The 71,458-nt window shown below is 47.9% G+C and overlaps 1 protein-coding gene across 3 annotated transcripts; it reads left to right on the top strand.

The window, feature by feature from the left end:
* Window positions 1–20,734: 20,734 nt before the first annotated feature.
* zswim5 (zinc finger, SWIM-type containing 5) lies at window positions 20,735–68,666 on the top strand. 3 transcript variants are annotated; one of them, XM_031562888.2, is made up of 14 exons: window positions 20,735–21,359; window positions 51,242–51,598; window positions 53,856–54,004; window positions 54,947–55,097; window positions 56,457–56,633; window positions 57,080–57,211; window positions 57,833–57,979; window positions 58,575–58,712; window positions 61,083–61,340; window positions 62,458–62,593; window positions 62,949–63,100; window positions 63,350–63,549; window positions 63,707–63,788; window positions 64,707–68,666. In XM_031562888.2, exons 1-14 carry the CDS (start codon window positions 20,861–20,863, stop codon window positions 65,567–65,569), a joined length of 3,441 nt encoding a protein of 1,146 aa, XP_031418748.1. In that variant the 5' UTR covers window positions 20,735–20,860; the 3' UTR covers window positions 65,570–68,666. The 3 variants fall into 3 exon arrangements, with proteins under 3 accessions (XP_031418748.1, XP_031418747.1, XP_012683459.2); XM_031562887.2 differs by having other exon boundaries at window positions 20,736–21,359; window positions 57,080–57,256; XM_012828005.3 differs by having other exon boundaries at window positions 20,737–21,359; window positions 57,080–57,256; window positions 63,386–63,549.
* The last annotated feature ends 2,792 nt before the right edge of the window (window positions 68,667–71,458 follow it).

Raw genomic sequence — 71,458 nt, 5'->3', positions numbered from 1 at the left:
GTCTATCTATCAGGCCCTGTTCGTTTGCCATTGATCATGTTAGTCAGAGAGGATGGCCTTCGACTGGCTTTGGGATCAATCTAGATGTCCACACAGCCAGGCAGCATTTGTCTTTGCCAGGGCCTCTATCACAGAGCATTAAACCAATCCAGATTGCCTTATCAATCATGCTTAGAGGGGTGGTGGTGGTGGTGGGGGGTGGGGGGGGGGGTCAACACCTATTTATATTTTCTTTTTTTGTAGAAGTAGTTCAAATGAAAGGAGTTTGAGGACAGGCATGGACAATAACCCAAGAAAAGAAGTGGCTGGCAATGACAGTTAGGTGTGATTGAAACTCACACATCAGATGGAAAGGCAGAAGGCAAGCGGATGAGTAAATCGATATGAATTCTGTGAGAGGGAAACAGTACAGGTTATGGAAGTCCACGTCTGATTGCTGTTTGCTCTCCAGATTGGCTGAAAGGTTTTGCTTCCCCACTGAGTTGACCTTTAACAGGTTCATGTGGCTCACTAGTCTCCCTCTGCGTGGAAATTTTCATCAGCTACTCTGTTGTTAGGCTCAATTGCAGTGTGCTGTTTGCACACACGTGCACACAGAGAGAGAGAGAGGGGGGGGTGCTAATAAACAGTGTGCAAATAATTTTCCCTATTGATCATGGAGGTGGCCATTATTTCCTGCGTTTACCTATTGATCAGGGAGGTGGCCATTACAAGATTGCACCAGGATGTGCTCATGCATAGTGCTTCAGGTTTTCTGAGCACCCACCCACCCACCCCCACGTCCCTCCGTGATAGGTAACTCCCTCCTCTTCCTCAGGTTACCATGGCACCTTATCTGATGGTCAGGAGTTTCAATCACATGTGACTCATTACCCCCCCCTAGTGTCTCTTCTTTGACCTTAAAACATTAGATCAGGCTTCCTCCATCCTCCTCCATGCATTGGGGCCGAGTATTGAATTAGCGCAGCTGAAAACATAAACTATGTGTTCTTTAGCTGCCTCTGGGCACTTCCCTCTCTTTGAACTGAATGTCTTAAACGTTTTAAAGCAAGCTAATGCCTCGGGTCAGTTATGGGTCAGTCCTGCCAAAGACAGATGACATCATATTCATAGTGTAATTACCCCTGGATGAAAGTGACCCACTCAGGCTGCTGTGAAAGGCACTTGCAGCCCATTCACAATGACCTCTGCATGTGTATAAGGCTACACTTAAGAGGAGACATACAGCCAGGTTTTGGTGGGTTAGAAATAAACAACTGTCTACAAATTTCACTAGATCCTATCTCTCAGTGTTTCAGTGTTTCTTTTCCTGTAACACTTTTGCCCATGATCTGTTGGTGCATTCATCATAACACTATGCAAAGTCTGCTTGCACCATAGGATCAATGGGAGTCTGTTTTCCCCCACTGCTCTTTTATCTTTGGCCCTCGGCGCAGAAAAAAAAAATAGAATTTCCATTTGCCTCTTGACAAAACAAAAGGCTAATATATTTATTTTTCCGACCCCAGCTTTATTTTCAAAACTGTGACCATGAAACGGATGAAGAAACATGTGGACTGGTATGTGAGCTAGCCCCCTTCTTTGCAATGTCCCCTCATCACCAGACCATTTCTCTCTGCATTATTCAAAGAAATAGCCTGGGTCTAGCTTTTTCTACCCCTCTCTCTCTCTCTCTCTCTCTCTCTCTCTCTGTGCACCACACTGAAAAATACCTCTGCTCGCGCTGAAACTCACTTTGCCTGACACAAAGACAAAGGACCTCGCACACACATGTGTCTCCCAAGTCCCTGACAATATTAAATATTAATATTGGCATAATTTCTGCTGCTCCCAAGGAAGAGCGGAGAGCAGGCTTGTGGCCATCAGTGAGTTATGTGTTTGTCCCAGTGGCAAGACGTTTGTCAAAATCAATTCTTAGTTGGGCAAGAGAAACAGCCGGTGTTTAAAAGCTGGGTTTCGGCGCTGCCTGGCCCTGGTGTCTCTCAGCTCAGACTTGGCTGATTCATAGCTGCGTCTCTGCATTGTGGTCATGGCTGTTTGTTGTTGTGGTATTGTGTGTTATCTGCCTTTGAATGTTAAATGTTTATTTTGAATGTTGTTTTGTGTGTGAGTGTGTGTGTGTGTGAGTGTGTGTATGCGTGTGTCTGAGTTTCTGTGAGATCTGGCAGTCTTGTGTTGTTTATACATTATGCATATTCATGGCAGTGTTTTGATCATACGAGATGCTTTTTCATGTTGTTGTGTGAGATACCCCACTGTTGTCTGCTCAGAGGTGCTTGTTTGAGGGAGTTAGCGAGTAGCAGCCTGCTGCATTTAAAGCCAATAATTATTCATGTGCTGAGCAGGCCCAGGCCCAGCCCTGGCTAGGACGGCAAGACACTTTAACATCAAAGCCCAAAGACGCTCATCCAGCCCTCCTCTCTCTCGCGCTCTCTCTCTCTTTCTCTGTCTCTCTCTACCCTTTCTCTCTCTCCCTCCGCCCCTCTCTCTTTTTATCCATCTCCCCCTCTCTCGCTCCCTTTCCTCTCATAGGAGTGTGCTCCTCTCCTTTTGAATCTCTCCTCCTTTCACTCCTCATCTCTCACTTCATTGAGTGATGCCCCACCCCCTCCCTTTCCACACACACACACACACACACACACACACACACACACACACACACACACACACACACACACACACACACACACACACACACACACACACACACACACACACACACACACACACACACACACACACACACACAAACACACACACACACACACACAGACTCCCGGGGTCACCTGACGCAGCAGATAAGCCACAGAGGGCTGCGGGCCCCCTCTGGGCGTGCAGTAGAAGTGAATTACAGCAGCGTTCCGCGTTATTAAACATGACACTCCGCAAAGATAATGGAGCCTTTCTTCATCCCCATTTGAAATCCTAATCTCATTTCTTTGATTAATGGGTCCTGATCTGCATATCAAGGGCCCTTTGCTAATTTACTCTGGCAAATCCCCTTTTAAGATGCGCTGGCAAAATCATGAGGAAAAAGAAATAATATCTATATATTTACATATCTGTCCTCATGATCTTCCTCGTGCTTCTTTTGTATCTCGTCAAATGATGCATTCAGAGTTAGAATGAGAGGCACAAAATGGCGGACACATTACAGAGGCTGGTGTGCCTGTGTGTTGTGCTCCAGATGTAGGGTGCCGACCGAGCTAGACTGAAAGGTGGAGAGGGTTTGGACTCCCCCTTCATTCTCTTTGGCCCCCTCCTCTCTTTCCTCTCTTTCCTCTCCTCCCCCGTGGGCGTACCACTCCATCGCTCTGGTCCTTCCAGCATCAGGAACTATATGTGACCTTTCCAGCTCAGTGGAGCCAGCCAGGCCTGAGGAGGCCAGGGGCTCCCCCTCCATCTGAACCCCCTCCCTGCAGGCTCCGTCAGAGGGAAGGGCAGAGGCACTGTCCTGGGTTAATAATAAAATACTCCATCTCAAAGGTACTCGTGTGTATGTGTGTGTTTGTGCATGTGAGAGAGAAAAGGAGAGAGAGAGTTAGAAAGAGAGAGAGAGAGAGAGAGAGAGAGAGAAAGGGGGGATTAAAATGGTGGTTATGGATGCTTTTTCTCTCCATCACTCTCCCTCTCTTTCATTAATGTGGAGGTGACTGGAGAAGAATGTTGAAGCTGGAAGCTGCATCTCAGGAGCAGTGGTTCTAACACATAGCTACTCAATGGAAACACTTTAGTATTGATCAAAAGCCATTGAGGGAGGACAAGGCATTTTCTAACCCTGCCAAGACTCTCTGACACTTTGCCCAGAGAAGGAGAGAGCCTGGCAAAGAGGAGGAAGAGTGAAAAAGGAAGAATCTCTTCTTTCTCTCATTTTTATAATTTTTTTTAGTGGGTCACACTCCATCATCACAAGTCCGACATTGATTTGTTTGGTTGTTGTCAAACCACAAACAACCAAATAAATGGATGACCATGACCAGGAGGACCTCGAAATCATCACAAAGAAGTCAATGGCCAAATAAAAACTCCTCAGCATCCTACCTTGGCAAGGGAAGCCTGACCTTTGCTATCCTGTGTTTTGTGCATTGCTTCATCGTGGGGGAGTGATACACAAAAGACTGTTCGAGAGAGAGTCCATGACTGCACATGATTAGTGTCCTTACTGTTCAGGGAGCTTCTTCTTTAGAGATTGCTTTGTGAAACCACTCGGGAGCCTTCATGAACTGCATTCAATTTATTGGAAAAGATATTCAGAAGGCGCATTTTCTTCCCTCTTACGCGGTTCCTATACCTAATCCATGGCCCTTTGCCAGAGGCACAATAAGTTAATTAACCAGCTCATCTCCAGAGCACCTCAGAGGAACTTGAAAGCCAGAGATGACTAATTTATGGGTTAATTAATAAGATGAGAGAAAGGTAAACACGCTGGGAATCAATTTTGCCAACGCCGCCACAAGGTCTGCCGTGAGGAAACCTGGAGAGCTCCGACTCCTCAGATGTGCCGCTTCAGACAAAACACGCAGGCATACTCACAGCTCCACAGCTCCGCGGATGGTTCTGGAACAAATTAAGGAGGAGGCTCGGCTGGCAGAAGCCCGAACAATGCACTCACAGCTTTGTCTGCCTGGACAATTAGGATGTGAAATGGGAGGGATCATTTAGACAAGCAAAGTAATGGTTGTCTCCCTTTCTTTCGCCTCCTCAGACCGAGGAATGAGCAGTTGTGTGGTTTAGAAGGGAAAATACTATTAGGGCTTGATCTCTCTTGCTGTCTGGACTTGCGATATTTGGCTGCTTTTCTCAAAACTGTTTTGTCAGTAATGCTGTTATATAATGTGTTATATTTGGTCCTCTATAAATGTACACATTGTATACATTCATCCAACCCAGTGGAATGTTAACAGTTGTAACTCAAGCGGTGAAAAACACAAGGGTTAAGTACAAACAGAACATGTGAATGACTAAGTGTGTTAAATGCAGAGATGAAAAATTAGCCAGCTCATTACTCTGCATTTCAAACAAGGCAGATTTACTCTGCTTCTACATGGGCCACACGGGCTGGGCATGACAGACAGAGGCTCCTTTAGCAGAAGTACAGCAGCCTGGTGCAAAAATGCTGATTACAATCATGCAAGCTAAATTACTTTGCAGAAGGAGAAAATAACCTGGCTAAGATAATGAGCGGGTGAAGCCTCAGTGTGATTGGCACTCCAAGCATAAATAACCTGGAATTATCCATAATAACCATGGTAACAGCATGGTAATTGCCAGAAAGTTCTCTTGTCTTCGAAAAAAAAAAAATACGAAGCAGAAATTAGTCCTTGCACAGTTAAGTCTCCATTAATTGTATGCATTGTGTGCATTTATTTATGTCACCAAAGGCCTGCAGACGTTCATTCCTTAGAGGGATCCATTCTCTTGCCCAGAATGAAAGTAATTAGCACAGGGGACTTCCCCCACCCGTTAAAAGATGGAATCAGATCCTTCCATAATCCACAAATCCACAGATAAGGACGGCCGAGGCACTGGAAATAATTTGAAGTGCCAACGTTTCAAAGACGCAAAGAGTCTCTGCCCACAATGTGTTCCCCTGCTGCTATGTGGCCCCTGAGAGACTGCAGACTCTTTTTCCACACTGCTGCAGCTGCGGGAAGGATTTATGGTCTGCTCCTCTCACTGCTATCAGTAGAGTGGGGGCCTGGGTTGGAGAAGAGGTGATGGTATGGTGCTCGAGGTAGAGCTGGTGCAATGGAGTCTTTCCACACATGGCTGAGTCTGGAGGATGTTCATTCAGAGGTCATATTTAGTTTTCATGGAAACTAGGATAAACATCTTTGATAGCTATAGTGGGGAGTAGATTTGGCTTCTTTGTACAGAATGTATGGTATTGTATCATTAAGCTCAGACTTTTTTTATTTTTTTTAAGTCTTTTAAAAACAGGCATCCATCATGGATATGGAGTGAAGACATTTAAAAAAGAGCAGAAATTATCTGGAGCTTCTGAAACCAGAGTTGCGTAGAGCAAGGCCTGAGACTTCTGAAACCAGAGTTGCGTAGAGCAAGGCCTGAGACAAGCACAGCTATGGAGCAGAGGCTCGCTGCCCACTGCTGTCAGACTACTGTGCAGTTCTATCCACCTGCAGGTGAAAAATGACAAGAGGAAAACTACAAGCCTCTGCATCATCTTACAGGCATGTTCGCTTCATGGAAGTCATACCTGCATCCGTAATGCATTAGGGTTTCTTTGTCATACCGCAGAGCTAACAGTCTCCTTGAAAAATTCTTGATAGACCTATTCCAGATTTTTGAACAACACCGTCTCCATGATGACTGAGGAAGTAGTCCTGACACTGACCGAAACCTGATCCGAAAAACCAAAAACTGACCGCTGTCTAATCGCATTGTTTTTGAGTGCTGTCACAATTCAAATGCCTAATGTCCAAATTGGCTCTAACCACTAACATTGAGTGTTTTTGATCATAGCTGAGCACGGTCATTTTGTGCTTTCAGCATGTGGCCCCTCCTTCCTCCCGGTGTCAATCTCACCACAGGGCTGTCAGAAGAAGGCGTAATCCTCCGATTATCAAAGATATTATGCAAACGTGCATTCAGCTCGGCCTTTTCTCCCCGCAGCCTTAAGGCGACGGAGAATGCTCGGCATCCACAAAGTGGGAGCGTGCCGCGTACGGACGGAGAAGAAAAGGTGGAGAGAGGAATGAGTGGAGCGTAGGGAATGGTGAGGAGAGGGTGGAGAGGCAGAGCGAAGTAAAGGAGACCGGGGGGCCCCAGGATGCTGGGCATTGCTGAGTGTCTTTGTTTAGGGTGAATGTGCGCCTAAGAATCCATGACCATGTTTGTATGGGTGGAACTTCCTGATGAAAACAGAACAAGTGTTACTCTTCAAGAACACTGTCAGATCAGATGAAGTTTTAAACAAACCCTCTAGTTGCTATCAGTGTTGGGACGGAGAACCTTGATTTGCCAGGACCCCCTCCACCCACCAGTAACCCCCCCCCCCTACACACACACACACACACACACACACACACACACACACACACACACACACACACACACACACACACACTCTGTGAGGGGACAGTGCAGGCCTTTGTTCCCCCTCCTCATTGCTCACATTCCCAGAGCAGCCAGGCCTCACTGCCAGGCACAGTTCACAGGGGAGCAACAGGGCCCAAATCCAGCCCCCGGGGGTAGCCCTTTTCACCCCCAGAGCTCGGCCCATGGCTCCAGGATTTATTTAATGAAATAGGCTCTGGCCCAAACAATGGCCGTGGACGGAGGTGCTGCAAGGTAGCACTTATAGGACTGAGGGGGAGTTAGAAAGACGGACCTCTTTGTTTGAGAGGGTGTGGAGGGTATTGTGTGAGAGGAATGCAGCCTTTGTTTCAACTATAGGAATATAGCAGTCTGTTACGTATGCTTATGGCAACAGTAATACACGTAAGTATGTTTTCACAGATGCTTGTACTGATAGCTGAACATACAGTGATGTTATATATACCATGATGGTGGGTGATGGAGGGGCTGAATAGAAATGTAGTCTAAGAATTATTAATAAAATAGAAAGGCAGTGGCTACTGGATCATATTGTACCAGCAAACTCCTGATACAACAAATTGCTGTATAATTTGTGCTGATAAGGTAAAACTTGCTATTTCACATGTTTTTAAATGAAATAATGCAACAATGTACTATTCTAACAGCTCTTGTTGGCAAGGTAGCCTCAATCTCAGTAGAAGTATATTCTATTGGCTGTATTTCCATGTATTTGACCTCCTTCCATACACAAAGTTAAACTCTGCAGCGTAACTATTCCTACTGTATATGAGTTGTAGTTACAGTCTAGTGAGCTGTCTGTGCAGTATAGGTGATGCTACCGGCCTATCATGGCACAAGATGGGAGATTGTATTTCCCAATTGGAACAATTTTTTTTTTTTGTAGCCGAAACTGAAGGCCAGGCTATATAATATAATCATTTATTTAATGACTAAAACTAATGAAAAATCAGTCTGTTTGAATTGGCACTCCAAAACAGTTAATGTCTTTTTTTTTCATTTATTATTTAATGTCACACATACCATGGCATACCCTGGCTATGGTGCCTACAAGCATGTACAGTACATATGCCCAAACACATGCCCGCGTACGTATGTGTGTTTACCTCTCCTCCGTGTTGTGGCAGTGGGGGCAGACGTGTAGAGGACCAGTGCCCCCGCACCCCCCCCTGGGGTGGCCCACGATCCAAAAGAATTGGAGCAGACATCTCAGGAGCAGCCAGCCTCCCCATGTTAATGGAGATGTGGTGTAGGGAACATCCCCCCGAGGGACAGTGAGCTGTAACAAATCATAGGGACATGCACGGAAATATGACATCTTACCCGCTGCTGGCATCACAAATCATTCACACCAGGATATACACACACACACAACACACACATACACAACAAATTCTCCCAAACGGGCTCTGACAAGCAGGCCCCACCCGACCCCTTTCTCTCCTCAGCTCTCTGTGGCATCCATTTTGTGCAATGCAGAACCTAAACAGGTGAATCGTCGTGCTTTTGTTTGCCCTTTGAAAAAACAAATGCAGGGTTTTTTTTTCTTTCTTCAGCCCAGTCACAGTCGGCGGCCATGAGCACCACGTGGCCACTCAGGTATGCTGTGTGAGTGTCATTATTAGTGGCAGTGCATCTTTTGGAGTGATTGGGTTAGGGTCTCAGACAGGAGTGCTCTGGCTCGGTGGATGGCAGCCTCAGAGGGGATTTTTGGAGGTGACTGCGGGGGAAAGTTAAGGGGAGGAGGAGGCGAGGCAGTCTCCTGAGCAGAGAGGTGGGCGGGCAAATGTGTCTGATGTAGACAGGAATGAACTGCGACAGCTCGGGCTAAGGACGAAGGAAGGAGCTTATTTCATGGCTGATTTGTTTTAATATCTGGAGCAACAGCCGGAGAGTGCAGGGCAGAGAGAGAGAGAGAGAGAGAGAGAGAGAGAGAGAGAGATCGAAGGCAGAAGAAGAGTTGAGGGGCTAAGAGGGGGATGAGAGCTTCGGAAAGGATGAGACTGGGGAATGGTATGAGAATTACAGTAAGAGGACTACGGGAGTGGAAATGGAGAAAGGGAAAGTAGAGGAGAGGAGAGAGAGAGAAAGGGAGAGAATAGGGGGTGCTTAGAATGGATGGATGAGTGTTGGCAGGTGGTCATGGCTGATTTGAATAGAAAAACAACTTGAAAACAAGGAGAGAGGTACAGAGAGAAGGGGTGAAAAAGAGAAAAAAAAATGAAGGAATAGGAAGATAAAGCTAACACAGTGGTCCAGGTGTTCTATCTTTTTTGCCTTTAACCACCTGGAGGAAAATGTTCTTCCCCTTTGCTACAGTCAGTTCAATATTTGAGATGTACAGTAAAATAATGACTGCATTCAACTGCTCTAAAAGCACTTCTGACTGCAATTACTGTTGCGATTAAAATTCAGAAGTGTCCTTGTCTCCATTGGTCTCCCTTTAGCTGCCTGTATGATTCATCCTTGTCTTTTTGGGGTGGGGGGGGGGGGGCATTGGAACAGCACTTCTTCTTCCAAACTCTTCCTCTTTGAACACTGTTTGGAGCAAACCGAATGCAATTCTCTTTGCCTCTCCACCACCTTTTTGTTCCACACATAAGTGTGGCTTTTGAAAATCCATCGCAGATTTCCAAGTACCCATCCTCCTTTTTGTATGGTCGCTCAAGCACTGAGCCTGGAGTATGTTGGGGGAGAGCCAAAGAGGCATGGTTGTTTGAAAGGCGTCCTTGAACACACTCAAACAACAAAGAGTACTCTCACATAATGCACCGCTTCCCTTCCGATCCAATCCGCCACTGGTGTCATTGGGCCAGCGCATAAATTGATGGCACTATTAGCTATTTGGGCAAACGCCATACTTTTTCTCTCACCCCCTCCGCCTTTCCGCAAAATGACAGCTGGTCGCCATGGCACCTGCTGTGGTTCTCCATGCCCGTCTGCCTTGACGTTCCAACTGTGAACTGTGTCTGTGTGTGTCTCTGTATGTGTGTGTGTCTCTGTATGTGTGTGTGTGTGTGTGTGTGTGTGTGTGTGTGCTGTCTCTCAGTTGCCTCTTCCGCCAAGTGACCTGGGCGTGTCAAACGGCGTAGGCGTCAAAACCCGACCATCGGGTGCCACGACCGGAAACCGAGCCTCTCGATCCTTCCTGATCGGCCTCAGAGTTCAGGGCCCCTTGTCTCACTCTTTCATCATCATTAGTGACAGCATAATGTCGCCTGTATGGAGGAGCTCGCTTAGAGCTCAGATGGGCTTTAAAAGCCCTGGCTGGTGAGTCACTGCGGGACAAACGGGGGACAAGAGAGAGAGGCGGCTTTGTGCGCGAAAGTCCCTCCCTTCCTCTGACGAGGACGGAAATAATTACCTCCTTTCAATTATGGCTGAATAACTTAACTCGGGAACTTTGTGTATGATTTGTGTTGCGCCGAAAAGTTGCCTCCTCCCCTGAGGGCTGTGGAGGAGTAAATGTGATGAAAGGCATGTGTGTGTGTTCATGAGAGAGAGAAAGAGAGTAAAAAAAAAGAGAGTGAAAGAAAGAGAGAGGTTGTGGGTGGAGTTATGGGAGGCACAGTGACAAGGCCCCGAGGAAACTTGACTTATGACATCAGCATTCCTCACTCATACAAATTGCACTTGTCTGAGGAGTTGACTGGGAGTGAGTGTGTGTGTGTGTGTGTCTCTCTCTCTGTGTGTGTGTGTGTGTGTGTGTGTGTGTGTGTGTATGTGTGTGTGTGTGTGTGTGTGTGTGTGTGTGTGATTGTATATGTGTGTTGTATGTATGCACATGTCTTCTCTGAAAGGCCCCTATTTTGTGATCGTCCCAGTCACTGATGCTCCAGTTAGCTAATCATCCCTGCAGCCCTCCTTTCTCCGCGGTGTCATTACTCTACATTCCACATGGCTGGCACGCTAATAAACAAACTGTGAAATGCATTAGTGGCGGGCAGGAGGGGGGGGGGGGGGGGGGGGGGGGGCGCCAGATTCACTTTTTTGCTGTGAAGTGCCCTGCTTTTCAGATCTGCCTGACTTCTATTATTTGGAACAAGATAGCCGAGACTCTCTTAATCATCCCCAATCGAAAAAACTGAAGATGAGAGCCATTATTGGCAATTGGTGTGAAAGACTGTTGAGGAGCATGAAAAATCGATGATCCCAACGTCTGGGCATCCTTGTGTGACTGCTGGAGCTGGGGGGACAGTCTGGGGAGTGTTGGTGGAGTCGGGGCTCCTTGACGTGCTCATGCTGGCCTGGGTGTTTATTTTTGAAAGAGGGAGCCATTTCTCAGTCTGGCACATGGTTTACCTCGGCACTAGAACTAGCCTGGCCAGCGGCGGGGGGAACCGTGAGGAGTCGTGAGGACGAGCGCCAAGGCACAGCTGGTGTGAGTCACCTGGACTGACACTCAGTCTAAACCATAACAGTGCACTTCTAACCCACACTGCATCATCTTCCCCCGGAGATCCACAGCGTTTCCCAATTACCCAAATGTTTAAACATGCTCGGAAAGGTCTGAGTCAAGTGCCATTACACAGCCTTACAGAGCTGATTGGATTTTTACTCTTGTTGAGTGTTGTTTACTGTTTACTTGAGTTTGTGTGTAAACAGCTTGAAAGAGAGATAGAGAGAGAGAGAGAGACTCTATCATGCCCCTCCTTATCTCTGCTGACTATGGTCACAGGAGAGTGGCTTTAGGGGGAGACTTGCCTATCGCCATGAATAATCCATCCCCCCTTCCCTTATGTGCTCTGTTAATTAAGAAGGGTCAGCCTACCCCCGACCCTTATCCCTCCCATGAGCCTCTTGGATGTGTCAGGGTGTGAATGTGTATGTCCCAGTTGATGCTCCTTTTTTTTTTTTAAGGAGGATCCTATCCACTGGAACTTCATTTTGAGTTCTATTAACAATGGATGTTTCACAGTATCAAGAAAGTTTAGGGTTAAAACTTAAAAATTCTAGTGTTTCAGTAGGAAGTATCCAAACCTGGCCACCTTCTTCTGCCGGGCCAGTGTGAGTAGAAGCCGAGGTGTGGAGAGAACAAGCGTGGTGGCCGAGGAGGACAGTGCCGCTTGTGTACCCAACCTCCAATTAAAATGACTGATGAGGAGGTGTGACACACCTTGCCGGCTGTGTGTTATCAGTCATTAGGGAGAGTGCAGCAGATGATGTGTGCCATGACCCCATGCGGTGATGAGTTTGCCACTCTCCTTTCTTCCCCTCCATTCGCTCCTGCTTTTCTCCTTTTCTTCAGTGTTGCTCTCCCTTACCTGCCACCGTGCAACAAATACCTGCCATCCTTCACTGGCTGAAAATTATGGATCCCACACTCACTGTTGGTGAACACAAAAGGATACAGCCATATCCCAGCCTTCTCGGCTAATGGAGCTGGACTTTAGTTGCTACGTGGGCGTATGTTTCTGTAATGGCTTCCCCCTGGTGTAAAACTGATACTTGGGCCGATCTGGATGCGAGCAAACCATCTGGTGGTGCTCTCACCAGACAATAGCCTCATGTGTGTTGCAGGAGGATGGGGGTTGATGGAGAACATTTGGCTCCTGGTGCACTGGGCCAGAACGCACACTGCTCAGCGGACGGCCGAAGCCTAGCAACACGTCATCCCGCCCGCCCCGCACACCGCAGCGCATCTCAAGAGAGAACAGCCTGGACAGAAACTCTATTAGTGGGTGGGGGGTTGGTTTGGAGCTGGGGAGCACTGTTAGGCGCCTCAGAGCAACACTAGGACCCTGCCACTCATGAATTCTGTATGATTTACAATCATTAATTTACTGCCCTTTTCCAAAGTGCCAGTGATGGAGGGAGTGCAGTGGAGCGAGGCCTGGCCACTCAGGTAGGGGAGTCAAACCCAGATGCACTCTGCTTGTGATGGGAGCAGGCGTGGTGCGGACCCCAGGACTGATGCTGCCGTGCCATATGGAGGCTGTAGGGAGCAAACGGACCTTTGACTGACAGAGTAGGCGGACGAAGCCTCAACAGTGGGAAGATGGGAGTCTTTGTTTGCCACGGGCCCTCATTACGGAGGCTGAGCCGTGCCTGCCGTGTGTGGCATCCTGCCCCGCACGCAGCGATGCACCCTGGGATGCCCATGCTCATCAGTCTGAATGTGCCATCCTGTGGCGTGGCGCTGGTGGAGACAACAGAAAAGCAATTAAACACAATTTCACAGTGGCGCTCAGCAAGTCAAACGGGTCTTGATTTTGTTTATGGAACACTCATTAAGCTCCTCAACCAAATAAAAGGAGGGACTTCGCACACATAATGAGAGGTGCGGTCTCGGTCTCCTTCTGTCTCTGTCCTCTTCTGTCTGTCTCGAATTCTCTCCCCGTCCCTCCCGTGCTCTTGCTCTGGCTTTCTTCACAAAATGCAACAAAACAACTTCAAGCACACCATAAAAAAAAAAATGCATTTGTGTTAAAGCTGCAGTAGGCGGTATTGCAAAAACTAAAAAAGCCAGTAAATTCTCAAACAGAAAACACTGAAAACATTTGCCAACTATTCTTTTTACTCACGCAGTGTTTTTTATTTCCAAACCATCTAAAGAGATAGATGATGGTGGACTTTTTTGCTTTGATAAAAATGTACCAAATGAGCTTTTAACTTCCTCTTCTGTCCCATAAGCGTAATTTTAAGAGCTCCTACAGTCTTGCCAGGTAGAACTGCTGTATATAGCACATATAGCAGTGGTAGTCCATGCACTTTACAGACTATTTAAGATTATGTTTGTTCTCGCTGACAGTCAGTGATCATAAAGGGAGTGGCGATGAAGAGAGGGGAGGCCATTTTAGAATGCTGACGCGGGGTCAAGGCCCTCTCCCGTATCCCTCCCACCCACCTGTCAGCACCTTTACTGTGGGAACGAGCCCTCGGGCCCTGGCCCTCGCGGGCTTCCCACACCAGCGCTGTGGTAACGGTTCAGACTGCCGGCCATGCCAGCCCCCGTCTCAGTCATGCCTCTGTGAGCAGCAAGAACAATCAGGTGGAACAACCCACCAAGGAGAGGATTCATTGACAAAGAGGATCGGGAGACCACAGCTAAATTATACATATCACTCATCTTAACTTGAGCCCCACTTTTGCTCCACAAGAGTGCTTTTCCTCTTAAAGTAAATAATATTTTATGAAATGTTATTATCTTATCCTTAACCTTCACTGCAATAACACAAAAAACTTGTTAAAAAAATTGTTTTTAATAATGTGATGCAATGTACTGTTTATTTAGCAGTGTGTATTTAGCAGATGACCAGACACGGAGCATGCATGAAGACACTTAAAGTAACAACCATCTCTTGATATAAGAGAAAAGCCATAGCTTTTTTTTTTCATCGTTATGCCGTTATCAGGGTGTTTTAAATTAGATGGTTCTCTTGGAACTTTTCTATCATGCACGCTTAATGGATTAGAACTGTGTTATCTATATTACTGATCTTATCACATGCCCATCCTTCAGAGTAGTGCCCTCCTGGATCTGCTTTTATTTAATACTAGCTTTATCCTTGTTTGAACATGCAAATGAAGTCAGCCTGTGGATGCATCTGTCCTCTGCAAATACACATGCCACAGTTATCAATGGCCCTTCCCCCCCTTCACATAAGCATACACATACTACTCTTTCTCTCAAAACCTCTGAAGGCCAATGGGGCCCAAAGCCCTGCTGTGTGTGAATTCCCCTAACTCCATCAAAGGCATCCCACCAATCACACACCATTGGGCTGAGACAGAAGAAAAAAAAAAAAATCTATTTCCACACATGCCATTTCAAAGCCATCCAGGGTGATTAAGCTTCTCTCTCTGTCTTTCTTTCTTGCTCTGTCTGTCTGTCTGTCTGTCTGTCTCTGTCTTAGTATGCGTGTTCATCTGCAGTTCTTAACCTCAAAACCAAGACTCGCACGTGGAACAAAGGCCTTTTTCCTGTTTCTATTTTAGACAAAAGGGCAAAGTGACACAGGGGAGCGTCAAGGGGAGAATGACCAAGACCCAACTTTGGAATCCTACACGGCAGTGTTGGGGTGGGCTCGGAAACGGATCAGTTCCCTTTATTTTCCGACCAAACAGATCTGCAGAGGCGTAGCCACCATTATACGGGTGGCTCTTCAAATAGTAGGTCTTTACTGCAGCTGCATCCCCTGGGCCCCAGAGGACACATCAGTCCCTCCAATGGTAAATACAGCATTAACACAGCCAATAAAACCCTGTGTCCTTTAGATAACTCCCATCAGTCAACTGAGATCATTCGCTGGTCACTCCTGTTTGTACTGGCCTGCCTCTCCTGAGACCTGCGGCTCTCACCGTCGAATTGCAACAAAGAACGGAGGGAGGTAACTGGTGAGAGAAAAGAGAGAGGGAGAATGAGAGAGAGAGAGAGAGAGGGAGGGAAGAAAAGATAGACAAGGCTCAGAGGGGGTTGGAGGAAGAAGGCGTGTGTGTGAAGAGCAACTAAGAGCTTCTGTCACCTCCAGTGTGAACAGAACAGGGCTGGGGGGAGGGGGGCACAGTCTGAAATGGATTGGATTGGATTGGATGGGGGGGGGGGGGTGTGCTCTTCCACAAATTAACCTCTCATCAGAGGATCTGTGGCTGGCTATAGGCATCGAAGGAGGGAAAAGAAGTGAGAGAGATGTGAGAGAGGTACACTTGTGAGAACCGGCAATGTCACATCCTCTTTGGTGCCTTAATTGTGCCAGGGCTTTAACCAATACACAAACGCCTAATTGACATCACCATCTCAATCATCACACTGCCAGCCCAACAAATGTTCAGTCTGGTCTTGCCCAGGAATCCAGACCGACTCACTCAGACCTTTGAAAGGACATGGTTGGTGGAAAGGCAATATTTAGCCACATCCCACAAACACACCCAGGAGGATTTTTTTTTCACCTCGTTTTTGAATGACAAAAATACACGCCCATTGTGAGAGGTGAAAGGACTTCTTGTGGCCCTAACTGACATGCCTCCCAGGCTCTGACTGTGCCAAGACATTGCAAAACAAAAGGTTCAAGCAATCCCTTTTTTTCCCCCCTTCTCTCGTTCCCTCTCTCTTTTTCTCTTTCACTTGGGTGAGCCGTGCTTCTCTCTTGCCTGGCACTGACTCACTTTAATGAGTAGCTGAGCGTCACTGATAGGACGATGACAGCCTGGGCCCCGGGGAGAGAAAGAGAGAGAGAGAGAGAGAGAGAGGGAGGGAATGAGAGGGTTAGAGAAAGAGAGACAAGGGGCTTCCTTCACTGTCTCACTGATAAACATCAGGCCCCGCAGGTAGAGTTGGCTCCTCTATCAACACAGCCATTGTTTGTCTCACCAACCGCCGCTTATAGAGAGAGAGAGAGAGAGAGAGAGAGAAGAAAAAAAGAGCCACCAACTGGCCCACCACTGCTGACGTCAGGGTTGGGGCGACAAAGGCAGAGGGAGGAGGCCTCCACTCCACGGCCCCGCATTCGGCAGGGGGGTTTCCACCTCTATTCACTGCACCACCCCTGGCTTCACTTGTGCCAAGGCCCCTGAAGCCTTGTGTACACAGAGCACGAGATTGACGGGGAGATTGTGATGACACAGGCTATATGATGGAGCCTGGAGGCCCTGGGCCGCATTCTTAGACTCTGTGTCAGGTGGGATTAGACGTGTCAAGTCCAAATATGGTTCGACAGGAAGCTGGTAAAGGTATGAGAAATCAGAGGTGAGGCTTTGCTCAGGAGCAGTCGAATCTGTGTGTGTGTGTGCGTGTGTGTGTGTGTGTGTGTGTGTGTGTGTGTGTGCGTGTGGAGGGGAGGCCAACACTAACATAGCCCTTATCGCACATAGTACACATAGCAGAAGACAAACAGATCTGTCAGAGCAAGTGGATCAGGCTTATCTGAGACACTGGAGTACAGAGGTACCATGGCCCAACAGCGTGTGGGCTGCCATCACTGTGGTATGGTGATCCCCTGGGATACTGCCTTTGATAGGCACTTTCTGTCCTTTCTCTTGTCTCCCATCAATCTTTTTTTCCAATTACCTGTCCTGTCTCCCCCAAATCCATCATATTCATTGCCATGGTAACTGGTCGCATCTACCACAAGATTTGAGGTCCATTGTCTGATTTGTGTTGATGTGACAGTGTGGCACAAATGTGCATACTATCAGGACAATGGCACTGATCACCAGTTCAAAACAAAGACAGCGTAGCCTATGTATGTGTGAATCTTTTAATCAAACTAAATCCAATTTCTGGAAGGATTTTCTTCGTTTTGATCACCATATGGGGGAAAACACAATCACACACAATATGGTGTATTAGGACTGAAAAGTAGTATGACTCTTCTTGAACGTGTCCCTCAAAGATCATGCCTCTAATGACTGGCATGCTGGCGTGGAAAAGAACCTTGCAAGAGCTAGAACTGTCGAAAAAAGTCTTGGGTGACAGAATGTTTTAAAAAGGGGGAGAGGATATGAAATAGAGATTGAGTGAGCGTATAAAGCAAGCACGCAAGAAACAGAGAGAGGGAAGGAATACAGAAAGCAAGAAAGAAAAAAAGAAAGAAAGAAAGAAAGAAAGAAAGAAAAAAAGGAGGTGTTTCACAGAGCACCATTAAACGCCTGGTATCCTGTGTGCTGAGCTGTCAGCTTGTCATCTCTCTCGGTGCACTCGACTGGACAGCAGTAAGCATGCTGGGCCGTGACAGCCAGCAAAATGGAGGCCACTCATTACTTACACTCCGCACCTGCTGTCTGCTCTTCCTGAGCAGGAAAACAAACAAACGCACGCGTAAACAAACACATCCTCTCTCTGTTTACTGCTAAATTAATTCCATGTCAATGTCACATTCAAAATCATTGTTGTGTTGGAGATGCTGGTGGAGACCAGGAACAGCATCCATAAACAGGTCCCAAACACCTGAAACCCATCGTAGAGCATCCATAAACAGGTCCCAAACACCTGAAACCCATCATAGAGCATCCATAAACAGGTCCCAAACACCTGAAACCCATCGTAGAGCATCCATAAACCGGTCCCAAACACCTGAAACCCATCGTAGAGCATCCATAAACAGGTCCCAAACACCTGAAACCCATCGTAGAGCATCTATTAACAGGTCCCAAACACCTGAAACCCATCGTAGAGCATCCATAAACCGGTCCCAAACACCTGAAACCCATCGTAGAGCATCCATTAACAGGTCCCAAACACCTGAAACCCATCGTAGAGCATCCATAAACCGGTCCCAAACACCTGAAACCCATCGTAGAGCATCCATTAACAGGTCCCAAACACCTGAAACCCATCATAGAGCATCTATTAACAGGTCCCAAACACCTGAAACCCATCATAGAGCATCCATAAACCGGTCCCAAACACCTGAAACCCATCGTAGAGCATCCACACAATGCTTCATGGTGGGACATAATGACACGTTGAGGCTTGGGTTAGCCACTGATAGATAGATAGATAGATAGATGGATACTTTGGGAAATTTAGGAAACACACAATTGGGGCACATAGATCTCCAACAGAATAAGAACAGGGTGCGTGTCAATTAAGTATACTTATGCAACATGTACATGGTGCAATGTTGATTATGTAGAAAACTACAATGGTTGTAATACAGTGGGGTGGTGAACATGGAGCAGTTTTGCAAAAACAGTTGCAGGCTGTTCGAGGACAACCAAGTATTAATGAAAGGGTCTCTGTATAGGGGATGCAGACTAGTCAGGGACAAAACCTACCAATACGTTTTGAAGAGGGTCTTAAAAACATACACAAGGACACACACCTACTTTCACAAGCCACCATGGTCTTGAAATGTTTTTTCGGCAATGAGCAGAATATTATGATGATTGGCTTAACTCTGATAAGTGTTTAGCTTTCGATTGGAAAAGCATAGTGTTAATATGAGAGGAATTGTAGTATAAAAAGTAAGTGCACTGATTTTTGGCAGAGATGCTCCATGGACCACCACTCAAATTGTCTGGAACTCTGTATGATTGAATAAACTTCAGTTCATCGCATTTGGTTGTCTGCCTCTCATTGAAGCAGCAACTTTAAGATTTGAAGAATTAGCTCACTACAACACTTACACATATGGTAAATACCCCATCGCAAGTGCCAAAGGGTCCTAAAGTATGGGCACAGTGTACAACAAGTACGCTACATTACACTGATTTCTAAAAGAAACTACCCATGCATGCACAAAGGCCAGCACTTATGCACAAACTGCACACACACATGTGCGTGCAGGTATTTGACACTTCTTTCTATCTTCGTGGTCACAGTTGCCTGCAAGTGGCTTTATAGATATTAAATTGCCACAAGTACATAATTTTGTTGTTTCCACTGTCACACACACACACACACACACACACACACACACACACACACACACACACACACACAAACAATCTAAATATTGTCAGTAAATTGTCATGTAATCTATGTACAATCTTGTCCTTGCTTTGCGATATCCTTGGCCATTATAGGTGATTCTGATTATGTATTAGGACATTAAAGCGGTACTCCACTCATCCACTCAAAAGGGGGAGAAAACTACCGTTTTGCAAATATGTGTGTAGGCCTATCCAGTACAGATCTATGCTCACTTGTCATGAGGGGACCTAGGAGATGTATCTTACAAGAGGGGCAGTCTTTAGCTCATGTGTCTGTGTAACTGTTTTATAGCCATTATCTTGTCTTGATGCTTGAGCCTGAGAGGTTGCAGTGTGGTAGTTCAGATATAATCGGTTTTAGTTCATCATTTTTTATATGTTTCCCGTTCTCACTGCAACACATGATACTTTACTAACTTACCACTAGGGTGAGCACTGAAAAACGAAATGGTCAGTTTGAGCGATTTGGAGTCATTGGCTTCGAATACCGTGTTAAAAGCTAGACTTCCAGAAAACATACTTCTGATGAGGCCACACCATCATCTATGAAGCCCATTAGGTTAGCCTATCATTTCAATTGTATTTAGTGGAGGGTGTCAGAATATTAGAATATTAGACCTAAATCAAAACAAGGCCTAGACAATAGTGTATTACTAAACATTTGCGTTTATTCACTTAAATGCATTCACTGAGAGTGACTTGTACGCTGAACTAGACTAGTTTGATGACTTAATAGCACTTCTTCACCAATGTGAATATTTTGTTAGCCATAAAACAGCTAACTTCTGTGAACTATTTTAGTTGACATTGTGTTAATTTAATTTGAAATCCATTGCCTTTAAAAATGCTGTCTTTGAAAATTCCATCAGGGCACAGAGGAAGTGTTTTGTAGTCAAATTGAGTGGGCCGCGCTTCCTACACTGTGTACACTGCCTACACAGTGTACACTCAATTGGCCATTATGACTAGCGCTGATGTAGTTTCTAAGAAGTTTCTTAGACCTAAGTGTATTGCCATTTATTAAAGTCGTTTTAGACCACTCAATATAGCATAGTCTATATTGTTTCTTAGGGCAGATGCCGATCACTGATTTCAATGTGTTTAATACTGGCAAAAACGGGAAGGGTAATCAAGTTTCCTGCATTTATAGAAAGGCATGTGCAGATTTCAACACACATAACAAACCGTTATCCCACACATAGGCCTATCCTACGCATACATTCATACACAATAGTACTCGCTGTTGAGAAGGAACGCTATCAGTGCAGCGTTTCCTCATGATTGGAGAGAGCGTTTGTTATTGGCGGTGACGCAAGAACGCATCTCCCCGCCCCTTCCCTCCTGTTGTGCGGTGCATCTGTCTGCGCGATTCTCTAGCCACCGTATCGACTTCAGTGTTTATTTGGTTGTCATGGCGGAGGGACGTGGAGAACTACCGCCTCGTTCGCCGCTGCACCTATCCCTACCACCGGCCAGCAAGCGACCTTGCTTGCGACCCGCTCCTCGTGGACCGGGTCCGGGGCCTGGGCCGGGATATTCGAACTCTCGTCTTCGCTCTCCGGAATCTCTTTTGGACTGTGCTGCTAAGGCCGTAGCGGAGAAATGGGCCTTCGAAAGGGTGGAGGAACGCTTCGAGCGGATCCCGGAGCCAGTTCAGCGCCGCATTGTGTACTGGTCATTCCCGAGGAACGAAAGGGAAATTTGTATGTATTCGTCGTTTCAGTGTCGCGTTGCTGGAGAAGAAGGTCCAGCCGTGGGCTCAAACGCTTCCGTTGGGTCTGGGGCTGTCCCTGGAGGGGTTACAACCACAACGGGGAACACGGGGGCAGGGGGCACCGGAGATGGGCTTCCTTTCCGCCGGGGGATCCGGCTTTTGGAGACTGGTTGTGTGGAAAATGTCTTACAAGTCGGTAAGTGAAACGTAGGCTAACGTTAAAACACTACTTTCTCACTTTTGCGGACCCAATTCTGCTTAGCTGTTCCTTCGCGCGAAGTTAATTAGGAAAGCTAGGAACTGTACCTCTACGCAATTATGAGAAGCATTTGCTAACCCTATGAAACCTCATTTTAAAAGATCTCCATATAATGCCCTAGATACAATAGCGTATAATTTTACATTTGAAGATTTAGGATTTTGATGATTATAGTGTTTCTAAAGCAGCGAGGGGCTCCTTTGGACGTTTTAAAAATTAAAGGGCTGTCGGTGGAGTTTAGTCAATGTTAGAAACGTTGTGTCCTTCTATTACGTGATGACTTTGCCTACAGTTCACAAATATGGATAGCCTATGGATAACTACAACTTGACATTTGGTTTGCAACCCCCATCATACGAATCGATCGACTCTAATCCAGTCCTGGTCGTCAGCGACTGTGAGATATTTCGGTGCGGAGAAAATTATATTTCCCAGCTCGAGGGGAGAAAAAAGCAGACGGTGGTGGTCACAATAGACCTTTATTGTTGCTGCATTGGTATTTCACGTCGTGTCGATCTGAAGTTGTTTATACTGCTTTAAAGCGTTTCTTGGAAGAGGGCACGTATTGGACGTCAACTGTTATTGGATCTCTTATTATAATTATTTAAGCCCACTGTAATCCGCTTTGATTCATGTAGCCTACTACAGCTAGCCTATCTTTTGTTTATTTGCTGGTTGGACAAGACAAAGAACCCCTGTCCCCTATTATAAATTGAATATAGAAGCATGTGATAGCACACATCATTCCAGGTTGGTTTGAGTGCACTCGGTTTGCTAGGGTTATTTTCGATAAAATCCTATTTGAACCATCAATCTGTCTTTGGGTCTTCCTCGCGCACACAATAGCTTTCCAGTTCAGATGATCTGTCTCGCTGTTTCAATGCGAACACAGCAGAAAAGACTACTGGGTTTCTTTAAACAAAGGAAGATCGACTATCTGATAATGAATCTCTAAGATTTGCTTACGGGATGTACTGTATATATGTTCGTGTACCTTTCTGTCCAGAACAAACCATTTTTAGGTTGCTGAAAAGTAGGCGCAAAGCATTTTGCCGGAAGAGCCCGCGTACCATTAATTCACATTGTCCTGGAAATTGTATGATTTATGATAAACGATCTATTTTCGGATGTCAGATCTCTAGTTTTTGAAGATGTTGTTTGGTGAGTAACTAGCAACTAGAGGAAAACTAGGAAACCTACATTGTCTGTGCATATTTCTCAGCGGAAGTTACTGTGTCACTTAGCCTTAGGTGCACACCGGTCTGTGGCAGCTCTTGTGACATCTAGAAGCAAGGTTTTGTTTTAAACTGTAGTGCCATTTTAGTTGGTCAGTTATAGGTAGGATATCATTTGGACGTGGCGCAGAACAGCTTAAGGTTTTATTCCTCCCTCTCCCACCCTTTCCCCCTTCTTAAAATAGCGGTCTCGGAAACCCCCAAATCCCCAATAACCTGAGGTGTTAGGGGCACAGGCAAGGTAAACACACGCCTATACAACTTAATTGAGTAAAGAGGCCATGATTCATTTGATTCTCTTCCACAAAGATCCTCTGTGTTCTTTTTTTAAACGGCTTGCGTTAGTGGAAACATGAAAACTTGGCTGTAATAAAATAATCTAGGCACTGATTTAGCAGGTTTGAAAGGCCTCCTTCATTGGAGAAACCACTCCCCACTATCCATATTAGTCAGTTCCCTAAGTGTCTTTTATTCAATCTATTTTTAATCTGATTTGATAATTAGTTTCTGAAGTGTCCTTCTTTATTATCTTACCTTTGTTAACTGTCGTTTCACATGTACTGTCCACATGTGCTATTCTAGATGGACTAGCCTACGTTAAAGAGAACCCAAACTCATAATTCTGAAGAATATGGATTCATGCGATTCCAAAGGGGGTTTGTTTTTCTTTGTCCTACCAGACAAAGCTGATTTGAAATGAAGTAGGCCTAAAGCAAACTATGTGGACACTGAGTGTTAGAAGTACAGCTTAGCTCCCGACACCACACTGATAGCTCTAGTGGCCATTAAGGCATGCGATAGTGTGCTAGACGAGATTGAGCTTTTGTTTTGGCACTGGTGGTTGGATTACCAGTAACTAGCTCCTGGCCTCAGTGATGGTACTGAGGACACCAGCTGCAAGGGTTTACATGGTTATGGTTGTGGTTTATAATGTTTAGCAGACACTTTTGTCCAAAGCAGCTGGATGTATTTGTTTTGACCTGGTTTGAAGTAGGTGGCTCTGAAATGAACTGCATGGTGTCTCATTGCTTTAAAAGAGTTGGAGCGCAACCAGCACCTTTCTGGACATTTTTCTATCAGCAGAAGCTAAGGCGTTATTCTGAATCAGAACCGACTTGTTGCTTGCTATTTCTCCTTTGCCTCATGCATGGCCTCCTCTGGCTTCTGACTGAAAGAGTAAGTCCTAAAGAAACCACAACAATAGGCCAGAATGTCCTAACTCAGCACCAGCCATGTTTACGGGTCTATGAGTTCACAGAGGCTCATATGCAAATGCTCACCGGACCCAAGCTGGGCAGGTTAATAATGTCACATTAAGACACGACTGAATGGATGACTTTTTAAGTAGCCTCAATCGTCATAGAAACATGTCACCCATCCCCAGTATGTCCTGCCTGTTTAATGTAAATCTTAATGTGTGCAGGTGCTGCTGTTGTGGATTGGATGTTCTGGTTTTGAATTAGAATGATTAATTCTACTCCATGTGTCACTTCACCCCCACTCTCATCCTCATGCGCCCCCCCGCCATGCCTCAGCCTGATAAAGTCCTTGGAGAGAGGTGGTTTGAGCTTTGAGTCAGGCTAAAGGTTTATTGGGTCATGCTTTGTTAGCCGGCTGTAGAAAGAAGCCCTTACTCTCAGGGAAAGGGGAGGAGAGGTGTTGTTATGTGCGTGCGGTGTGTGTGGTGTGTGTGGTGTGTGTGTGTGTGTGTGTGTGTGTGTGTGTGTGTGTGTGTGTGTGTGTGTGTGTGTGTTGGGGGTGGGTTGGGGGTGGGTGTTGTTAAAAGTGCAGCTCCCTCCTAATAGCACAAAGCTTAAATGGCTCCCTTTTATGAAGGCTACTCTGTACTGGGGAGAGGAGGCAAAAGTTTCAGTGGATTACAGCTTTCCAGAGTGAGATGTGGGAAGCTGCTCAGATCCTAAGCACACCAAAGCTGCCTCATCTTGGTGCAAAGTTTGGTTGCTGCCTCCAACATGCAGTTTTGTGGTTTCCCCCTCCTGGGCTAGGTTTTAAACGGACCACAATTCAAAGAGGGGATTTAAAAGTGCCCGTACCCTCCCCTCAGATGTATCGGTCTGGATTTTGCACCCGGAATCAGTGCCACTGAAACTCGTTACTTTAGAGATGAGACCCTTTCAAAATGTGTGACATATTTCATCTGTTGGGCTGGCCATTTCGGGGGGAAAACACATGCCTCTTTTTGTTTTGTGAGGTCCTTCCCACTGGTTATTTTTTTATTTTTTTATTTTGCTCACACAATAATATTAAAAAAAAATGTTCCAATGTTCTAATTTTAGGATGAATGGCAATCTCCCCCTTAGGCGCCACTGTCTGGTCTGGTCTTGTAATTCTATACATTTGGCTGGCGGAGGGAAAGTGTAGGCAGCTCTGCGTTTGTGAATTATAGGCTAAGAGAATAACTTCATTTGGGAATGGCTCCTATGACCCCCCCCCCCCCCCCATACGGTGAAGACTTGCGTGTCCTCTGTATCGTACAGACTGGGCTAAAACAGTATTCGGAGCAAAAAAAACAGTGTATATTATTGAGACAAAGGGTAATGTTATTTTGTTTAGTCTGGACATTTTTAATGGCTTTGTGTCACTGATTTTAGGCTCTTTGTGCGCTTTGAATGGCGATGCTGTTTTGCTCTTTCTAATCGGGACACATCTCATTCAGCGCCATACAAGTTCAACAAGGGACCACTAATTCTGTGCCTTCCCTCATCACCCAGACAGACAATATTTAATCAAGGTAATTAATTCTGTGCCTGCAAGTCTCAAAAGAAAATCAGTGCAACAATTCCTTCTTCAGGATTGTTAGCGCTCTTTAGTTTTTGAAGGACACGAGACATTTGAGTAGCCTACCATTTCAGGTCTTTATAAAAGGAGCCAAATTAATTTGAAAAAGTGGGAGGGGTAGTGCCTACATAGAAAGAAAACGTGTTAGTCAGTAAATGGAGTACTTTAAACACGGTCTGTTGCTTTATCTGTCAGACACAGCGTCTTTCATCAAAAAAGGGTTCAGAATGACACATTCAAAATTAGATGACGACCATTTTAAAAGACGTTATCATGGTCCGGTGTCCAGATACCTCTTTGCTTGCCTGTACCTCATATGACTTTCCTATGGCTTCCATAACAACTGTATGTTTTTCTATTGTCGGGTCTGGCTTGCTCCCAAACGCAGAGATATCAATTGGCAAGCCTGCCCCCCCGCCATTTCCCAATGCCTCAATGCTGCAGGGTTGTCTGATACCCTCTGATTAAGTTCATCAGCAATTCACTTCTCTGAGCAAGTCTTAGCCTGCTTGTTTGCTTCATATAGTGCACTGTGGCAGCTTGGGGGCCAGTGAGTTCTTCCTCTAACCCCCGCACCACCACCGCCACCACCAGCACTACCTCTCTGATCCTCCCAGCGATTGATAGTCTGGGTGCAGGAGCAGCGAGCCAAGGGCAAGGTTCCTCTCCCCAGCGGCCCCCGGCCCTCACGTGCCACCCAGGCCTCTCTCTCTCTCTCTCTCTCTCTCTCTCTGTCATGTGCGTCACTTTCCCCTCCCACGGCCACCTCCCCAACACCTAAACATTGCAGCTGCTCGCAATGGCGTCAAGAGAGTTAACCACTCACCAACACAGCTAAGCTGAGCAACACAGCTGATGTGAGCACATACCCACCACAAGAGCAAAAGATGACTTGTCTAAGTGTGTGCGCGCGTGTGCACGCCGCACGTGTAGCTGTGTGTGGAATCCGTAAATTTGGCTAAGGAATTAGCCCAGGAATTTGGGTAGATGTGTGGAGTTGCATGTCGAGGTTTGTATGACGAGTGAGTGAGTGAGTGAGTGAGAGTGTGTGTGTGTGTGTGTGTGTGGCTCCATGGCTCTTCCTCTGTGGCTGGCTGTCCTTGCGTTGGGGTGTCATTGTCAGAGGTGCAGGGCTCGTTGAGCTGCCAGGCTTGAAAGAGCTGGCCTCCAGACAGGCCTAATGGACCCTCATTTGGCTGTAATTGCCTAACAAATGCAAAAGAATTGCAGGGGAAACAAAAAGAGGGGCGAAAACGAGAGAAGGCAAATCAGCCAAGCGAGAGCAGGCAGGGGGAGGGGGGAGGGGGGGGGGGGAGGGGGAGATCAGTCAGCGGGATGAGTCTGAAAACAGAAAAGAATCATAGAGTATGACGAGGCTTTTGCTTAGGCAGGCAGTGAGAGAGGACAGCAGAAATAAATACATAAAAAAACTAGGGAAAAAAACATATCCTCTCCTACGTTTAGCAGCAGCTTTCTGAGGGAACTTTACCCATACTGAGGCTGTAACACTAAACTGACTGAAGAGGAAACTCTGGCATCTAGGCGGTCACCCTCCCCCATGCCCAAGCCTTTCATCCAGCTGAGAATTTGTGTGCAGGAAGGTTTTTTTTTTTGTGGCTATTTCACATGGAAACTTAATTTTCCCCAGTCTGGACTACAGGGGAAGGATAATGTGTGTTGGAGGTTGGGGTCAAATATCCTGCCAGAAGGCGAGAGAAAGAAGCCAGGCTCAATGGCAGTTAGCGACGTGTTAAATTCCCCTATGCAAATATCACATGGGAGCTCTCCCTCTCCCTACCCTTTCTTTATAAGCCATCTCTATGGGTCGATGTTCTCTTTCAGTCAAGCAAGCAACTCATTTATTCGCTTTTTTTCTTTCATCATGTTGCCAGAATAACATGAAAAACAAGTTCTCCAAGTTGATGAAGGGTTTTTATTTATATGACCATAGCTTGAGTTTTGATGCGTATAATCTTTAAGATCCAAATGTAATCACATTTGTCCATGCAATGATGGTTGTCAAAAGAGCTATTTCACTGTGTGTGCTAACATTTCATGTGATATGAAGTAACCCTTTGGACAGTAGATTTAGTAATGCATCGGTCATAGATGCATTGGATCTGTAGCTTAAGTGTGAGTGTTTTGAGCAGAAATCCCTGGCTCTTTGTGAAAATGTGTTCTTGACCTGTGAATGACTTGGCCAAAGAACAGCTAGTTGGAACTTCTGAATGAAAGGCCCAAAGAGAGCCAGCTTGGCTAACCTGCAGTGTTAAACTGACTTGTTAACCTTTTCAATTGGATTTGCACCCAGATGGCGGAAGGTGGTTGTCTTATGAATATGGTCCAGTTGGCTTGCTAATTGACATGGAAAGGACTGGGGGTTTAAAGGCTTCAGCTGATTCAATTAGAAGAGGTCTTTTATTGGAAATGGGTGTGTGTCTGGGCAAGAACTACGAATACGACACTTTTTCATTTAGGGCCTGGTGTCAATCTAACTTGTAAGACTGTTGTTTAACACAGGCGCAAAGGCACGCATTACACACACATACCAAATCACTCTCAAAACATCCTCCATTTCGGGGAAGCATTTCTGTGCTTTCTGTGCTAAATACTCTTGCTCTCGTATATTAAAGCCTACTTCATAAAACAATCAGCCTAAATTTATTTTTTGAGTGTCAGGCCTCTGAAACACATTGTGAAACAATCACATGTTTTGCTGTTGTTGTTTCAGAAACTGAGTTTCAGAAGTGACAGCTTTGCGTTTGTGTATTTGGTCCCTCAGACGGCAGTATCACACATAGTGCTAATGCACGCTGTGTTTTTCATGGCTGGGATAAAAGGGATATGTCCGTTTACACACCTTCCTTTTCACAGCCTTGCCACTCTCCTCTGTGGGTGGAGTTGCTCTATCATGTTTAACATGCGACAGTCAGGCTCGGCTGCCTTGAATAAACACCACCCATCTCCACCCGCAGTTAAATACACATCAGGAGCAACCTCAGCAAGCCTCCTAGGCCTCGGCCCGACTGCGCTGGGGAAGGTAGCCAAAACGGGAGCCAGTGGGCTTTTAATTTAGGGCTGGATACCCTGATGATCTCTCTCGCGACAGCCGGGTATGAGGTTTCAACCAACCGGCAGCTTCAAATTCAGTGGGAGCAAAGCTATCATTAAGACTTAAATACATTTAGTACTGTCTGTTTAGAGCCAGTGATTTGAGTGTACTTTTTTTTTCTTTTTGCTGAGCTATAGTTGAAGGCTTTCAACACACAGTTCTGTCCAGTGTTTAGCAATCTGCTAGCTATGCTAATACTTTGGCCGCTAGTACTTCTTGCCATCAAGAATATGCAGGGTAAGCATATTTTGGACATGGGGGCAGGAGTGTGGCATGGCATGGGGCAGACGGACACCCGCTGTGGGTGAAATGTTGGGGCAGGGCGGTGGCGGGATGATTCAGTTCAAGTTATTGGTGGCACCATGGCAATGTATGAGGTGGGGGTTTAAATAGTTGACATGCATCCATACAGCTAGTCTTTAACAAGACAAATAACAAATGCCTTCCAGACAATGGCCAGACAGTCTTATTAATTTCCATTCAACTTTTGGCCCTCAACAATATAATAAAAACAAATAAAAATAGTTTAGCTTTCAACACCTTTTACATAACAATGAAATAAAGAATCACTTGCCATTAAAACATTTCACTAGACACTTTTCAGTCCTCCTGATGTGCTCTGGTATTCTTTTTGGTGAACTTTCTCCCTCAGCTGCAGTTTGGTTTTTCTGTGGAACTTATGTGGGCATGTGGATCACTCCACCTTCATTTGATGTGCCACATTTGCTGGTCAGGCGTTCTGCTTACCACGGATCCCGACTGAGATACTTTTTCTGTAATTCATTTGTGAATGTACATTTGCGTATTGGGCACTTTCTAAGCTGTTCAGGCGCCATGTGCTACTGTCGACAAGCAAGCTGCTGCTCTGTCACTTGGCTGTTGCCGAGGGTAATGATTCTGATACAGTTTGACCAATGATTGCATGAAGGGTGTGTACATTACTGGCAAATGTTGGCGTGCAGTCAGGTGTAACCTCAAGAGGAAGGTCAAAGCAATGCAAAAATGCACACAACGATTGACGACTGTAGAAGGCAAACGGCGACACCCACATTTTTTGGGGTGATTTCGAAAAATCCCGGCTGTACCCATTGTTTAGGTCCCTAAAAGAGGTTCGGGTAAAAGAGGACGTCTTATGGTCAATCTAGAATATTGGTTCAAAGAAATCCTAAATCCTAATGCTATCTGAAATGAATGGCCCTGTCACATGATGCTATATCCCTGTGGATTGACAGAAGCAGAAAGCAGACGCCTAGGCTCTTTCAGTTTTGGAAGATGTAGTGAAGATGTAGTGTGAAATGTCTTGTAAGTCACTGTTTTTTCCCCGCCTTCGGTTTCAGTCATACAAAATCAGCTTTAGTCTCCCAGCCAGATCAATACCAAGGTTGCCTATTTGTAATGCAAATATGCAAAAGATAATTGTGGTCATAATGTATATTTGATCATGGCCCTTACAGATGGGGACGTGTCCCAATTCTGGTACATTAAGATCATTCCCCTGCTATGAAAAAGCCCTGCCCACCCCCACCCCCACCCCACACTGACTCCCTTTGTCACTCATTAGTACCACGTGGAGAAAAAAATGGAGAAACCGATCGGCACGCAGGAGCACACCTAATGGGCTTAGCCCTGCTAGATAGCACCTAAACTAGCTTAGATTGGAATGCACAACATTAGGAGAAGGTAGAAGATGGTGCGCCATTAAATATTGAATGCCCTTTTCCAAATCTAATCTGCGCTTTAGTGCACAAGCATTGAAGGCTTGCTTTTCAGACTGCCTCTCTGTAATAGGTGAACACCCCCCCCCCCCCCCTCCTCCTCTCTGTTTCTTACTCTCTCTTTCTCATAGTCACTCTCTTTTTTTTTTTCCTTTTTCCCACTGGCTCCTTTTTTTACTGGGCTTCCCTGCAGTGGCTGTGCTGTTATGGCCCATTATGCACTTGCCTTTCAGACAGCTGATGGAGCAGATGACTGTAGGAGAAGGTGCTAGAGGAGGGAGCGAGGGGGTGTGTGTGTGGTGGGGGGGTGGGTGGTGGTGGTGGTGGTGGTGAGGGGGTTGAGGGCAGGGAGCTAAAAGGCAAATATGAAAGGCAAAGTAAACCAACCTGTCAAACCCTGTCTCAAACACACACACTCATGGGCATACACACACACACACACACACACACACACACACGAAGAGAGTGAGAGAGGTCTCATTAGTCTTGTAGGCCCCACTGACTGTGGGGTTGACAGGGGAACACGTCAGAGCAGCAGTAGACATGCAAACATGCAACAAGGGGGGGTGCCCCCTGGCCCCCACCCATCGCACCTCCTTTCTCCAATCCGTGCACTCCCCCCCCCCCCCCCCCCCCCCCCCCCCCCCCCCCCCCCCCCCCCCCCCACACACACACACACACACACCCCTCCACATGATTAATGTGGGCAAGAGCCGCAGGGCTACGTCTGGAACCCCCTACCCCACGCACCCTCACGCTTTCCCCTAACACAGTCAGTATCTCTCTCTCTCACAAAGATACGGCTTGAACCCTAAAACATTACATCTAGCTACCCCTCTCCCCTCTCCCCTCTCCCCTAATTCCTGATTTTCTTTGTCTTGTTCACTAAATAACAAAGTAGGGAATAGGCAGCCTGACTGCGCTGTAGGTGGATGGGGGTGGATGATCCAGGAATTAGATTTTTCAGCTCCATTCAGCAAAACCCACAGCTCACATAATGGGTTCTTAGCTCCCGTGGACCCCCTCAAATGTGCTACTCTGCAGAGCCTCAATTCTGGCCTGGTAAGCAAAATGTCAGCATGGAAAACTAGCCCTGTGGCAAACACCCCTCACCTTTTCAGAAACATTTATCTTCTCCGTGGCTCGTTCTCGGACCAGACTTTAAGGAGCTGAGGGCCAGGTGATGATTACCGTCTCCGCTCACCTGACTCTGGCTGGCCTGAGCACACATAAGTCATGTGTGGCGAAGCTCCGTGAACAATACCCTGAATAGCTGGGCCTCTATAGGGCTACCGAGGGGAAAAAAGAGAGACAGAGAGAATGCGTGCTGTTGAATGGGTGATTGTAGCTCCTGTCATGCTGTAATAGGATCAGGGTGAACCTCCAGCCCCGGAGCAGTGGAGACAGAAGGGGGCAGGACGGGGCAGGCATTGTTGGCTTGCAGGGGAGCGGAGCCCCCCAGCAGGAGAAAGCCACTGGAGGCCTCAGTGCACTGTGTCCCATGGCAAAGGGCCCCTCAAACTCAACATGGGAAGGAGTGATAATCAGAGGGCCCATCAGTCTCCCTAAGGGCCTATCCACATGACAACGGTGAAAACAGAGTTTTTTTGCGAAAACTGAGAAGTTATGTTGTCTTTTGGCTTTGTGTCCGCACGACAAAGGCATTTTTAGGGCTTGAAAACACATACTTTTAAAAAGGGGAGACTTTTGAAAGCACAAACCTTATGTTGCTGTGTGGACAGGCGAGATCAGAGCTTTTTGAAAATAACAACTTTAATCTTGTTTAGTTATCGGCTGTAACTTGCAACGTAAGTTATGCAAGAATTTCAAAATGGCCTAGCTAGCAACAGGGTTTTCACCTGTTTTTGTGTTTCTGTGTGGATAAGTTAGATAGATAGTTCTCAAAACGTTGTGTGGACGCAAAACTTTTTGAAAATGCAAAGGTAAAAAATGGCATTTTCAAAAAACTCTGTTGTCTGGGGTCTAAAGCCAGCAGAGGCCTGCACTGCTACCAGGAGGGAAGGTACAGTGTTCCTTTATCACTGGGCTACCTGTTAAAGGTTTGAGTGATTGCAGTGTAACTGTACATTACAGATAGACCAAATGGCAATCAGACTTTGAATGAGGTCCGCTCACCTGTAATGAAAACATAGTAGTAGGCTTAATGGTGCTAGGATTTTAATATTTAACAGAGAGGTAGGGAGTGGGAGAGATAGAGTGAGTGTGTGTGTGAGTGAGTGTGTGTGTGTGAGTGAGTGTGTGTGTGTGTGTAGTCGAGGTTAATAAAATACTCCTCTCTCAGGGGGAATTTCCCATAGCTTGTCCAAGGGCATATGTGAGATCCCCACAGGACTACACCCCCCTCCCACCTCTACCCCATCGCCCCTCCTCCAGACAACCCCCAGAGCCCCGATCAGACTCTCTCGCCCTCTCTCTCTCTTTCCTACTCGCTTTTGATTTTAAATTCAAATTGCCCAAGTTTAATTTCGCCTCCTTTGGCTGTGAACACTAAGCACTTTTTCTGCTGCGGCAGCAGGATGAGACAGTGTGGCGTCTGAAAGTGTAAATCAGTATTGAAAGTGCTCAGCCTTATCGGTGGAGTACAAAAAATACACCCAGCAACAATGGCTTTAAAGCACAACAGATGAAAGCCACAATTAAACTGTAGGCCTATCTGATCCCTCTCTCTCTCTCAGAAAAAAAATCCTACAATTTTACTTTTCATGTAATGGGTTTTGTCTTTGACTAATCTTTTACCCTAAGAATACCAACTTATAATGTACTTTTGCAGTAGAGGGTAAGAGCTATGTCTTTTATTCAAATTAAAGTGCAGGGAAGCAGCAATCGTCTGAGTGCATCTTTTGTTGCTCTCAGGAAAATGTAATAAAAGAACTGTGATGGCTTGAGACTGCATTAGCTATTTACTTACTGAATGGCTGCGCTATACCTCACATTTAAACAAACCAACTCTTGTTTCTTCCAGAGCGAATTGTTTTTCTCTCCCCTATACAGCCATTTGTTGCAGTAACGCCATACTTATTGCTCAACAATAGCTTTTGTCTAGTTCTGCCCAACCCCCCCTCTGCCCAACCCCCGCAAGATATCTAATCTGGATGTTGCTGTATTACAGGCAGGTACACAATTTATTTTCATCATCAGTAAATGGTGGATCATTGTGGCCGTGACAGGAAAGCACAAAGGCCTGCTAATGAAAGGCAATGGCTGTGGCCCTCGCCTCATCACTGCCAGCTAGCAAGCCACCCAGCCCTGAAAACAGGTGTCCACTCACCCGCCCGCCCGCCCGCCCGCCCGCCTGCCTCACACAGGCTTCATTTAGAGAGTGATTTAAGGGAATATTCATGACCCAGCTACCTTTCATCCCTCCCTGGTCTCTCGCTTTTTTCATCTGCTGTAGGAGTGGGAGGGGTGGAAAGAGGATCAGAAAGGAAAGAGAAAGAGAGAGAGAGAAAGAGAGAGAGAGGGAGAGAGAGAGGGAGGTAGGGGTGTGGAGGAAGGGAAGGGAGGGGAGGGGAAAAAAGCGGAGGAGAGAGAGAGAGAAAAGAACGTCAGCAGGGTAAATCAGTGCGTGATTGAAGAGGCCTTTCTGGGATAATTCAGTGTGATTGGAGTCTCGGTCTCTCATTAGCATTCCCGGCCCAACAGCGAGACGGCCCTTATGGATGCTCATCTGGCGCGGCCACTGCTCCCCTCCATCTCTTTTCCTCCCTCTGTTTCTCTCTCCTCTGTCGCTCTCTCTCTCCGCTTCGTTCGTAGGTCTACCTCAGGAGTCCTAGCATGGAGAGGTAAAGACCAAGAACAAGGAAGAAAACAAGGCCTAAACACTGCTATTAGATGAGACTGCAAAGAGTCGTGAAAAACTGCAGACTGGTATCAGTCTGGATTGGGTCACTTCCTTTTTTGCACTGTCAAGAAAGTGACTGCATAAGCTTCGAGACTTGATGTTTCACTTGAGCTGTGCCATAGCCCTGGCAGTTCATGTTTACAGATGAGCCTGTTTGTGGTCATCACACTAGCACGTGGTGTTACTTCCACGAGCTGGGCAGGAAGCGTGGTGGTGTTCAGCAGCTCATTCTGCCGTGTGGCTGAATGCGACGTATGAATCACCTGATCCCCACCGATCTTCAGTATGGTGATCGAGTCATTTAGCTTCCCATGACGAGGGTGCATGTGAACTCTGTTCGTCTCTCAGTATCCTCTTCGCAAAGCGCTTTATCTCTCTCTCTCTCTCTGTCTGGGTTCTTGTGAGTCTATGGTGAGACTCCATCTGGCCGTTTCTCAGATGAAAGCGAGTGTGTCCTCACAATTGCAGTTTGAGAATGGAGGTTTGTGACATGCTTTGAAAGCTAGATAGTCAGACCTCTATACTTATCCGATTTAAAAAAAAGCTCTATGCCGGGAACACCCCCCAAGGATGGTCAGTCACTTCAGGCTACGGGGCTTTCTGGACTACTGGACCATGTCATCAGGTCTTTACCATGCCCTGTCCACAGAGGCGAACAGAGAGAGTCTGGAATGCATGAAAGCCATAAGGATAAGCACTGAAAACTCACGTCGTAGGAGAATAACCCGTCTTGTCACCTTGAGCGATGGTGATGGTGAGACTTATTTCATTATTAGCCTTTTTTTTTTTTTTGTTACTCCAAAAGAAAGGGTAGACATTTTAAAAAAGCCAGACAAAGTAATGGGTTTTTCCTTTCCCTCACTTCCTTAGTGTCTTTCTACTCCCACAATACTGCTCGTGCATCTCCTCTGACATCACTGGAACATGCGTCTGCCATTCAGGGGGGCTCTCCTTCCTCTCTTTCTCTCTCTCCGTCGCCCCTCTCTCTCTCTTCCCCTCCCTCAGGGGGCTAGAGGCTCTTCTGACTCTGTCCAATTCAAATGGTACACATGTGTCATAAACACACCCTGGCTTTGAAGTCAACAGATCTCCACAATGGACGTCTGCCTCTCAATTTCCCCTCAGCTGAAAACCTAGAAGCCTTTTTGTGTTGCAGGCAGGCTTTATGCCCCAAACTTCAAAGCCTGATGTCGAGTCTCAGCCGAGGTGGATTGGACTGCTATTATGGGCCTGAACCAAAAGTGGTTTCAAATATAATAATGGATAGGCAACTCTTGGCGAAAGTTGCGGAGTGGAACGTTTTTTTATTGTCGTTGTCTGGGACTGATTTGGATGCGCCACTGACACATTGGTGGTGTGTGTGTCTGTGTGTGTGTGTGTTGGGGGTTGGTCTGCTTTTCACTCCACAGATGGTTAAATTGAGGTCAGGATGTGGGTGTTCGTAAGTGAACAAATATGTTTCTCTATGGACAATTGGCCTTATTCTGAGATTTACGGTTTTCATTAGATTCTGCCCTTCGAGGGGGAGCCCTCAGTCATGTTGAGCCTTTATTCGTGACCAGTGAAAACATACTCAGCATGTTTTAAAGTATGACTCCATAAAAAAATCACTCTTCCTGAAATAGGACCAGTAGTGCTGGTGTGTTGATTCGGCGTAAATGGATGGATTTTTTTCCCCCCAGTTTTTTTCTCGATGAATGAACAAGCCCTTCCATTACCCTGCTCCATTAGTGACAATAGGATTGCCAGGGCCCCCGTCTCTCCTTGCACCCCTCAATTAATATCCCTCCATCTACGCCCTCCATGCCTTGCATTATTAATGAGGCCTCTCCCAATTATGATGGATGAGACTGCTCTTGAGGGTATTTGTTCAGGTAAGATCTCTGATTAGCATATCTGATGGATCTGCCTTTGCGTGCACGGCACTGATTAAAACCTTCCCTCGTCCCTGGGGCAACTTTTTAAAAGGGGACAACTGCACAAATTACACCTCTGCACATGGCAAGGATGTGGGTACGAGGTGTACCAAGGCACAGTAACATCCTTGGTCCCCAGAAAGCCCCTTCCGCCGATGTCTTATCCAGCTCCCCCCACCCCTCCCTTCCCTTCCCTTCCCTTCCCCAACAACACCCACCCACGCTGGCTCCCTTCTGTCGAGGCTAACTGGCTTTTCATTTATTCATTTATTATTAGCCCCTATGTAACGGGATTAGCCTCCTGCACATTCAAGATGCACAGTGTGCTGTGCGAAGCCAAGTGAAGCTCCCGAAGACAATGGACGGGCAATGTGGGGATTTGAAGAGTGGGGGTGGGGGGCGACAAAATGAGGCCAGGCAAGGAGGCTCAAAAGCTGGGATGGGCTCAGTGAGTGAGGGAGGGCTGGGTGCGTGCGTGCGTGCGTGCGTGCGTGCGTGCGTGCGTGCGTGCGTGCGTGCGTGCGTGCGTGTGTGTGTGTTACGACCCTGCCCACGTTCCCGTTGGCATTAGATGGATTCGCAGGCAGATCATGATGATGGGCCGGGTTGGAGAGAGAGAGAGAGCGCACCCTGTGAATGTGAAGCCCGATGCTCTATATTCGGACAGTGATGGTGGAGCGGCCTCTCTCTGCGAAGTGGATGTCTCCTGGTTCTCTAGAAAGATGCCACGAGTGTTATGCTCAAGGACACAAGAACAACCAGCGCCCTGCCAATGAAGATTCATGTTAACGATCAGGAGGTTCAGAGTTCAATGGGGTGGCCATTACTCAGGCCCTGTCCAGATAATCAGAGAGAGATAGAGACGAATGATCTGTGGAGGGCACCAGCGCAGGTCCTTACACTTTGTTTCTCCAGCAGAAAGCGGCACAACAGATTGCCTCATGAGCCTCGACTAGTGTGGAGGTAGATAGTTGTAGCGGCCACTCGGTTGGCCATCTTTGTAGTTTTTTTTTTGTAGAATGAGTAAGCCAATATCATTGGCCCCTCATTTAGGTCCTTAGTATGTGTTGTGTAACTTTCTGGAGCATGTGAGGGATAACTCTTTAACTATCCTGTTTAGTTCTTTCAGACAGTTTATGGCGAATTTCTCTGAATATTAACAGACGTCCACAAAGCACCTGTGACCATAAATAATCATGATACTCTCTGGCCCTGTTTTGGTACTTTTGTGTGAATAGACCACCGACACGGTTGCTGTGCAACAGTCCCCATGTAAATCATTGTCACAATAGAATTCACTCTGGGTACTGTTGAAATGACAGTTGAAGCGATTTGCTTATCTTAAAGATTTGAATGTATGCAGGGACCAGTCAAGTCAGATAAAGTTCTGTGGATGTCCACAACTCAAGAGTTACATTAGAATCACTCTCTCTCTATCTTTCCTCTCACTCCCTCCATCTTATCTTGTTAACATGTTACTCTGCCTATTCTCACACTCGTTCTCCCTCACTCTTTAACTTTCCTGTTTTTTTTTCCCTTTGCTCTTTCCATATCCCGCCCTTGTTTATTGCTAGGTTCTCTCTACTCTTCTCCTGCTGGCTCGTTCTCCTCTTGGTGGTGTGTAGATGCTCTACTCTCGTCAGCACTACCCCATCCCTCTAGAGAAGCTCCATTGCACCTTCAACTCCTCTGTGATAATTGAATTGCCCTCACCCTTGGAAACATGTCAGACTAGCTTGCTGCCTCTCCTCCCATCTCCACCACTTCTCTTTTTTCATTCTATTCTTTCTTTTTTTATCCCTTCTCCCCCCTCCAGTATTGTAATGCTGGAGCTTGGCCCAGTGCCCAGTTCTCTCCATTGATGTCTTTCTCCCCTCCTCCCTCCCTCTCTCTCTCTCCCTCCCTCTCTGTTTCTGTGAAGTCCACACACTTCTCCCTCTGTTGCTGTGGTGAGCGAGGCAGCGTGCCCATAGAATTCAAGTACGCATTCCATTGGACACCCCTCCTCCTTGGATAGACCATCTCCCTCTCTTGCTCACACACACACACACAAACACACACACACACACACACACACACACACACACACACACACACACACACACACACAGCTTCTCTGTGCCATGCCAGTTGTGTGTAGGTCATTATGTTTGGCACGTGGCCCTGGGTAGGGGGGTGTCCAACCATCCTGAGCCCCCTGCCTGAGACTATTGGGCCTTGGCAGTCGATTCCCCCTGACTCACTCAAGATCCATGTTTCTAAGTCTCTGTGTCTGTCTCTTTCTCCCTCTACCCCTCCCTCTGTTTTTTTCTCCCCCTCCCTCTTTCTCTTTCTCACCCTCTTTTCTGCTGTCCAGTGTACTGATGGGACTTTGTTTTGCACTTTGGCATCATATTAAAAGATGAAAATTCCCTTTCATGTTTGTTATTCATTCCATTCCAGTCTTCCACATGCAGTTCCAGCCTTCCATTTCTTTCTCTCTATTCGTAAAGTGAACCTCCCTCTTTCCGTGTAGTAGTTATTTAGAGAGAGAGAGAATCCAAAACGCTGTATGTCTGTGATCTTTCGTGTCACAGAGTTCTCCCCCTGCCTCCACACGATCCATTTAGGGGAATCAGTTTTTAGCCGGCACCTGCTGGCTTCTCTTCATCCGAATCAATACGAGTGGCTATTCTCAGTGCCCCCGTCTTCGGTTCACCTGTACGGCAGATCTGCAGCCCGGCTCTCAGAACGAGCCAGACCTGCGTCACATGACCTAAGTCTCCCGGAAAGCTACACTGATGCTGCTAGCTTGCCCTTTTGTGTGTGTGTGTGTGTGTGTGTGTGTGTGTGTGTGCGCCAGCACTCTGAGCTGCTCTTCTCGTATGCTGTAACCTCAGACCCTGTGAGCCGGCTGGGCATGGTGGACATTTCTGAGTGGGGCGTGCATGTCTCTAGTCTCACTTCTACGGCTTGTCTTGCAGGAGGGAGAAGAGTGTGTGCGTGCGTGCGTGCGTGTGTGTGCGTGCGTGCGTGCGTGCGTGCGTGCGTGCGTGCGTGTTTGTAGTGAGCGGTGTTTGTTTTATGTGCGGCTCCTCCAGGTCCTGCTGAGGCCTTTAATCAGCAGGCCTCTACACAGAGCTGTGCGGCGGCACACATGTCTTCCTGCGCTCCTCGGCTTGGACCACTCGGTCAGTCAGCCCGGGAGGGAAAAACTCTCACCAGACCTCCGTTTGTGTCTTTGTTATTCTTTCTCTTCACTCTATTTCCTTCATAGCCCGTGCTTCTGTGCTCTCTTCTGTGTTATGCTTTGTTTCTGCTAGCTTGGCTTTTTCTACCCTTCTCTCTCTTTTGCTGCATTCTTTTCTCTCTCTCTCTCTCTCTCTCTCTCTCTCTCTCTCTCTCTTTCTCTCTTACCCTTTCTCTCTCCGTCTCTCCTGCTACCAGTGGAGGTGGGCTTTACCAGCAGAGGCCTGCCACGTGGTGCATGTCAGAGCCATCGCTGCGGGTCCCGTTGCCAACAGGAGTCGGGTGCAGCTGGCACAGGCATGATCATGGGCTTTTGTGTGTGTGTGTGTGTGTGTGTGTGTGTGTGTGTGTGTGTGTGTGTGTGTGTGTGTGTGTGTGTGTGTGTGTGTGTGTGTGTGTGTGTGTGTGTGTGTGTGTGACTGTTTTCTTTTCCAACATTCTGTATTCACAGCTCCTCTTCTTTCTGCATGTGCTGTTATTGCCCCCACATCTCTCCAACGACCTTGATGTAGAGAAAGAGAGAAAGAATGATGTGCCCATTGTTTGTGTGTGTGTGTGTGTGTGTGTGTGTGTGTGCTGCAGATGAGCCTCAAAGCCCAACACACCGCCCACATTATTAGCATTGTGCTGTTGTTGCACTTCACTGTCAGGTCTTTTTGTGAACTTAAATCCAGGTTTATTTTTTTTTTCAATTACGCAACATTAAAAAAGATAAAAGGCACGGGAATTAGGCAGAAGTTTTCCGGATCTTTCTGTTTCATTTCTGCGATAAGGACCCCCCATCGGGTTTATGCTTTTTTACTTTGCTAGCCTAAAGCAGCTTCATTATACAGTCCAGCGGAGAGCAAAAAAAAACTCTGTGCTCGAAGCTTGTTGGCCGAAGCCTCGTCCATGCTCCCCCCTCAGGTCGCCTTCTCCATCAGGGTTGGAGGCCAGGCCATGAATATGCATACAGCTTTCCAGCGCTACCAGGAGCAGTGCTTAAATGCGCATAATGTTCCTTTTAAGTGCCGTCACTGATGACCTTTTCTTCTTATACTAGAACTCCCAAAGATAAGGACCATACTTAGCAATCAAGCTGCCATTGTGAGACAAGCCAAGACAGTGGAAAACCTACTCCAAAGCCGCCAACCAAAGGCCATCAGAAAAGCACTTGTATCAATATCCCTTTTGAGGGTGTCCAGCCTCCTCCACAAGGCTGTGTAGAACTGTTAGTTTGCAGGTGTGTGTGTGTGTGTGTGTGTGTGTGTGTGTGTGTGTGTGTGTGTGTGTGTGTGTGTGTGTGTGTGGTTTTGAGTGAGAGAAAGAGAGCGCAGGTTACATGCTCCATGCTCCATGCAGCTAAGCGATGGATCAGATCGGTAATTCTTTCCACATGAGAAGCGCTTTGCTTTCCCAGCACCATTCGCCCGGCCTATACGTACGCCTAGCAGTATAGCTTGCATCATTGTTGTTATAGCACTCTGCTTCTCTCCCAACCCCTTGTCTATCCTATCCCCTCCATTGTTTTTTTGTGTTGGCTCTGTCAATACAAGCAGCTAGCCGTGGTGAGTAGACTACTGAATGCCCCCCCCCCCCCTGCCCGCCTCTCTGTGCTAACACCCTGATGACACACAGTTTCTGTCTGGCTCCAACCACCAACCACTGGACATGTTCTGATGTGTTTGCTCTTCTTCTGAATTGTTCGGTTTTCCCTCAGGTTTTTCTGGAAGTGGTGGTGGAAAGACAACCTTTTTTTTTTAAAATTTTTTATTTTTACATGGATTAAAAACAGAATGGATTTGGATGGATTTATTTCATCTCTCGTTGGAGAGTGTTTTCTTCTTTCCACAGTTTAAATTCTCCTTGAATTGACAGTGTGTTTTCTTTGTGTCCGCCTTGAGTGAGTCTTTCAATCAAAATGTTTAAAATAGACTATTGAGTGTGCTGGCCTTGTGTGTCCCTCTGAGCATGCCGTAGAGTGGTTGTCATTGGTGAGCTGCTCTTTTGAGAGCTTCAGGGCCATTTGGATGAATGGCTGTCTGGCAGTGGGCCTTTTCTTTGTACACAGAGCACAGCTAAAGTGCATTGTGTTGTATTGTTTACTGAGCATTTCCTATTATTCTGTATGCAAGCACATGTGTCAACACTGGGCCTCAATACATCCACACTAAAAAAAAAAGAAAAAAGGTTTTTTTTAATCACTTATTCCAAGGATTACCAAAAAATAAAACTGTCAACTGGTCCTTTGAAAAGTTTGCTTTACATACAAAGAGAGATATTCAAATGATTGATCTGCATTCACCTAGCTTAGCATTCACCTAGCTTAGCATTCACGGTTGTTTTTGTACCCACTGAAATTAAGCTGGTCAAGTGTTCTGTTGGAAGGAGTTCAGTAGGTTTGTGTGTGTGTGTGTGTGTGTGTGTGTCCACCTTGTCATTAAATGCTTGTATCGACCGTTCAGGGCGATGCTTGTTGACCATCTGCACAGTCTCTTTTAGGCAGCTTTGTTTTTTCACTGCTACCTCTTAGAGAGAGAGAGAGAGAGACAGACAAACAGACAGAGACAGACAGAGAGACAGACAGAGAGACAGACAGAGAGACAGACAGAGAGACAGACAGAGAGACAGACAGAGAGAGAGACAGACAAACAGACAGAGACAGAGAGAGAGAGACAGACAGAGACAGAGAGAGAGAGACAGACAGAGAGACAGACAGAGAGAGAGACAGAGAGAGAGACAGACAAACAGACAGAGAGAGAGAGAATAGATGCATATGTGAGGGTTAATTGATTATTTGTTTGCTGGGTTCTTTTTTCCAACCCCACATATTCGGTTTGAATCTGGAAGCTTTTGCAGATTTTAAGTACTTGTCACACACCGGCTTTTCAGAGCATCTGGTGCCTAAAAAGAGCCTCGCTGCCCTACACTAAAAAAACAGCATTCAGTTCCACCCCTGGCCCTGGCTGTTTGACCGTGAGGTAAAATCAGGCCACCATCAATTCCTGTGCCATCCCAGCTTCCACCCCTTTGCTCCGGCCGTCTCCGATCTCATTTCTGCCCTCCGCTGTCTCTCCCTTTCCCAGAGCCTCTCTCTTTCTTTCTCCCCCTGGCTTCTCCCAGCAGTGGTCGGCGGTCGCTCAGGCCCCTGCCTCCAAGCTGACGCCCGCTAACTGCTGTTCACTCTTTGTGGGCAACAATGGCCAGGCCAGGCCCCTGCCTGAGGCCTAGACAGCCCCGCTTGGAGAACAAAGGGGGCCCTGTGAACGGCGGGCCCAGTGGGCAGCCGGCGCGAGAGGAGCAAAGCAGGTCAGGGTGAGATTAAGACAGCAACGATGGGGTTAGCCTAGCGGCTGAAGCTAGGCTAATGGGTATATCCTAGCCAATAGCACAGCGTGTCTGTGGATGAGGTGTTTGGGTGGGGGTGGGGGTAGGTGGTGGTGGAGAGGACTGCTAAGACAATGGAGGAGTATTTTTGGAATGGGAGGCGGAATAGGGGGGGGGGGTATAAGCCAGAAGGAGGAGGAGTTGGGGTAATTAGAGATGCCACCATTGCCGCTTCAGCTGATTTTCTTCTCCCTTGCCTCCCGCTTTTTGTTTAGCACACCTTCAGGGTTTTTCTTCGTCGCCATCATGCATGCAAGACTGGAGCTGTTGGTGTCTGTTGGCTTGGGTCTTTTGTGCTCACGCTCTCTCTCCCTCCACCCCATTATGTGTTTTTTATTGTTCTAGTCCATATGCTATGCCTGGTTCGATAGGCATTTGATGGGGGAGAAAACCATCACTGGGAGTTGCTGCGTGGACTGAAGGTGCTGCAGATTACATTGTCTGTTTGACTAGCATCTTGGCTGGAGATGAGAAGACAATGAGGAGTTTATGGTTTCCATGGTGGGGAGGAGGAAATAGCAGGGAGGCAGCACTACTGGGAGCAGCCCCAGAGCACATATTGACTTTTCTTAACCTTGTGCTAGTGTGTTTCAAGTACACAGGCAGTTTGTTTGAACTTTAGTATATCTCTTTCTTTCTTTCTCTTTATCCTTTCTTTCTTTCTAGCTGAGTGCTAGTATGCTACACAGACGAAGCGGTAGCTGCAGATTTGTCATGCACAAGTTCAAATGAAAACAAAAGTCCCTGTCTGTTACTCAAATGCCGTCTCTCTCACGCCCATCCCTCCCTCCCTTTCAGTCTTCACACACTGATTGAGCTTTGTTTTGTTATGTTTTGTTTAATGTGACTCAGGAAATATAAGCCTCTTAAAACGCACTTATCGAGTGGCACAGACCGTGCCTCCAGAACAAACGTGCAGAGCTTAAAGGAGGCATTGTGTCCCGCGGACGGCTCCTTGTCAAACGCAGGCAAGCAGATGGTTTGTACATGCCCGCATATTAAGCAGAATCTTTCACATGTCTGAGGAGACGGGACGGCAAAGGGCCAAAAAACGCCATGGAAGTTTAGGGGGCACAGCCAACGAGTGAGGTGCTTTGGGGCAGTACAATCGGTTCTAGTGAGGGCAGAGTTGAAATGCTTGACAAGTGGTGTAGTGAGGCTGTTTTCTGGGATGGTCCGTGGCAAAGTGAGGGGATAAATACCGACCGGTGACCTTTTAAAGCTGTCACGTTCTCTTAGCCGGCCCAATGGCCTGATAGCTAACTGCTGGCTTTCTTAAGGTCCAGGGGACAAAGACGACATAGTCTGGGGAAAGCCAGCAGTCCCCTTGTGCAACATGTCCGTGATGAAGGGTGGTGTGTCTGGAGGGCTCTGACAGGAATCCTCTCAGACATGTATGTCCTTTCAAATTAGCAGTTTTGGAAAGCTGATTCTCATTACTATTGGGTCCGCAGGCTGCTCGCATAGAAAGAGTACGTGTATGTCTTCTGAAAGCAAAAATATGGAGCGTGCTATTTTTCCCAGCTGTATGTAGCACAACTCGGTGTAGATGTGGCGCGTCGCAGCCCAGGGAAACGCTGCCCCCATTGCACACCGGGTGAGGGAGAGGGAGGGATATTTACAATCGGCTCTGTTTTTGCAGTGGTCTTTTCTTCCCCTCTAAGGACAAGACCCAAGACCTTGGTGCATCACAAGCATCAGAAAATAACAATGAAAGGAAATCCCACTTACAGCATCCCCCCATCCCCTGCTCTGTGCTCTCCTTAGCACAGCGTTTCAAGTGTCTCTGCTTTTATCTGGAGCAGCACATCTGTGCCAGTCCAAAGTCTCTAGTTCATTTGATCTCTCCTCCTGCGTTTTCATTTCCACCACCATCCTCTCCCTCCTTGCTCTTCATCCTTTTTTGTCTGTCTGCTTTTCCTAAGGCCCTCGTCATGGAACTGAGACCCATAGGGCTTTTTGCTCTGCTCGTCATGGAACTGAGGCCCATAGGGCTTTTTTTGCTCTGAAGGCCCTTGTGCACAGAAGGGCCAGATTGCGTCCGCTCCCACTGCATTGTGAGGCCTTTTCACCCTGATGCGATGTGATTACGCCTGCTATTCATTTAGCCTCTCTGTTCCCCATGCACAATGCACACGCATCTCATGGTCGGATGAAGGGGAGGGGAGGGGAGGGGTGGGGTGGGTCGACACGAAGGAAGAAAAACCCCTGATGCATCTTTCTATGCAAGTCATCCCCACTGTTTGAGAGTAGGGCAGAAAGGTGTTGTGATGGTGATTGTGGCAGTGGGGTAGTTTAAAGAGAAAAGGGAGATGATTGAACCCTCCCCTCCTCTACTCTCCTCCCACCACTCTCTCTCTCTCTCTCTCTCTCTCTCTGTCTTTCTTTCTCTTTCTCTGCACTCTACCGTTCACCACATCAGAAATCAATTGGGAGTGATCATGACAAATGGCTCCCCAAACGAATGGGGCGAACGAAGCGAGCGAGCGTGCGAAATGAACGAACAAACGGGGAGCTCGGGGCGTTTTGAGAGACATCATAAATGAATCAATCAGAACTCCATTCTTTATCGCGCCGCGCCGGCCCCCGTATCCCTGCTCCTGCTCCTGCTCTCTGGCTTTTTTTTGTTTTGTTTTGTTGTTCATGCGTGCGCTCGCGTGTGTGTGTGTGTCGCCCTCTACATATGCATGTCTGCTGTGTGCAGATAGAGAAGGGGGGTCGGGGAGGGGCATGCACGGGGTGTTAACCGTATTGGTGCCGGGACAGATGGAAGATGGGGAGTCAGAAAGAGATGGAGGGAGAGGGAGGGAGGGAGAGAGAGAGAGGGAGGGGTAAGGAGAGGAAAAGGGGTGGCGGGGGCAAGGCCTCTTGTGTCTGAAGCCGCTGCTCTCTCAGTCCCTTCATGGCTGATTAGAGGCTAATGTTTAAGGGCAGGGAGGGAGCAGCGCTCTGATTGGCTGCCCTGGCACCCGCGTGGGTGGAGCCACGCAGGAGCAGCAGATGGTGCCATTGCAGAGATGGAGGGGAGGAGAAGGAGAGGGGAGGGAGAGAGGGACCTGAATGAAGTGAATGAATGAATTGAGAGATAGAGGGGGTGTGCTCTCCTCCGTCTTCTCGTTTTCCGCACCTCTCCGCTCCTCTTGTCCTCCTAGCTCTGTCCGCTGCCTCGGGCCCCGTCTCTCTCTCGCAGGCCCCACCGCTGCACGCCGTGCCTCGGCCGTCCTCGCCCACCCCAGCCAGATGGCCGGTGGGGCTCGCAAGGGGGCGCAAATGACTGCTGCTAAAGCCCAAGCCTGGATGAGCTGGAGTATTAGCCTGCATTGGCTTTGGATTAATTATGATACATGCATGCAACTCCCACAGCCCTCCTCACATCTGCCTAACTGCTATGGCATCGCCTCGGCCGACCCTCGTCAGCTTCCCCCATATGTTGGGCTCCAGTAAAATCTCACTGGAACAGGCCAGGGGGTTGGGTTTGGGGGTTGGGGGTGGGGGTGGGGGTTGGTGGTTGATGAGTTGCATTAGACGTTAATGCTCAGGGGGTGGAAGAGACTCCTGAGAGAGCGTTCAGTCCTGTCATACGGTCCGTACACAGCACGCAGTCTCCCTCATCTCACACACACACACACACACGCACGCGCTACATGTGTGCCTTTGTTCTCACATTGTAGGTGAATGTGTTTCATGATCTCCGACACTGTTGATGTGGATATTAAGACTGACTCGTATACAGAGCAGAGAACTGCAGGCAGTAGCTGTGTGTCTCACGTTCCAGACCGGTTCTTTCCTGAGCGGGGCTTTGTTGGAAAAACCATGTATATATTAAACACAGATGTCACCCCTTATCACAGCAGCCATGTGTACATTAAACAAGCCAGTCAAGCATGTGACTCAGTTCCTACTGGATCAGCCATGGTGTGTGTGTGTGTGTGTGTGTGTGTGTGTGTGTGTGCGCGCATGCGTACTTTATGCAGACGCTATAATCAGAGTGCTTGTAGGAATCAATCAAGCAGCAGAGGAAGAGGACCCATAGTGTGTGTGTTTGTGCGTGCGGGCGTGTGTGTGTGTGTGTGTGTGTGTGTGTGCGTGCGTGCATTTGTGTGTGTGTTTGCTACGTGAGCGTGAAGAGTGACCCACATTGAGCTTCCCCCTTGCTGACGCGGCGTCTTGCACTGTGAGTGACACAGCCCCTTCCATCTGCTTACGACACACAGCCCTCCCTCGCTCCCTCGGGCCCTCTCTCCAAACACTGCTTTGGGGGTGCCCCTTGCCCCTCTCCCCCTCCCCCTGCTTCCTCACACACCCACCCCCCTCCCCTCCTGAAATTGCTGGTCTCCAGCACGCCGGGGTCCTCTGTGTGGCTAGCCTGAAAAGAGCATCAGCACAGAGGAGACAGAGGCATTCATTCAGCTCCATATCCTCCCCAACAAAAGGCAAGGCAGAGGGGGTGGCCGAGGAGAGACAACGAGGAAGAAGAAGGAGGAGAAGTGGTAGAGGAAGGGGGGCAGAGGAGGAGAGGAGAGAAGGAGGAGAGAGGGCACTGGTGAAAGGCGAGCAGGGCTCTTCACGTCCATCAGAGGCAGCTGCCTCTCCCTCCCTCCCTCCCTCCCTCTTGCACTCTTTCTCTCCGGCTCCCTCTCTTTCTGTCATATGAGCTGATGGGGACCCTGGGTCCTCCTCAATAACCCCGCCAGCAGGCCCTGTCACACACACTGTCAGAGACGGAACGGGAGAGAGAAGGAGAGAGAGAGAGAGGGAGAGAGGGAGAGAGAGAGAGAGAGAGAGAGAGAGAGAGAGAGAGAGAGAGAGAGAGAGAGAGAGAGAGAGAGAGAGAGAGAGAGAGAGAGAGAGAGAGAGAGAGAGAGAGAGAGAGAGAGAGAGAGAGAGAGAGAGAGAGAGTGGCTTGTTCTCCATACCTGTCAGCTTGAAATTGTGTTCTTAGCATATGCATTCATTTCCTGAAGGTCAACAATACAGATTAGACTCAAGGTGAGGTGTGTGTGTGTGTGTGTGTGTGTGTGTGTATACCATTTGCACATGGCCACTGGTGCAGTGTACATTGTGCACCGCTGACTAATCACACAGCTGAATATTTGCATTGTGGTCCCCATGCCAATGTCAAGGCTCTCATGCATATGCAGCAGTATTAAGTGGATGTGATGCTGCCCTGTCCTTGGGACTTTCTCTGAAACTTTTCTTTTTGATGCCAGACAGGTGTTCCTACCTTTCTCATAACATATTCTTGGATTAAGTTTGTTTTAATGCACAACCTCACAAACGACCCTCCCCACTGACTTGAGAACAGTAACATCTCATTGAATAACATTCCAAACCCCTTTTGAAATAACCCGATCATCTCAGTGTTTGGTGTCTCATTAGCCACAGTGCTAACAAAACGTTCTCTTCCTCTCCCTGTGCTAAGTGATTTCGCCTAGCAACGCTGAAAGCATCCGCCGGCACGGCCGGCCCAGCCCCCAGCCCAGGTCATTGTTGCCGCAGCATTACTGTAAGTGGGGTATCATCCTTCGCTGTGTGGTAAGCCAGGCTGTGCTGCACACAAAGGCCCCTGCTGAGTCACCTGGCCTCCTAGGGTTCAGTGTGGCTCCAGTTGCAACATCATCTTCTTTCGCTCCCTGTCTCACTCTCTCTCTCTTGCGCGCTCTCTCTCTCTTGCGCTCCCTCTCTCTCTCTCTCTCTCTCTTACGCTCGCGCTCTCTCTCTTGTGCTCTCTCTCTCTCTCTCTCTCTCTTGTGCTCTCTCTGTCTCTCTTGCGCTCGCTCTCTCTCTCCCTCTCTCTTGTGCTCTCTCTCTCTCTCCCTCTCTCTGTGTCACACTGCTTCCTCTCCTCTCCTCTCCTCTCTGTCTCTGGTGAGGCTATGTGAGTCAGCACAGCCGTGCACCAGACTCAGAGCAGCACATCTCAGCTCAGCTCCGAGGAGCCGCTGTGAGCACGCAGCTTTTTAGCAGGCCGTTTCGCAACGCACGTCTACGCCACACACTTCCCGTTAGCAGGGCTAACAGAGATTAAAAGAGGAGGGAATGTGCTCAATTGCTTTGCTGTGGTTCTGTGTACACTTTCAGTAAGGGAAGATTTCCATGGGAAGTCTCGAGAAGTAGTTCAGTTTTTCCCTGCCACATCTAGCGGCGGCAGAGGCCCTCTCAAAGAGAATGCCCTGGCACAGTACGTCAGTGGGCAGCAAGTGCTTCTCAGTAGTCTTGCATGAGGGACTATAGGCCCTAGCTGGCAGTCCTGCTCACTAACTACAGGCAACTGTGGCTCCGTGGCTTTCCCATCTCAGGACAACCTTCACCATTCCTGGTTTATTCCCGTTATCATAAAAGGACTGCTGGCTACGGTGTCTGTGTGATTTCACTAGGCAAGGTTAGGTCTCTTTGTACCCAAGCCTGCGCTTGAAGGAGTTTCACAAGGGCCCCACTTTGCACAGAATGTGTTTTTTTTTTCTCCACATCACAATAGAGGAGTTTTCTGTGAATGTGAGATTAGGGCCCTTCCTGCAGGAACTAAGGCAAAGCTGCTCCCGTGCCTGAGCGGAGAGCGGGGGAGCGGGGAGGATAGAGCCGTAGCCCGCAGCTGGCCTGCAAGGCCGCCGGTTTAATGATTCACTCCGCTCACTGCCATATCCTCGCCGTGCCACAGCATGGCCGCCTCATGCAAATCCCCCCCCCGCTTCGGCTCATTTTTATGGATTCTTGGTTAATCATTGTTGATAAAAACATGCGTATTTTCGACCTTCTGTAGCACATTTCCTGTTTTGCGGGGTGGGGGGGGGGAGAGTGAAATAAAATAAAAGTTGAGCCTGAAAGCAATGGAAAGCCCCAGCCATCCCAACTCCCCTCTCTGTTTGCGTCCTGTTTTCTCCCTTTGAAGTGCACCGTGTGTGCCGTGAGTCATGTGCGGCTTGTGGAGGTAGCTCCAGCGCTCCAGCGCTCCCCTCCTCTGTCCTTTATCAAAATGAAAACAGACATGGCCATAAACTCCCCTTAATCAGATGGCTCTGTGCTTTTGGCTCAGCCTGAAAGGCCTTGGCAGTAAATTGGATGTCGGATTTCTTTTCGGAGCAAAATCTGGGGAGGGGTGCCTGAGGAGGACGGGTGAGGAGGAGGAGGAGGGAAGAGGGAGAGGGAAGAGGGAGAGGGGGGAGGTGGAGCTGATCAGAAGAACTCGTCTGGAAAAGCCTTTTGTGGGATTTGGCAAGGCAACAGCCAGTTTACCCATGCTTATTAGGCACCTCTGTCGCCATAGGAATTCTCTTGTCTGTGTCTGTGTGCGTGCGTGTTTGTGTGTTAGGGTGTGGGGTCACAATCAGCTTGGTGGAGCCCTTGGTCATCACTGCACAGAGGACTATAGGCATTGTTATCCCACTGGCTGTGAGCAGTGTGTAGGCTGCCATTGGCACAGGGAAGCCTAAAGCCAGACGAGATGTTCTCACTTGAGACGGCCTCCATCTGTGCCACTCCGTGTCCTGATCCTGCCTCGCCTTTCCTCCAGGGCCATTCATACACTCATACGTCTCCGTGTTCTCACACAATGAGCTCGTGCCATGGTCCAGGATTGAGAAAAGAAAACCTATTTCGCCAGTCCTCTGTATACCCCCATTTCCCTCTTGTCTAGTGTGTGTGTGTGTGTGTGTGTGTGTGTGTGTGTGTGTGTGTGTGTGTGTGTGTGTGTGTGTGTGTGTGTGTGTGTGTGTGTGTGTGTTGTAGCTATGACTAAAGTGTGACGGAATAATCCTCAACCCCCATACCCCCTTCATCTCTCTCTCTCTCTCTCTCTCTCTCTCTCTCTCTCTCTCTCTGGCGCCCATCCTGACTGACTTAGCGGCCAGGCCTCTCCACTGGGCCGACTGGCTCACACTTCCCCCTTCCCATCCTGCCTCGCTGTAACCCCTCACCCTGTGCTGACGCCGGTGCTGCTTCTCTGGCTTCCCCTGCCACTGCCGACAGCATTCGCCGGACACTGAGCAGCGCCTCCTGGAGGCCCCCCGCTGGTAGTGCAGCCTCTCTGTGTAGCTGCTGGGTTTTCCCCAAAGTCTGATTCGCAGAAGTGCCATACTGCAAGACATAAAGGGGTCAAAGAGGAAGCCTGCAGGGAAAACGGTGTCCGCTTTCCCTGAAGTGTGTGTGTGTGTGTGTGTGTGTGTGTGTGTGTGTGTGTGTGTGTGTGTGTGTGTGTGTGTGTGTGTGTGTGTGTGTGTGTGTGTGTATTTGTGTACACAGACACACAGGGCCAGTGTTCCCAAGGGAAAAGTAGGAGTCTGTGGGGATGTATGGATCAGGTCAGATTACTTAATTCTTTGACAACACAAGCTCCACCCTCGGCCACCTGTATAGCTGCCATTCTCCTACCCCTCAACTGCAGAATGCAGCCTTTTGGAATAGCATGTGTCAATTCCTGCAGTCTGAATCTAATTCCTCGCTGAATCCAAATGCATTGTCTAGCTCTCCCCTCAAGCCATGTGGTTGGGGCCTCCAGAGCCAGGTGTCTCCGGCTTCTATTCACTAACCCCTCTCTTTCTCTCTCTCTCTCTTTCTCTCTCTCTTTCTCTCTCTCTCTTCCTCTCTCAGGTTTCCACCTCAGCGGCACGGTTACTGAGCCGGCCACGGCATCGGAGCCAGAGGTCACCCACCGCGTGGCCATCAGCTTCGACCGCTGCAAGATCACCTCGGTGACATGCGGCTGCGGCAACCGCGACATCTTCTACTGCGCGCACGTGGTGGCGCTCTCGCTCTACCGCATCCGCAAACCGGAGCAGGTGAAGCTGCGGCTGCCCATCTCCGAGACGCTCTTCCAGATGAACCGCGACCAGCTGCAGAAGCTGGTGCAGTACCTCATCACCGCGCACCACACCGAGGTGCTGCCCACCGCCCAGAAGCTCGCCGACGAGATCCTCTCCTCCAACTCCCAGATCAACCAAGTGCACGGTAAGGCCCGGGGCCAGAGAGAGAGGAGAAAATGTACTGTGATCCAAATCAGGTCTAACTTGAGTAAAGCATGCCTGCATGGGGACTCTGGTCGTCAGGGTATCGTATGGGTGAGAGATTCGTTTAATTTTATTTTTTCCTCCCCCCGTGTCCTGAACTCAAGTGTTTATAGGAAAATGTGCCCAGTCGTAAGAAGCCACGCTCCAGGGCTCTTGGCCAGGCTTCTCGTGGGACTGGTTTACTTTTACCTTTCGCTTTTTGTTCTGTTCATGAGCTGAAATGTCTTTGAATTTTCTGACAAATGTATCTTCAACAGGAACATGTATGCAGACCAGCTTATTCTTCCTAGTCAGCTTTGTTGCGGTTATTTTTTTTTTTTTGTATTCATTTTTTTCCCCTCACTTGACCTTGCCTTGTGCTCCCACTGGCCAGGTTTGTCTGTTGTTGTTTCACTGAAGCCTCCAGGAGGCATCAAACACTGCAGAGTCTCTGTGTAGTTTTTCCTCCCCCATTTCTACAGACTTGAAAGCGAAAGAGAGCAGCACAGAGCGATGAAAGGGGTAGAGGCAGAGAGAGGAAGAGCCTGGACCTCCTTTCACTCAAAGAGTTCCCGCTCTCATCCCTGTGTTTTGTGGGGCGAGAGCCGATCCAGAGGAATTGAGAGGAGGGATCTGCTCACCTCTCTCTTTCTCTCTCTCTTTCTTTCTTTCTTTCTCTCTCTCTATCTCTCTCTCTCTCTCTCTCGCTCTCTTTCTATCTTTCTTTCTCTCTCTCTCCAAATATTTATCTGGGTTGACTCTCAAACAAGGAAGCTCCCCTCTTTCTCTCAGTGGCCTGACCCTTTCTGAATGGAGACGGCAGGCTTGCAGTGTCTGGAGGCCCTCATTAGTGACATTCAGCAGGGGGGGTTGGGTTGTGAAGTAAGGGGTGGGGGGGGGTTGGGGTCTGAGGGGCTAAGCTTTGATTATGGAATTTGAATTATGAGACCTGGCCCAGCAAAGGCTTTGGTTGTTTGAATGAGCGCATCAAAGGGAGACGAGGGAACTACCTATAGCAGGCCCTCCCACCTATGGGCACGTATGATCTCCTGGCCCAAGGGTGTCTCTCTCTCTCTCTCTCTCTCTCTCTGTCGTGGCAGATTAAAGGAACCAGAGCTGGGCCCGTAATGAGTTCCACGGTCATTAGGAGAAAATGTTTTTAAGAACCGTGCCGAAACGGCGCTCTGTCATACGAGGCGCTAATGAGGCATGGCCGAACAAGAGGCAGAGTCGCTTTGACATCCTCACTCATGTGTTCCGTGTTCGGCTTAGCCCTGCTAGCCGCGGTGCATGCGGGAGAAAATGGCTTCATCTACGTGTTGAGGCCGCACCGCGTTATTATGCGCCGCTGCTTCTCCGTCAGAGACGCCCTGGCCAGTAGCTAGCCGTGTACACACACACACACACACACACACACACACACACACACACACACACACAAACACACAGGCTCCTGTGTCATATGAGCAAGATGATCTTAATCCATATAAATTCGGCCCGATCCTATTAAGATATTATCTGTGATGCCTCCTCTTATCACAAACACAACGACCGATAGAGCCCAAGGACGGAGCAATGTCAACGTCACGCGGGCATACCTGTACACAGAGCCAGGGCACAGTGGGACTAAAAAGGCTTGTGGTTAGTCTCAGGTTTGGGAGGAAGTGTTGGAGCTTTTAACCCGGGATGCCAGTCTTTTCACGATATAGGACGTTCCCAACGTGCAGAAAAGTTCTCCTAGTTCAGAGAGAGCTTTAACCTAAAGAGGATTGGGTTCAAACATGTGCTGAGACCACCCTCCCAAGTAATGGCCCTTAAATGCACTCATCCCTAAAGACTTATATCACATAAAGCCCAGCGATTGGTGGAAAACATGGCGCTTCCACACACCCAACCCTCTGCCACTCTTAGCTTTAGATCATTGGCGGAGGAGGAGTGGGGCTGAGCCGTAAACAACCCCCACCACACCAAACATCAAAACAAAAACAAAAACGCACAACTGTATTTCTACAAACCGGCTGATTGTTTATGTGCATTGTGCATGTTTTTTTTGTTTGTTTACAGTCAAAGTTAAATGTATAGGTGTGTATAAGCAGTCTGCATGCTTCTTGTGTCACAGCATTGAAATGATCCATCGCACTGATGCTGTCCGAAAGGGGGCACACTGAATTACAGAGTGGCTGAAAGGTTTTTAATGGAGTTCTTTTTTGTTTGTGCAGGTGCTCCGGATCCCACAGCTGGGGCCAGTATTGATGACGATAACTGCTGGCACCTGGATGAGGAGCAGGTCAGGGAGCAGGTCAAACAGTTCCTGTCCCAAGGAGGTTACTATGGCTCAGGCAAACAGCTCAACTCCATGTTCGCCAAGGTTAGTCTTTCTCTCTGTGTGTGTGTGTGTGTGTGTGTGTTCGTGTGTGTGTGTTGGGGGACGGGGAGTGTTTTAGGTAAATTATTTTTATTCTATTTTTAAATTTGTTCAGTGGAAGTGTTGACAATAGGGAAATTAATAAATGTATGTTTGAGCACGGCTGTCTCACTGCATTTGTGCAAGAGTGTGTGTCCATGGCAAGTTACATCCATACATACATGGCAAGGTGTGTGTGTGTGTGTATACATGTGTGCGTGTGCGTGTGTGTGCAGGATAGTGTGCATGTCAAATAAATGCTCAATACCAAAGGTTCCATCCTGATGAATTATGAGAGCATGAAATCCTGGGAGGCCCATTTAAATCAATGTGTTTTAATTAAATGTCACGCCGCGTCTCATTTTCCATCGCCGGCGTGACAACATGTTTTCAGCCCTTACAATATCTTCATCTTCTGCATATGAAATTCCTGCCCGCTAGTCCTCCGTCCTCCTCCTCCTCCTCCTCCTCCTCCTCTTCTTCTATATATTGCCTGTGCTCTTTGCCTTTGTGCCTAATTGCAGTCTAATCTCTGCTCACTGGTATTAGATCATTAGTTCTGCTTGCTGAATCTCCATTGGTCCTCGAGATTAGCCTGTCACTGCTCTCTCCTTGCCCCATTAGAATAATGAATAGTGACACCCTAGCCTTCATCTGACTTGTTCAGTTGGTGTACTACCTTCCACTGCGAAAGCCCACCATTTCAGAGCGTGGTATCATGCTTTGTGTGTACGTGTGTGTGTGTGCGTGTGCGTGCGTGCATGTGTGTGTGTGTGTGTGCTTGTGTTTTGTCCCAGTATACGTGTGCAAAATCACCAGTCCTTTGTTTTGGTCTGTTGCTGAATCCTGTGTGTGTGTGTGTGTGTGTGTGTGTGTGTGTGTGTGTGTGTGTGTGTTTCTGTCCAGGTGCGGGAGATGCTCCGGATGCGTGACTCGAACGGAGCCCGCATGTTGACCCTCATCACAGAGCAATTCATGGCCGATCCTCGTCTGTCACTGTGGAGACAGCAGGGCACAGGGATGACGGACAAGTGTCGGCAGCTCTGGGACGAGCTAGGTGGGTTAGCTAGCCGCCACAGTGTCAACAGGAGCCCTCCAATACCAATCTCTCCAGTATGGCACAAATAGCCAAAAAGGGTTGATTTTTTTATTTTTTTTTATTTAATGTAGATAAAACCACAATTTGTGTCTTCATATTTCAATTAGTTTTATAGTCACAGTCATTCATGACAGACTTCATCTGGTCCAGTGTTCAGGTCAATCGTCTCATTCCGGGATTCTAAGCACTATCTAATTGAACCGGGGGGTATTACCATCGCTACTTTGTGTTGCGTAGCGGCTCAAAAGCTTTGGCCTTGATCACACTTTTGTGTAGGTGGTTAGCCGGTGTCTCGGTCGAACTGGACGTAATCTCCCTCCGGTGGACGTGACCCGAACTCCTCTGCGCTCTGTGATGGCAGCCAATGGGGCCAGGCCGTGGCCCACAGCGGACGGCGCCCTGCGCTGGGAGGAAGGGGCCTGGACTGTCATGAAAAGGCCCCCCGGATCAATCGGCTTTTCAAGATCTCTGCTATTGATCGGGGGCCATTTAAAGAAGTCGATGAGAGCGCATCCTGAGGAGGCTCGTTTGAAAGCTAAGCCTCGGCTGCTTCTCTGGTCCACTGAGACCAAACCCCGGAGCGGTCAACTGAGCAGGCACTCCATCATCACTGCCATTAACTTTCATTTACCAAGAAAGGGCCGGCCCCTTTCCTAGCGATCGCCCACTTAAAAACAACCAATCGTCAGCTGAAGGTAAAGTAACCCAGCCCTCCGATTGGCTGGAGTTGTGAGCCCCCTGTCACATTGATTCCCCCTGCGGCCAATGAGTGTTGTTACACTGAACTGGATGTGACAGCGACAGGGGAGAGAGAGAACGCAGGCTAGGCCATCTGTTACCTAGCTACAGAGATGTGCCGAGCGCCACTGCCAGTGACATGGGGCTGCCTGATTCCAGCAGCACCTGCCAAATATCACTCTCTGCCCAACTGCACTCTGTTTGGGAAACACAGACGTCACCGTCATAAGCCTGGTCAGTGTCAGCCTCACAGATGAGAATGTGTGGATCAGAGAGTGTGGCTAATCCTGCAAATAATGTATTGTATTGCTACACTTCCACTAGACTAAATATTTCAGCCTTTTTGTTCAAAACAAATATACTGTTAGGCCTTAGTCAGAACCTCGAAGCTACTTAGTCCACTTGAGAACTAGCGGTTTATACTGTTGTACAAGGATTTGAATTTATTCCAAGGTGTTCCATCTCAGACTGCTCAAGTGAAGTCCCTCCGAAGTCCCAGTGAAGTGCATGGTTGATTGTTAGAATGATGTGCACTAACCACATGTCCTCTCCCGCCAACCCCCCTCCCCCGCCCCCCAGGTGCTTTGTGGGTGTGCATCGTGCTGAACCCCCACTGCAAGAGCGAGGAGAAGGGCGGCTGGCTGAAGCAGCTGAAGAAGTGGAGCGACATGGACATCTGCCCCCTGGAGGACGGCAACTACGGGAGCGAGCTGCCCAACATCACCAACGCCCTGCCGCAGAGCAACCTGGCCCAAGGTGAGCGATTAGCTCAACACTCGAACACTTGCGCCTAAACCCTGGATCCTGAGGTCATTCTGTCGAGCAGATGGCCTCAGGTGTGGGCTTATAGCGCCCACCACACTTCCCCTTCCCTTAAGACCTGTCACTCAAACCTAACAATGACCTCGTCATGAACCTCTTACAACTTACAACCCAGACAACACACAGACAAATATGACTTGTCTCTTTTAGCCTGACGTTGACCCTACCTACAGCTTCAACTTCAAAGGCAATCAGTGGTTGACTTGATACTTTTTCCTTCCTCAGTGCAGTCTGAAGGAGATCTTTGGGTTTATTCTTTTTACACCTGTGTGCGTGACTATGATTAATGGCTTCAATTTCTCTCTCTCTCTTTCTTTTTTTTCTTTCTCTGTCTTTCTCTTTTTCTTTCTTTCTCTCTCTCATTCTCTCTCTCTCTCCAGACTCTTTGGGCCGGCCGCGGCGGACGGTGTTCACGCGGGCTGTGGAAGCGTGCGACCTGCACTGGCAGGACAGCCACCTGCAGCGCATCATCAGCAGTGACTTCTACATGTCCCCGGCCTACCAGAGAGAGGGTGAGAGCCTGCTCTTCAATCCCCAGGGCCTGCCACTCTGGCTGGGTAAGACCATGCAGAACCCCGGCCACTCACACGCCGCACGTCCACAAAACACCCTAATGAAGTATCCCTTAATCTGTGCTCTTGGAACTGCAGAGGATCTCAGTTCAGGGGACAGGGGAGAAATACAGGGAGAGATGGCTATAAATATTACCCAAAGATGGTTACGTCACTCATGTCATTCGCACCTACAATCAATATAAATTGCAGTTTAAGCAGGAAAGGATCGAGCAGCAAAGTGCTTAAACTCACAAGGGCTGTGCTCAAACAAAGGCCGGAGCTCGATAACACAGGGTGAATCAGTATTGATCTGGACGGCTGATTGGGCCCCACACCCAATGTCATGCATGTAATTAAGCACAGTTGGTGGTCGGACGTCTGCAGGAGAAGACTCCTTCCCATTAAGGGTTTTCCTGTAATTGGCTGTAAACTCTTTAGTTCCAGGTTCCAGGAACTGAACTTAAAGTCTTAGACCATTTGCATGATGTTAAGCCTGCTCAGTAGACTCAGATTAAGGGCAGAGGGTTTGGACTCGTTTTGGCTAGCCGTTGTCATCATAAAATTATTGATTTGTTCCAGATCATGTACCAACTGCATGCGCAAGAGTGGATGCTCTCCGTTCCCATGGTTACCCCCGTGAAGCCTTGCGTCTGGCTGTGGCCATCATCAACACCTTGCGGCTACAGCAACATCGACAGCTGGACATTTACAAGCACCAGAAAAAAGGTAGCGCACACACACACACACACACACACACACACACACACACACACACACACACACACACACACACACACACACACAGACACACAGACACACACACACACACACACACACACACACACACACACACACACACACACAAACACACAAACACACACACATTTCCCATAAGCCTTATCTAGGCAAAGTGGCATAAACCCTATAACCGCCATGTTCTCACAATGGACTCATTGTTTGGCAGCAAAAAAAAAAAAAAAGAAACTGGTCTTATCTGCAGTATAACAAGAGACCTTTTCAAGTGAGAATGCAACACAGCATTCTTCTGATTTCTCTGTGAGAAGGTGAGGAGCTTCGGGCTCACTTTGAAGGTTGTGCGTAATTAGTTTAGCGTTTATGGAATGCGGCCGTGTGGCATGCACAGGGCATCGTGTATTTAAAACTCCAGCGGAATCTTATTTATCTCAGGACGGCCCTCCACTGGCAACGAACCTGGGCAGGGCACGGCTGGGAAATCTCATTCAGTGCCCTTTCCCAGTGTTGAGGGAGTGTTGTAGAGCGTTATTAAGTTTCTTTCTTTCTTTCTTTCTTTCTTCTACAGAGCTCCTCCAGAGAGGAATGACCACTACTACAAATCTAGAGGGGTGGGTCGGCCATCCTTTGGACCCCATTGGCTGCCTTTTCGCCACTCTCACTGAGACCTGTCGAATGGAGGACGACAACGCCATGGATACTGGAGGTACGATACAGACCGCAGCCTATCTGGAGACTTTCATACGTCGATATTTTTCAATGGATGCCAGCTTTGCCTGTGGGTCTTTGGCCAATACACAGCACACACAGTCAGAAATGCTTGTTATATAGCACCTATAAACTGTCTGTCTGGCCTCACCTTTCACATACACTTTTATTTACTCACAGTACACAGAGCCCTTCAAAGGCAGTCCTACCTGTGCCCTATAAAGGCCCATTAGCAGGAAGCCACCATGACTCTCCCTCCTCTGTCAGCAAATGGCTCGTGAGCGTGCAAAGAAAGTCACTGAGACCGTGACACGGAGGTGTTCCTCAGTCCACACAAAAGGGCCCACTACTACAGTAGTGTAAAGAAGAGGGGTGTGTGTGTGTGTGTGTGTGTGTGTGTGTGTGCGCTATTGAAGCAGAGAAGGTCAGGCTGCACCCACAGTGGTGTAAATGTATAAAATCAATCAGCTTTAGCATTCCGTATGTCCCCTCATAGCCTGGGCCAAAGAAGCTGGGAATTGTAGTGCTATTGTGGAGAGCCCACAGGGAGGGCTTTGTGCACTGGAACAATACTGGAGAGTGGTACAATGATTGGGTTTTAGAGAGCCAGTGCGAGTGTGTGCACACGTGTGACAGTGCGCGAGAGAGACAGGAGAGATAGGGTGTGTGTGTGTGTGTGTGTGTGTGTGTGTGTGTGCGTTTAATGTCTCTTCTGCTTTGTTTAGCCTGGACCTTGTTTGTGTGTGTGTGTGTGTGTGTGTGTGTGTGTGTGTGTGTGTGTGTGTGTGTGTGTGTGTGTGTGTGTGTGTGTGTGTGTGTGTGTGTGTGAGTGTGAGTGAGTACGGTTGAGTCGTTGAGCCTCTTTGTTTGACTGTCACACAGCTGGGAGCAGCTGGCGTGCTGAGGGGCTGTTGTGGGTGGGGACACGGGTGCTCTCGTCCAATGGCAAGGCCCCAAGGTCACAGCACTAACCAGAGCAGGACCAATAACAGCAGCTGGATGATGGCACCCAAATAGCAGGGGAGAACAACATCAACAACAACAAGAACATGAAAATGGCACCCCACTTAATGCTGGGGGACAGACAAGGACAAAGAGGGAAACCGAGAGAGAGAGAGAGAGTGTGTGTGTGTGTGTGTGTGTGTGTGTGTTTGTGCATGCGTGTGTTTGTGCGTTGGCACGGACTGTCTGCGCAGACCAAAGCTCAGGGTCAAGAGAAAACAAAATCTATTTACAATACTTATTCATTCAGCAGACGCTTTTATCCAAAGCCACTTACAGTACAGATGCACATTTGCATTAGTATGTTTGCTTCTTGGGAATACAAGTATTGAAAACCTGTTGATAAGATGAGACTTTAATTCATAGCTTATTAGCTTGTAGCTGATTAGATTACCAGGAACGGCATTTTAAGGTCAGTAGCTATCCTATTTAGATAGAGGTATAAATGGTTATGAAAGAGCAGAAAAAGCTAGAGACCTAAAGAAAATCTTTGGCTGTAGATTCCCACAACGTAGAGATATTATTTCAAGCACTGTGATTGAGGGACTGAGCTTGTATGCTGTGAGGTGTGTCCGCAACAGCTAAACTAGTATGCATTGGAGACACAAAGGCATGAACGCAGATGTTTTAGAGGATACTTAAACCCTTAGCCTTTCAGGAGGGAAATCAGAGAATGTCTGTACAGCCCCACCAAAGCTTGGAGTTTTGTTTTGGAGAGAAAGGTCCTCCCTATGTTGTTGTTGTCGTCGTCGTCGTGTTTTTCTGCCTTTCATCTGCGGATGGAGTGGTGATGAATTTGCTGATCCCCCCCCCCCCCCCCCTCTCCTGCTGTAATAAACAGGATTGGCGAGAGGGGATCATTTGCCAGGGGGATTTGGTGTGCTCACTGCGTGCTGGAGGCCACAGATGGTGCTGTTTTTCTGGGTGCTTTCCCTCCTTTTTTCCTCATGTACTCCTAGCCTGCTCTGCCACAGCAGGGATCATAATTCACAGGGGAAGATAGAGCACTGCGTCTGCATGCTCTTCCTAATGGACACCCGGACTGTCTCTCAGTGCTCAAGCCCAGTTTAATTCTATCGTAGATATGAATCAGTGGCCCACCTTACACGATGTAACATAACTACTTAAAGGGATATGAACTAGCTTCATAGTAACCGGACAGATAAACACACTAGCGGCTTTCTTCATGCCTCCTTCCTTAACACAGAGGTCCAATGAACCTTTCAAAGAGCATAACTTACACAAACACAGGAAAACTCAGTGATGGTATGATTCATCTGCAGGTGTTTGAGTTTGTGTGTGTGTATATATATATGTGTGTGTGTGTGTGTGTGTGTGACATTTTTCCCTCTCTTTGCCCTGACAGACTCTGGCGAGCCCAAGCCGCCGGTGTACCAGCACGTGTCGGTGTGGGGCTGCCCGGACGGCAGCGAGTCGTACCTGGCCCTGGCGCTGGAGGTGGCGCTGATGGGCATGGGGCAGCAGCGGTTGATGCCCGAGGGCCTCTACGCCCAGGACAAGGTGTGCCGCAACGAGGAGCAGATCATCGCCCGGCTGCAGGAGCTGGAGCTGGACGAGCTGCTGGTGCAGACGCTGCGCAAGCAGGCCATCCTGCTGCTGGAAGGTAAGGGACCGCAGCACCGCAGCACCGCAGCACCAGGCTGACCTCAGGCTGACCTCACCTCTGCTCCTAGTTTGTTAGGCGCATCTTTCGCACGGATTGGCTCTTGACCTTGAAAACTCCCCCCTTTTTCTTGTTGCTTTCACCTGTCCGTTATCTCCTTGTCAGTCTGCCTTTTCAAACAATGCCGTCTTTCTTTCGCTCTTACCCCGTGCCTTTCATTTTCTCTCTCTAACCAAACAGTCCAAGCAGCTTTTTAAAAGGCCAGGGTATTGCATTCCTCCATCTGATTTATTTCACCTCTTTATTTCTTTATTTCATTCTCATCCCTCCCTCCTTACTCCCTTTCTTCTCCTATTAACCTCCCCACCCTGTTTTTCCCTGGATCCCATCCACACTCCAGCCCCGTCTTCTTGATTGAAGTGTGTGTGTGGGGGTGTGTGTGTGTGTGTGTGTGTGTGTGTGTGTGTGTTCCTGTGTGCACGCGCGCCCTCCCCATTGCCCTAACCCCATACACAACCTCAGCCCACCCACTAACTCTGCCCCTCTCTCTGTGGCATGGTGTGTGGCGTGACCTCCCAAACATCTGGCCCTTCTCTATGCACTCACAGGGCCCGAGGCCCCAGCAACTCCAGCAAGCCTGGCCTGGCCTCTGTCACTGTCACTGGGTACGGAGCAGAAGGAGCTCTCCTCTCTATTATAGGGGTCATTTCTGTGCAGCCATGGGAAGGCCATTTAAAGGCATCTTGGCTCCACTAAAACAGTTTCTCCCTCTATTGGATCACGCTGATGAGACAAACTGTTTTTGGAATGGGTGTGTGTGTGTGTGTCTGTGTGTCTGTGTGTCTGTGTGTCTGTGTGTCTGTGTGTGTCATGAGACTTTGAGCTTGTGTTCTCACTTCCGTCCAATCAGTCAATAAAAAGCAGATTTGAAGAGCTCCTGATCCACTGATCCACTATAGCAACCACCCACAGAGGAAACATTGGTGCATTCATGCGTTATTCACTTACGCTCAACTGGTTGAGGAGGATCAGTTTAGCAGTAATGGTTGACAGAGGAGTAATCTATTTGAGTGGTCACTCATTGCAGTGCTTTTCTCTTTGTGTTTTTTTTCTGCAGGCGGTCCTTTCAGCGGCATGGGCGAGGTCATCCACCGGGAGAGTGTGCCCATGCACACCTTTTCCAAATACCTGTTCACCGCGCTCCTGCCCCACGATGCCGATCTGGCCTATAAAGTGGGACTGCGTGCCATGAGGTGAGCCCCACGCCCCCGGCCCCCGCTCGCTCCCTGGGGGGCATTGAAAGGCAGCATAACTGACAGAAAATCGGTGTACTTTTTATCTGTGGACTCCATATCCTCAACATGTGATGCCTTTTTGCATTTGAAGGAGCTTCTAGTGTATGTCCATGTGTAGCCTTGTAAGGGCCTTATTACCACAGAATAGTCCCCGACTGTGTTGAGCCATCATCGTCATCATCATCATCATAAGGGTGTGTGTGTGTGTGTGTGTGTGTGTGTGTGTGTGTTTGCCTTTTTTCTTTTCATATGCACAGAGGGCCATGGAGCTGTTGTGAGATACTTATTTGTGTGTACTTGTTATCATCTGCAGGCTTCCTGTGTTGGAGTCCTCGGCTCCATCAGGCGATGTCGGTCACCATGGCATCTCTATTGTGCCTAGTCGTTATCCACGCTGGTTCACCCTCGGCCACCTGGAGTCACAACAGTGTGAAGTGGCCTCCACCATGCTCACAGCAGCAAAAGGTACACACTCACACACACTCTCTCTTACACACACACACACACACACACACACTCAGCTTTTATCTGTGACTGTGGCTTGCTGTGGTGTGATCACACAAGTATTCACACAGAATATACTCTAGCTTGTGTACTGTGTTCTGGATGTTGTACTTGTCAGCATTTGTCATGAGAGAAGAGGAAGTGGCTTGTTCTATTTTTTTGCTTTATTTGTCCCTTTTGTGTTGTGGTATTGGTGTCCTCTCTCTGAAGCTTTGCATCATGGTCTTGGGGGTGTGGTGTGTCTAGGGGACATGTTGCGGCTTCGGACGGTACTCGAGGCCATCCAGAAGAACATCCACTCTCCTTCCCTCATCTTCAAACTGGCCCAGGACGCCTTTAAAATCGCCACACCTGCCGACAGCCCTCCGGACATCACCCTGCTCAACGTGGCCTTAGAGCTCGGCCTTCAGGTGGGGGAACGGTTCCTTATACCATCTTTACCTCTCCGTCTCTCCCCCTCTGTCTCTCAGTCTGATGTTTGGTGTGGGTTGGCCTGGCCTGGCCTGGGGGTTTATGTCCATCTTTGTGTTTTGCTAATGTGCTCTGTGCACGTGTGTCTGTGTGCAGGTGATGAGGATGACACTGTCCACGCTCAACTGGAGACGCAGAGAGATGGTGCGCTGGCTGGTCACCTGTGCCACGGAAGTCGGTCAGTACCTCCCCTCTCCTCACTGCCACTATGATATCCCATCTGTACCTCCCCTCTCCTCACTGCCACTATGATATCCCATCTGTACCTCCTCTCTCCTCACTGCTCCTCTCTCCTCACTGCTACATATCCTATCTGTACCTCCTCTCTCCTCACTGCTCCTCTCTCCTCACTGCTACATATCCTATCTGTACCTCCTCTCTCCTCACTGCTCCTCTCTCCTCACTTCTACATATCCCGTCTGTATCTCCTCTTTCCTCACTGCTACATATACACACATATCTGTTATTACTTACGACCCTGCCACATAAACACACATATCTGGTATTACTTATGGCCCAGCCACATATACACACATATCTGTCGGTCTGTATTTCCTCTCTCCTCACTGCTACTCCCATCTGTTATTACTTATGGCCCACAAAGGATCCATCCGTATGGATTCTGACTGACTCAGCTTATGATCAACCTATGACTCAACCTATGTATGATCAACTCTCAGCCGTTGAGTGATCAACCTATGAATCACTTCCCTAGTACGGACCATATCTTTTTATTGCCCCCCAAAGATTCTGACTGATCTACCCTATATACTCACACTGCTCTCATGATCATTTCTCAATTCCTCTGTATCTCATAACATTCCAACGTAGTGACCCCTTTGTGCCCTTAGGCTGAACTAGACAAGAGCAACTGAAACAGAATTAGTGAGGGTTGTTTTGGGTTGAAACCACAAAACGTAATAGAAGTAATTGTATAACAACCCACAGTGGTTTCACATGCAAGACACATTTTTTCTCTGATCACTGCAGCGAGACTCTTAAGAGAAATGTTTTTTGTTGTGCTCACCTTCTCCCTTCTTTCCTTCCCCCCTCTCCCTCTCTCTCTCTCTCTCTCTCTCTCTCTCTCTCTCGGCAGGCCTGCGCGCTCTGGTGAGCATCCTTCAGGGCTGGTACACGCTCTTCACCCCGACCGAGGCCACCAGCATCGTGGCGGCCACCGTCATGTCCCACAACACCGTGCTGCGCCTGAGCCTGGACTACCCGCAGCGCGAGGAGCTGGCCAGCTGCGCCCGCACGCTGGCGCTGCAGTGCGCCATGAAGGACCCGCAGAACTGCGCGCTGTCGGCGCTCACGCTCTGCGAGAAGGACCACGTGGCCTTCGAGACGGCCTACCAGATCGTCATCGACGCCGCCTCCACCGGCATGACCTACTCGCAGCTGTTCACCATCGCCCGCTACATGGAGCACCGCGGCTACCCGCTGCGCGCCTTCAAGCTGGCGTCGCTGGCCATGGCCCACCTCAACCTGGCCTACAACCAGGACACGCACCCGGCCATCAACGACGTGCTGTGGGCCTGCGCGCTCAGCCACTCGCTGGGCAAGAACGAGCTGGCCACCATCATCCCGCTGGTGGTCAAGAGCGTGCACTGTGCCACCGTGCTCTCGGACATCCTGCGCCGGTGCACCATGACGGCGCCGGGCCTGGCCGGCATCCCCGGGCGGCGCAACTCGGGCAAGCTGATGTCCACGGACAAGGCGCCGCTGCGGCAGCTGCTGGACGCCACCATCAGCGCCTACATCAACACCACGCACTCGCGCCTCACGCACATCAGCCCGCGCCACTACGGCGAGTTCATCGAGTTCCTCAGCAAGGCGCGCGAGACCTTTCTGTTGGCGCAGGACGGACACATCCAGTTCGCCCAGTTCATAGACAACCTCAAACAGATCTACAAGGGCAAGAAGAAGCTCATGATGCTGGTACGCGAACGCTTCGGTTGAGCCGCGGGGGTGTCAGGGGAAGGGGTTTCATAAGGAACTACTTTTTTTTTTTTGTCATCTATTTAAATGCATTAGTTTCGTTTTTTTTGTTTTCCCTCTCTTGTTTTGTTTCCTTTTTTTTTTTTTTGCTTTTATTTTTTGAAGATTTTATCTGTTTTTATTTCAGGTTTGTGAGAGTGTGTGTTTGTGTATGTGCGTGTGAGATTTTTTCTTGTGTGTGTGTGTGAGTAATCGCGATTCACTAAATTATTCTACCAGGTAGAACCTGTGGAAGATAAGTAGAAACACATGGAGAATGGAGGAGTATTTTTTGCTTAATTTAGGAAGAAAAGCATATTGTGGTTTAAAACAATTGTAGAAGTGGCACATAGAGATAAAACCAAATGATAACTTGGGGCATACTTTGAGCCAGGGGAATCTTTCCGTCGACATGGTCAGGGGGGGCGGATATCGCAGAAGCTTGAATAATCAGAAAACACACAAACAAATGTAGAACGTCATTCATTCAAACGCGCAAAAGCCAGTGTTAATACCTCGACTGGATTCCAAGACTCAGCTTTAATAACTCCGTGTGTGAAAGAGGAGCCAGCCTCTGGCCTTCTTGCTGTACGGAGGACAGGAACGGGTGATGGCTACACACCATAGACATATATAGATGTCTATGGTACACACCATTAGCATTCAGCACCCAAAAACAAACGGCTAACCCTCAGACGCCCCCCTCCCCTCCGCCTACCCCCAGCCAAGCTACGGACCCCCTCTTCCCCTCTCTACTTTTCTGTACATCCCGATCGGGTTGAGTCGCATCTCCTTTTCAAGTATCAACAGCAGTACTTTTTTTTTTTTTATATATTAGAGAGGTGAAGAAAAATATGACAAAGACTGTTGTCAAGTTAATAAGGTGGAGTTTGGTACTCCCCTTCTTCCACAGAGAAATGTGAAGACATGTGAAGGCTGAAGTGAGGGTGTAGCAGACTTCAAGCTAGCGGGGCTGCATTCAGTGTAGCTTCACATGGACAGGGGAGAGAAGGAACAGAAGCCTTCAATAATTTTGTTCTTAAGACCCCCCCCACCCCCCCATTCTTATAGTTTTCAACAGTTGTAATGAAAGCATAGGGAGGAGCAGGAAGGGAGGGGGGGGGCAACCACGTCACACACACACACAAAGATAATAAACTGAAGATGCTAACTGTGTTGGAAAAATTGACCTAATTGGCAAAGTTTTAAAGATTTTTTGTTTGTGATTTATTATCTGGGGGGTGGGGGTTAATGATCGTGTTAGATGTTCCACATTCCATGATGGCCACCCTCCACAAAGTGCCCCAGTGTGAACACGTAGAACATTGTGAACACGTAGAACATTGTGAACACGTAGAACAGTGCGAACACGTAGAACAGTGTGAACACGTAGAATGCACTCTGCGACATGCAGCTGAAGGAACACGGGAGGAGTGGAGGGGGAAAAAAAGAAAAGAAAAGAAACAAAACGAAACGAAAGGAAACGTGAAAAGAGATGCTCAACGCCGTTCTCAGGGAATCACTTAAAGAAACAATACAAAAAGTAGTAGCAGAAACATTTAAGATATTGTAAATATGAAAGTGTCAATTCAAGAAAAAGTTGTAAAGTTATAATTATTTATGATGACTGTATGTTTTTTTTTTGGTTTGGTTTTGTGGTTGTTTTTCTTTTCAGATACTTGAATTTGTTGTGGGCTGGGAATGTGACAACAGCAAGAGGAGAGAGGAAAGACTTTAAAAATTCTCAGGTGCTCCTGTGTACATTTCTCTGATTTGTTTTCATTTGTTACTGTTTTGCAACCTGTTTTGCAAGAGATTGAAGATAGGAGGACAATTGTGAGCAGAAATGAACAGACTATGCAGACCACGTAATGGTACCCCCTTCTCCCCAACACACACACACACACATACACACACACACACACACACACACACACATATACTAGTCACACACTAGCCTTTTTTTTTTCTCTGGAGCGGTTCCCAGCATACTGAGCGAGAGAGTGGGATGTTTTTTCCCTACATTTTTGACAGACACAGAGAGACAAATAGATACAGCCGGTTCCCACCCAACAAGTATCTGCATGTAGTGCGAACCGCAGCTGGCCTTTGCCTTTGATAGATTGACACACAAGTTCTTACTTCAAACTTTAAGCCTTATTGTATTCTCTTTAAAGCACCAGTGTGTGTTTTCAAGACTGTAGCGATGGAGAAATATCGCCTTTGGCCCTCACACCTCCCCCTGAGACTTGAGGCGGGGTGCGGTGGGGGACGGTTAGGGCCCTGTGCTGGCCTGCCATCGCCCTTCCCTGTGGTGACATGCTTTCCCCCCCCTGACTCGATGCTCAGCACAGGCAGAGGGGTGGTTCTTTGTTTTTTTTAATTTCTTCTCCTGTAGGGACAGGGAGAGGGCACTCCGGAAGGAATAACTAGGTAGACCCAGTCAGAAGCCTCTCCTCAAGACGAGCAGACCGAGGGAATACTTGCCTTTTTTTCAAGAAACATATTACTGCAGGATGAGCTAGTGTTGCCTGTTCTATACAAAAAGCAAGCAAGCAAGTTTTTCTTTTTTTTTTTTTTTATGTTTCGTAGTGGAATTAGACGGTCCTATGCCATTGCAAAGAAAATAAAAAAACAAAAAAACAAAAAAGAAATCAAAAAACTCCTTTGGCTTTCCTCAGTCCCCACTCCCATACTCTGAGTGTCTATATGTGTTAACTGTACCAGTGTTTAAACCCGTCCCTAGACTTTTTAGAAGGAAAGCATAATAATCGCTGGTAGAGATTGTTCACTAGTTCATCTACTGTTTAAATTTTGTTTGTTTTTAATTTTATTATTTTTTTACTGTTTATTTAAGGGAAAGTGTTTGTCGCCTCTTTGTGCTACTGAATTGTAAGAAAAAAGGTATCCAGTATTTGTTGCCACAAAAGTATAGTTCATCAACACTTTTTGTTTGTGCAACCTCTTGAGCTAATGTCTATAAACAAAAATTTATTACTATTTATGTAATGCTACTACCATTTTATATGATTTGTGTTGGAATTTCAGTGCTTTTCTATGAATAAAGTGTGAAACACGTCATGGCCTTCCAGATGAATGTCATTTTCAATTTTAGATTATTAGTTTTACTTAAACTGGATTTTTTTAAGATTGTTGCATTAGTCACTTACCTTTAAAACACATATATCCTTTCCAGAATTTTGCAATCTTGCGTTGTCACAAATTCAAGGATTTGCGGGATGCAATTTTCAATCTATAACTGCAAAAAAGCAGTGATTGCTATTATTTAGCTTAAATTCACCACAACTTTAACCGCAATTTCTGCGTCCCGATTAAGTCCCGAAGCAATTCCAGTTACTTTTGGCCGCAAGAATCTCAACAAACGCTCGCAAGATCCTGGTGGGATCAGGAATTTAAAAAAAAGAGAGGGCAATTTTAACCACAATTTTGGAGATTTTCTACAACAGATTGTCATGTGATCCTGGAGGGACTGCACAGTATTTCTTTTCTAGTGAACAATCTACAGAGTGGCATTCTCTCAGCACTCATCAGACCAAAATGGCTTCAGCAGAGCAGAGGCCCAATCATAATGGCAGCAACTTAACATGAGCTGATGTGAGTCACTGGTGCTTTAGGAAACAGCAAACTCAGTTGCAGCGGCTTTTCCCGTCTGTTTCATGTCTGTTGCGGGGGCCGGCTCTCCAGCACAAGGAGGGATGGCTGGGGGAAGAGAGTGTGAGCGGTTGAACAAGGATGTAAGAGTCGGCTCATAATGGTTGGTGTCTGCCAGAGTATGGCTAGCGTAGCAGCGCTGTTAGCCACGCGGGAGAAAGTGTGCTTCCCGTAGTGGGGGTGATCTAGCCGCAGTAACAGGAGGCAAGAGACAGTGGAGTAATTGGCTTTCTCACCTTGCTGTGTGTCTGCTGGAGCTGTCAGATGGATAGTAGAGTGCTGGTGGGGGAGGTGAATCGGAAGCCTCAGCCCAGAGAAGGACGGTGTGTGTGTGTGTGTGTGTGTGTGTGCGAGTGTGTAGTGCTGTGTGGGTACGGCAGATCGTTGATCCCGACTCCTCAACATCAGCTGACACATCCTCATCTGCACATGGGAGTTGGCTCAGACCCATAGGCTAGCGATGCCTTGCATCCCTCCCACCCCCGCCCTGTCCGTGTTCTCTCACACCTTGGTTTGAAAGCTGGAAGGCCTGCGCTGACTCCCTCTGAAGCAGGCATGGCAAGGCTGTCAGATCTGGTGCTCTTCTGGGAGCTCATTTGAAGAGCTTTGTTCTGCCACAGTGGCTCCCCGAGCAGCCCCGGTGTAATTGGGAAGGTGGAGGAGGACTGGGCAGGGGCAGGATGGGATAGGTGTGCATGCTGAGGAGCACAAGCCAGGCTTTGAAGAGTGGGGGGCAGGGTGGTGTTGTTGCGCTGCCTACCCTCACTCCAGCACCACCAACCACTGAGTGCCTTGGAGAGAGCTTTTCTTTATTTTTGGAAAGGGAAATTCTCACGTTTAACTAATGACATTGACAACAACAGGGGTGATCTGCAGTAGATCCACTTAAAATTTAAAAAATATATTCTACCGGGTGTGTGACTTCAATACACCTGTCTCATACATATGAGAAGGTCTGGTGGTGTTGATTGCAGAAGGTTGGTGTTTTCCATCCTGAACGGCTGTCCTAATTTCATGGAATGTGATGCCTCTTATCTTCCTGATATTTAGACGACAGCTTATTTCAAAACGCTCAGATGTGAGCATGTTGTTTTTATAAAGTGTCTGCAGGTGTTCACTCACTGTTTCGCCTCTCTAAAAAAAAAAAAAAGAAAGAAGAAAAAAAGACATCCCAATATACAGATTGTCTGAAATGACAGCTTGGCTTATCTCTGGACCCTCAGGGTCAGCTCAATGTGCACATATTCTTTTGTCCCATTTTACCACCTTTTTTTCCTTTCTCAGATCCATTAACTCATAATGTAAGTCCCTGCGGTAAAGGCTCCTCAGCCTGATTGGGACTTTTCTCCATCAGCCCAGTTAATATTTCCAATCAATCACGGCCAGAGGCCCTCCCTATCCACTCCCATCTGATAGAGCGCTGATGGTGCCAGGGCCTGACAAATGATGTACAGCCTGCTGTCTTGGCCGGCAGATTGGATTTTCAGGCCTAGTGATCTGCTGAAAGATTGAGCTTGAACCCCTTTCTCATGTACACACACACACACACACACACACACACAGACAACTCCACCATCCCCCTTCCGCACCTTATTTTAAGGAGGCCTTGGGGAACTCAGGCTTTTCCCCCCTCCTTCCCGTGTAGATTCATTGTTGCAATTAAAAATAATGCCCCACAGACTCTTGAGGTAACGCACAGCCTAGCTCTCTAAGAAAGCAAGAGGCCCCAGACCCCCACCCACCCCGCTCAAAACCTTCCATCAACGCAGCTGTGTGCTCTGTGAAGGCAAACAGGCACAGATTGACAGAGGCTTAAAGGGAGGGGGGAAAAAAAACACCACACTAATCAGCAAATTGATTACAGCATTTTCTTTCCAGAGGCTTACAGCACTTCCCCTCAGCACAGTCGAGACCAGCCTGATCCTGTATTGTGACAACAGAGAGAGAGAGAGAAGGGCAGCAGACGGAGCGTGCACGCACGCGCACGAGAGAGACAGACAGACAGAGAGACAGACAGAGAGACAGAGAGAGAGAGAGAGACAGAGACGCCATGACCATGCTTTGATGCAGCCTGCTCACTGTTTTTGTTTAGTATTGTGATAAAGCCATGAGAACTGTAGGACCAAAAAAACACCATCATGAAAAGGACAATTAAAGTAAGTACCGTCACCTCGAAAGAGACAGATAATACAAGGTGAA

The sequence above is a fragment of the Clupea harengus genome, chromosome 25 (assembly GCF_900700415.2).
Source record: "Clupea harengus chromosome 25, Ch_v2.0.2, whole genome shotgun sequence".
Lineage (NCBI taxonomy): Eukaryota > Metazoa > Chordata > Actinopteri > Clupeiformes > Clupeidae > Clupea > Clupea harengus.
This window is presented reverse-complemented; position numbering and strand designations above follow the sequence as displayed.

Coding starts and splice junctions, on each gene's coding strand:
- zswim5 (XM_031562887.2), top strand. CDS start 20,861: ATGGCGGAGGGACGTGGAGAACTACCGCCTCGTTCGCCGCTGCACCTA. Junction 51,599..53,855: donor CCAGATCAACCAAGTGCACG/GTAAGGCCCGGG, acceptor TTGTTTGTGCAG/GTGCTCCGGATCCCACAGCT. Junction 61,341..62,457: donor GGCCATCCTGCTGCTGGAAG/GTAAGGGACCGC, acceptor TTTTTTCTGCAG/GCGGTCCTTTCAGCGGCATG.